General features: G+C 40.5%; 1 protein-coding gene across 1 annotated transcript; it reads right to left on the bottom strand.

Moving 5' to 3' along the window:
* Positions 1–23698: 23698 nt before the first annotated feature.
* Positions 23699–57603, bottom strand: LOC136857617 (hemolymph lipopolysaccharide-binding protein). The gene is made up of 6 exons (XM_067136406.2): positions 57466–57603; positions 52502–52636; positions 47061–47196; positions 36811–36885; positions 29790–30029; positions 23699–23977 (listed from the first exon to the last, which is right to left on the bottom strand). Exons 1-6 carry the CDS (start codon positions 57601–57603, stop codon positions 23808–23810), a joined length of 894 nt encoding a protein of 297 aa, XP_066992507.2. The 3' UTR covers positions 23699–23807.
* Between the last annotated feature and the right edge of the window lie 14486 nt (positions 57604–72089).

The following is a 72089-nucleotide window of genomic DNA, read 5'->3' as shown; positions in this document are numbered from 1 at the left end:
TGAATGGAGGTGGTGAGAAGATAACTATTTCAGAAGAAGAGATAAATTGATAGGACATACCTGGAGACACCCAGGACATTTTTTTGCTAGTTGCTTTACGTCGCACCGACACAGATAGATCTTATGGCGACGATGAGACAAGGAAGGGCTAGGAGTGGAAAGGAAGCGGCCGTGGCCTTAATTGAGCATTTGCCTGGTGTGAAAATGGGAAACCACGGAAAACCATTTTCAGGGCTGCCGACAGTGGGGTTCGAACCTGCTATCTCCCGAAGACTGGACACTGGCCGCACTTAAGCGACTGCAGCTATCGAGCTCGGTCCACACCCAGGACTTGCTCAGACAGTTTTTTAATGAAGTGTAGGTGGTAAGAATATGACTAGAAAACGGTATAATTTTCATATATGGATTAGAATAGATGTAGGATATAGTAGTCACGTAGAAATAAAAGGTCGACATAGGTTAGGATGGCATGGGTAGCACTGTCAATTTGGTGTATCAAGTGGTGACCAAAACAACAACAACAACAACAACAACAACAACAACAACTGAAGTAATGTACCCCACATTGATAATTCCCATTTGGTATCCGTTTAAAGTTACTCTGCGGGGCGAGCTGGCCGTGCAGTTAGGGGCGCACAGCTGTGAGGTTGCATCCGGGAGATAGTGAGTTCGAACCTCACTGTCGGTAGCCCTGAAGATGGTTTTCGGTGGCTTCAAATTTTCACACCAGGCAAATGCTGGGGATTACCTTAATAAGGCCAAGGCCTTCCTTCCCACTTCTAGGTTTTTCCTTTCCAATAATCGTCGCCATAAAACCTATCTCTGTCGGTGCGACGTAAAGTAAATTGTAACGTCACGCTAACACAGAAATGATTCCGCCAACGCTGGAATAGCAGACGACTAAGACTGGGAAAGTAACGGCCATGACCCAAAGTCGAGTAAGTTTTCGTATGTTATTCTTCTCTAAAGTACAGGTGTACTGCTATCTGTCCGGGTCCTTAGCTAAATGGCCAGAGTAGTGGCTCTTGGTTTAGAGTATTTTATGTCCCCCTTGCACAAGTAAGTCCATCAAGGTATTAAATCTCTGGACCTGTGTTTTACGGTGCTCGTTGTTGCTATTGGGATATAAGACTTCATGTTTGGCTGACGCAATCCATAACCATAATTCTCTATGTCCTTACCATCCCTTGTGCTGTGTTCGCTAGGTAGCGTGTTTCTAGTTAGGAAAATTTGTATCATCCCCCTCCCCACCCCCTCAGCTGGCTGTGGTTGCTTAATCTTCCCTTCGCATGATGTCACGCTCTCTTGGTCTGCCGTGTGGCGATGTGCCTGCCTACCCTGTTCCTCCTTTATGGAAGGGTGACTGCTGTTCGGTACGTGTGAATTCTCGAGGAAAATGCTTCCCTTTTGCACTTGTTAACTTATACCACACTTGGGGAAGCAAGGTTTTGTTTTACAAATTCCTTTACGTCGCACCGACACAGATAGCTCTTATGGCGGCGATGGGATAGGGAAGGCCTGTGTATGGGAAGAAAGCTGCCGTAATCTTAATTAAGGTGTGAAGTGGGATACCATGGGAAGTCATCTTCATGGATGCCGACAGTGGGTTTGAACCCACTATCTCCCAGAGGCAAGCTCACAACTAAGTGCGCGGCCAACTCACCCGGTAGGCAAGTTGTATTAATTGCTCTGTCTGTAGAGCTTATTACCATTAACACTGTTCTTATAGAACTTTCCTTTTCTAAATTTTTCAGTACTCTTTCTGCCTTATTTTTGCCTATCCTACAAAATGTTGATAACTATACAATTTGTAACTATTTCTGAGGTTTACCATTCTGATTTTCAATTAAATCGTCTCATTGTCTCACGCTTGAAAGGGAATACTTGCTCCCAGTCAGGATTTTACTGTATACTTGTTCGCAATTAGGATATTACCGTGTGTTTTGGAGAGTTACTGTTATTGACACAAGGAGAAATTTGCAGTTACTTATAAAATCGGAGACGTGATATGTCGATGGAACGTTCAAGTGCTCGCAGAAACTATTCATGCAAATTTTCACATTGCTAACAGCAGTTACGACACTCAAGAATGATCAGAAAGTGGTATTCCCTTTTTACTTTCGCCCTCTTGTCTACAAAGAGTGAAAATCTCGAAGTAGCCTACTCCAGGCAATCGAAGTCAAAGCAGAGCAGCTGCAGGTACAATTTACGCCACCACTAAGACTAGCATCCAACTTTGAAGTGGCTATAATTAACTCTGCGTTGAGGACATTCCTGAATCAAATACTTTTTTTTCCTTTCTTCTATGTCAGTCAATGCACCGATAAATCCAAAGCTGTGGTTTACAGTACAATGATCCAAATGAGGCAGTACTTATGCTTCTGCCTCTCACATTCGCTCCAGTTGAATATATACAAAAGTGTTTTTCAGTCTGTGCAATATTTTCACATTATTTAACCGAAATAGCAGAGCAATTTTGCAAAACGTACATCATCACAGGATAATCAAGATGGGGAAGACGACGACCAGTGCCACGACGGTATTCAAAACAAGAATAGGACTAGTACGGATCTACGTTACTCGGTGAATACCGTACCAAAACGCCACTGAGGGTGGCATAACCTTTTCCAAACAGTCTGGGGAAACACCACCCCTCGCTATATTTAGCTCTATTAGAATTCCAGAAGAATCTCAAGTGCTCGCAAAAATGTCATTGAAAACATTCAACCTTTAAGGGATTGAAACAGGAGTTATACTTAAAAAATGATTCATTCTTCCTAAAGCATTCAAAGTTGAAATCTCACATAAAGATTGCTCTAGTTTTAAAACATTCTGATTTCTTGGAGCGTTAAATAGAGGTAAAGTTCCAAAAACAAACAAACAAGTTTATTCATCCAAAGTCATAACTTAAAAAGTTGAATTTTCAAAAAGTAATTCTCGGAGGTATCACAGGGTACTGCAGTATCGACTCAGTCATCACAGGTGACTCAGAGATGTGGTTAGACATCCCGAATAATAATAATAATAATAATAATAATAATAATAATAATAATAATATATTATTATTATTATTATTATTATTATTATTATAAAGTTATTGGGTTTACGTCCCACTAACTCCACTTGGCTGGTTCTATTATGGCTCAGTCTACTGCTATTTGAACGTGCTGAAGTTCGTCAGCCTCGTGCCGATAGATTTACTGGCACCTAAAAAAGAACTACTGAGGAACTAAATTCCGGCGTCTCCTAAAATCCGAAAAAATAGTCAATGGGACTTAAAGAACAATAACATTTTATTATAGTTTTATATGTGTGGGAAACTCTGTCGTTAAATTGATATTTTGTACTTCCATTAATTCTAATTCAGTAGAAGAGTAGATAGGGCAACTACTCTAAACACAATATCACTAACTCACTCAATTCCCACGAAGCTAGTGAATGCAGTTTGGCACAAGCGTGTCTTCTAAGCTAAGTAATTTTGTGATTAAGAGGGTGAAATAGAATTAACTCCCGTAATTACAACTTTAACCCAGTTACATTTGGACAAGAGGCGTGGTATGTGGTAAGTAATAACGGAGAGAACACTTACCAATACACAGCAAACAGCAACAATAGTCCAATAAATTCCCAAAATCACGAAAATATAAAGTAGATACAGAATGCTCAAAACATGGAGAAAAATTCTGATCAATTGAAATAACTGAATATAACCAATAATATTGTTTAAATGAATTTTTAAAATAAAATGTAAAAGTAAAATCCTGGGACACTATCATAGCAGCTTAAGTGAACAGTAAAATGAAAATAAATTACTGGACCAATTAAAATGACATCGTCGTTCAAATTATATAAAAATTAAAATAAATATGGTATTAAGTAAGGTCAATATAACCTAAGAAAAAATAATAAAATTAAATCATTATGATAAAGTCTTTTCTCATGAGAAGATAACATCGATGGGAGACCATGAAACACTTCTTCAAGTCAGGTAGCATAAAAGTAGAATGAGGAAAATCACAATTAAAAAATATGAAATCGAATCACTAAACACATCAAATCATAAAGTAGCTAAAAATCCCGAAACTACAGGGATTATCTTCGATTAGCACAAGCCGGTCTGAGTGGCTCAGACGGTTAAGGTACCGGCTTTCTGAGCCCAAGTTGAGAGATTCGATCCTGGCTCAGTCCGGCGATATTTGAATGTGCTCAAATATGTCAGTTCCAAGTCAGTAGATTTACTGCAAGTAAAAGAACTCCTGCTTGACAAAATTCCAGCACCTCGGCGTCTCCGAAAATCGTAAAAGTAGTTCGTGATACGGAAAGCCAATAAAATCATTAACAGCCGATTACCACAATTACAACAATCACAACCTGAACAAGAGAGCGATTCACAGCCAACTATGATATCATACTCTGTTATAAGATGGCACTGTGATGACTCGCGGGATGAGTTGGAAGTTAGCTGCCATTGTGCATACATCGTGGACAGTTGTATAGAATAACAAATTTAATAACGGAAAAGAAAGATTTGATATCGATCTTGATGTGCCAATCATCATTTTGGCCACTTTTAATATAGACATCTAAGGTACCTGATTTTCTCGAACATCACTTTAGTTTGAATGCTGTGCCGAGCAACTATCCCAGCACATTATGCAACTCATTTATTGATCTTACTTTTACTCGTGATATTACTCCCGAACTCTTAAATTATATCCCTTATTTTTCATATCACAGACCCGCACTGCAGTGAGCTATTGCCCACATTCCAAATGTACCCGTTCTATTGAATAACATTTATTATCCGCATCTTTGTCTCTTATTTCTAATAAGGAAGTCTATGAAACCCTGAAAACCCTGTAGCCGTTACACTAGTGACAGCCTACCGCAAATTTCTTTCTAAACTTCCTCTACCTGACAGGTTAGCTCAGTGCGCAGCGCCACTGCCGGTTACTTGGTAGACCAGGGTCTCTCAAACGTCCAAAATCTCACGCGTGCAAACCGAAGCGCAGAGGTTCCGTGCACCATGCATCGGTCCGACTCGGTTCGGTTTGGGCCAGCGTTTTGACTCGGAGAGACTCGGCTAAGCTCCGCTAAGCTCGGCTCAACTCTGCTCGGATGGTGGAGCGCTGCAGAGCAAGTGAGGAACGGGGAGACAGACGGAGCGAGCGAGACAGGCGTAGGGAAAGAGAGAAAAACGCTGTAGCTTAAAATCCAGGAGTGGGGGTCTGCACTCTAATCACCCTACCGAAGTGATCTTTTGCACCTTGCACCGTGCAATGCACCAGTGCATGCATCCTGAGAGGCCGTGTGATGTCGAATCCTCTGTCGGCCTCCTCAAAATGGTTTTCCGTGATTTCCCACTTCATCTCCAGGAAAATTCCGGAATGTTATATTTCCCAATGTCAGAGCCACTTCCTCCTCATTCCTAGCCGGTACGTCTATAGACAGCACACTCACACAGCAGTACATGTAACTCAACCTCATGGGGGTGTACCGGGTAAAGCAGCTACAAAACACTATGCTGAAAGAAAGTTCCTCAATGTTTTGGAGGTTTTGATTTTTAGACCGGTCTTTCCTCAATAACTGATTTTCTCCCAGGTGTTCCCGTAACACCGGCTGGGGAAACAATGAGTTCAAATTTGATAATATTTCAAGGGTTAGTTGAAGAAATCTGTGCCCAAGTTTGGTCATCTATCAGTCTGAAGGTGATAGAAGTATTTATGGGAGTTTTCAGACTCTTGGAGCGTGATTTTTACGGTTAAATGTGAAAAGAATCCAGAAAAGTTATACAGGCTGGTTCAAGATGGCACTGAATACGTTGAGTAAGTTATGGAGGCCAAATTCCGTCCACGGACCTAATATCGTCCCCCTAGGGATTTTCATTTTTCACGGTTGGTACCTAATGTTTAGCCGCGCGCGCACACGCGTAGCCTCATCCCGTTGTCTTGCTGTGAGAGTTGGTGGTGTGCACTACGTTTAGTTTCCATGTACAAGGAGGATTTATTTTTCATGCCAAGCTGAGTTAGTACAGTGTTCAGGTTAAGAGCCTGTTACTCCTAGAGTGAGTACTGTTATGTATATGAAATACTGGACTGCATTTCAGTCAAGATAATGGATTACAAACGTGCAAGAAAAACACGTAATACCCCACGAGCAACGTTGAAAGACTATGTTAAAAAGAATACCAAGAAAACATTTTTCATAAATGGCCTTGAAGTAATTCATTATAGGGAAAGTGTTTGGTAAGGTTAGAAAGGAGATATTAAAATTAATTTTACTTTTCATAAATTTAGTGGGGGACGAAATTACGAACACAAATTTGGTAGTTTAGTTTTTGCAGTGTTTATGTCAAATATTGTCTACCTTATGTTATTACAGTTTCATTGTAACTTGCCTGCAGCTGGAGAATATAATATGCCTGAATTTCTACAAATGCAAATCTGCTAAGGGAACGAAATATGGGCCCCCTACCTTATGTATTGAGGGGCAGTGGAAATTTATGGTATGGGCACCACCTCGGTCACCAGATCCTACACCTCACGATATTTTCGTTTGGATTGCTATCAAGAGTATGGCGTATGAGACTCCTATATCATGAGAGGAGGACCTTATCGCACGAATCCACACAGTAACTAAAATACTGAGCACACGGCCGCACTTGCTTGACATGTGCGTTAATCTCTACACCGCCGATGTAGGCTCTGTTATCAAGTTGGAACTCGACGACCCGAAAGCCCTCTTTCTCTTTCCTTTCCTGTTTTCCTTTGTTATTTGTTTTACGTCGCAATGGCACACACAGGTCTTACGGTGACGAGAGGATAGGGAACGGCTAGGACTGGGAAAGCAGCAACCGTCACGTTAATTAAGGTATAGCACCAGCATTAGCCTGGTGTGAAAATAGGAAACCTCAGAAAATCGCATTCAGGGCTGCCGACAGTGATGTTCAAACCTACCATCTCCCGAATCCATCCTCACAGCTACGTGATCCAAACTACGTAGCCAACTTGCGCTTTCGAAATCCCTTTTATAATTTAATGCACGATGTGATGCTCTTGTTGGGTTGGTGTAGGATTCTTCACACCAAATGCGGAACACAAGCGCGTCACTATTCGCGAAGCGTTGTAAAATTTCCGGAAATGGGTGTCCCCTTAAAAGATGATAATTATGCAGTGCCGCACGACATTCTAAGCGTTGGTGGTGGTGGTGGTAGTAATGAAGTGTCGTACGGCTTTTTAGTGCCGGGATATCCCAGGACGGGTTCGACTCGCCAGGTGCAGGTCTTTCTATTTGACTCCCGTAGGCGACCTGCGCGTCGTGATGAGGATGAAATGATGATGAAGACAACACATACACCCAGCCCTCTTGCCATTGGAATTAATCAACTAAGGTTAAAATCCCTGACCCGGCCGGGAAACGAACCCGGAACCCTCTGAACCGAAGGTCAGTACGCTGACCGTTCAGCCAACGAGTCGGACGTGGTGGTGGTGATTGTTGTTTTAAGAGGAAGTACAACTGGCCAACCATCCTCTATATAACACTAATCAGAGGGAGAAATGGAAGGGATCCGACACTTCGAAAAATGAAGATATCGGCCAAAGGAAGACAAGGGCCACGAAGGGCGTGAAAATGAAAGACTCCCTAGCCCTCGCAAACGTAATAGCGTCGGGGCCGGAAAAGAACAAGAGTTGACCAAGAGAGGTCGAATAGGATAGATGAGAGTGAGGAGCGTGGCACAAGTAAATGGAAGTAATGCCAGGACTCAGCTAAGGGTCCCGTGGTCGCCAACCCACGCTCCAAAGTTCAGAGCCCCTGGGGCTCCTTTTAGTCGCCTTTTACGACAGGTAGGGGATACCGTGGGTGTTATTTTACCGCCCCCACCCACAGGGGGATTCTAAGCGTTGTCAATATTATTTCGAATCACCCTGTCCTTTGGGTATGTTGGCGATTATTAGCGGTACGTTTTTAAGAGAAGAAGATGTACAGGGAACTTCGAAATGAATTACGATCGCTCTGGACCGGAAACTGATTTAGTTGGCGCCGTAGTTCCGGCCATGCATCTGGAAGTCATATCCCGGCAGCCAATCTGTTCTCACGTGTTTAAAATTCCTCGTACTATTAATATCGAGCAGATCTCTAACTAATACTCTGGTGTGCATTCCATAACTCACTTTAATTCATTTGTTTATTGCAGGAGCAGATGCTCATTTACACCATGAACACGGTGGTACACCAAAAGCGACCATACATCATGTAAACAATATATCATGTTTATGTTCAGCTGAATATGAAATTCATAACTCATTTACAGTAGTACAAACCTGAGGTAGTTACGTTTTAGATAAATAATAAAAGTGAATTAGTTACTTATGTATGAATCAGTCATTAACGAAAACTGCATTAGTTGCGTTATTTGACTTACATAGGTAGATGTACCATTCAGTAAAGAATACCTATGTATCGCATTTCCAGTGCTGCAATGCGGAGTGCCAAGAACAGGACATTTATACAGGATGTGCTAGAATAATATTCTAGAGGAAGACAGCGAGGCCACTAAAACGTTGAAAAAATGTCCTAATAATAAAAATATAGAAACTGCAGGACAGCATCCACTGCCTATCTGAATAACAAGACAATGAATATAGTCATGATGATGGGTAACTTGAATTTCAGCACCTGGTAGAAAAATGGAAAAAGAGGCTGGATGAAAATTTGCTGCGACTCAGCATTCAAATGACAGAATATCTAGAATATGGTTTCCAAACCTATGCCACAACTACTATCGCTGGTCAGACCTTACAAAAAGTCACTCATTTGAAATACCATAGCTCCTCAAGGAAGGTAATTAGAATACGTGCAATGAAAGTACATATTAACTGATTAAAAACGTTTCACTTACGTCTCTCCAAACATACCTCTACTCTGATGTGGTCTCGCCTAGTATAATAAAATATTTGAAATTACCGACTTATTCGGTCTCACAATTCAATTTAACATGGGGCTCTTGGAGCGTGGACCTTTGCTATTCTTTGGTACTGAGGAAGATAAGATTGTTGTGGGGATAACCTATTGTTAGGTATGTTCAGTAGGTTTTAGTTTCGGAAGGAGATTGATTTGATTTGTAGGAGGTATAGACCACTCTTGTCGAGGTTCGCAGGCGGGTCCTTGGATTCGAGAAGTTGCAGTGCAGGGTGTTTGATGGAGGGGAATGTCTGTCTGGGCGGCTTGCAGTATTTACGGGATCGGGGGTAACTTGGCTTGTGGAGGGGGCTTCTTTTGACTCTGTCAGGGACTCAGCTACTTAATCTACCGAGTGGTCTTGACTGCTGGACGGGTGTGTGTGACTTGGTTAGTGATGGGGATAAACTTGACTAGTAATGCAAGTAAAATTGCTTTTAGAAGGTTGTGGTCTTGATGGGTTTGCGGTTTTTTGAAGGTTGTGGGTTCGATATTGTTTGTGGTATGGTAAGTGATAAGTGAGGAGGCTGGCTGGCAAAGGTGGGTAGTGTGCTGGTTGGGAGTGCTGCTGATTGAACTGAGCTATTATTGCCTTCTTCATTTAGGAATGGAGGCTGCATGGTTCCTATGACATTTTGCGCATTTTGCGCATTTTGCATAGTCCCGAGGCAGTGTGCAATCAGTGTGACAGTGCTTCCTACTATATCTGAAGATATACTAAGCAGCTGAGTTCTTCAGCTTTAGGCAGTTGAAACATTGAATGGTTGGGGTAGAATTTGGTCGTCGTGGGCGTGATTAAGGGCATGTTTGCAGTGCGGAGGTAACTGTTTCTGTAGTCTTAGAAGTTGTACGGGAGGCCTGTGAATTTATTGTCCCAGGTTCCGTTTGGATCGAGACGTTAGTTGTGGAGACCTTTACGCGGGTTGATTGTGCTTCGCTTGTGATTGTTTCCTGTGCTGTTTCGGTAAATTTTGATAAAGTTATTGGGGTGTCCCAGGTTTGGATATTTTTGGGCAGTCTTGTATCATTGTGAAGATGGTGAATTACTTTGAAAAGAAGGAATGCTTTGATAAGTGCTTGAGTGAATTATGAATTGGGAACAATGATAATCGTGTAGTTGATTACTTCTTCAATGAAGCTAAGGTGCATGCGATGTTCGTAGAGGGCATCGCTAATATAATGTCTGTGTTGAATCATTTCTACATGAGTTATGAGGAGTGGAGGAGAAACAATAATGCGGTCAGCTTTGTAGACAAGGTTCTGAGATGTTCTCAATGTACTGAGAACTTTAGGGCTTTATCGTATAGGCTTGTTTTTAAGAGGGAAGGTGCGTAGGGGAAGGTCATTTTTTAATTTTTTTAACTAATCGTTTTACCAGTGTGTTCTTGATTTCTGGGCATGACTAGGTTAGTGTGTGTTAAGTGGTGGTTAGGAGGGGTGCATTTGGGATACTGGGTGGTCAAACGAACTTGTGGACCGGGCAGTGTGTGACTACCTATTGCCTGAGTCGTTAAAGGGCTGGTTTTAGAGCGGAGAATCATGACCGCAGGACACCAAGCAGTTAAACAAATTTGCTTTGTTGCCACTATAGTGGCAATGTAGCCGACAAACGCCTAATGACAGTCCCGTACTATGAACCACTTCCAAAGTTCGCATGCGCAACACAGTAGGCAAGTAGCGACAACCAGCAAGCTACAGGCGCGCATTTCGACAACAGAAAGGAAACAAATAAAAAGCAATAGAGTCAACGCAGTAACTGACGTCGGTAATGTTACGTATAATACAGTACAGGTACTTAGTGTTTTCAAGTTTAGCACGCAGTTATAGTCGACGGGCAGTTTATTCAGAAGACAGCAAGCAACACAAGCAATTGTGAACCTTGAAAACGAACACTCACATTTTTTTTAGAGAAAGTGAACATGGTATTTTACACGCACATTTATCTACAAAATAGTATTTTATAAATTCTTTACAAATACGAAGCTAATTAAGGACACACAGTATCAGAGTGCTTGTTACCCTGATGCCGCTTCAGACACGATTGCTGAACAAAAGTTTTATTACATATGTTACACGTATGAATCCGACTAACTTGAGGTTTCCGTGAGTTTGGCGTTATCTCTTCCAGTTTTACAAACCTCCGCAAAGTAGTCCTTGCTTCGTACACACTTTCACACTCCGAGCAAGTAAACATACTGAACTTATAGAGTAGGCGTATTGCCTATCTCCTTATTCACAAACACCACACAAAATGAAAAAGAACAACAACGAAAAAAAGAAAAGAAAAAGAAGTTATGAAGACGAAATAAAATGACGTAATAACGATAGTCACCTTACGATAATACCAATTGTTAACTTGAACAGTTACATTTAGCGCCTTAAAATCTGTAGCTGTAAAAATGTACATAAACTCACAGCGGCGATTGCGGAACGCAGAAAAATATTTTATGAACTAAGTTCTCGAACTAGTAAGCATATAAATGAAGTACATACTGAACTCAGCACTTTTAAACTTAAAGTACAATTATTATCCATCTTATTATAGCTTCAAAAGAAAGAAAAATACGAGTTATATAACATGTAGGTTAAAGGAAATGCAATAATTTAAGAATATTTTGTTACACATCTAAACTTGTATTCTGTTGGAAATTAGATATTAACTCGTCTTAAGCGATGATGGTGCTACCCATAGAAGATTTTTCTTCACAGCATTCTTTCGTAAAATGTCCATATACCTTTTCTTTTCCTGTTCGTCTAGGCCTAATCTTAACGAATGTCTTTGTTCTCATACACAGCGATATTACTTTGTTGTGAATTTAAGGGAATTATATGGACCTAAAATCACGTCATCAGATGAATCGTAACACACGACCATCTGCACTATATTTCTTTCGTCGAAGTTGATACCTGCTACGTTCTGTAAGTGCTTAAATGTTTCTGCTTTCAGCCTTAATGAGATTGAGAACCTCTGTCAGAATTCCATGTTTACGCTGAAATATGCTTGGCCCAATGTTGAAAGGTTGAGTGGCAATGTAGAGGATATCTCTGTTTTCGCAAATAAATACTGTATATGCCAAAGGGGAGAGAGAGAGAGAGAGAGCTCTTAAGGTAAGGATATTTGCAATGTCCTTGAGGCCCCACTTCACTCTCTTCTTTTTGCTCAGAAGGAATCTACTTTGGCCTGGAGAGAAATACTGAGACCAGGCACGCTTCAGTTCACTACGTGCTTCTTGTTTCGAATTGCGCAGAGATTGTTTCGTACAAGGCACAGCATATTATGCAATTTGGGACTTGTTCAAAGGCATAAATTATTTCCTTAATGACATCATATTTTCAGTCTTCAGTCTCTGTATTATTGTTTTCAGTCGATTGAAATGAAATTAAATGGTGTATGTCTTTTAATGCAGGGGATGTCCGAGGACAAGTTCGGCTCGACAGGTGCGGGTATTTTTTATTTTCCTCCCGTAGGCGACCTGCGCGTCGTGATGACGATGAAACTATGATAAAGACGACACATACACTCATCCCTCATGCCAGCGAAATTAACCATTGCTGGTTAAAATTCCCTACCCTTCCTGGAATCGAATCCGGGACCCCTGTGACCAAAGGCTAGCACGTTAACCATTTACCAATGGAGCCGGACTCAGCCGATTGATTTCTTTATTGCTGTTGTCAGCTACCTCGAGAATCGTGTCTGTACTCGTTGACTGGTGAACTTCTCTAGAACCTCACATAAAAATGTTTGTGTACAAGCAGGAAATGAGAGAGAGAGAGAGAAGGAAAGATAGTAACAGCAATAGTCTATTCACAATAATTTATGATTTGTTTCCATTCAGAATATCAGTAAAGTAATTATGTTAATACCACTAAGATGCAAATGTAGGCAGATGGTCGTCATCATTTCTTGTACTTGCAACATCAATCTAATTTTCATGGCAGTTAGGAATATTTTGGGAGGGTACAGCATCTACCTTCAATGTCCTTTTTGTTAATGGCAAGCCCAGCAGTTCGTAGTTTAAATCCCGTTCAAAGTTACGAGGGTGGAAATGTACGGAACTAATTATAGAAGCGTTAGGGTTCATTTTATCAGCTCTTTGACACCACAACATCCGTTCAGCCCATGAATAATATTTTTGGAAAGCCATCACAGTTCCATGAAGGGTGTCTGTAACAAGCAGTCGTGCAGGGAAGTTCGATCGCCGTGTGTTTGTACTCTCTAAACTGAACACATATTTACTCTCCTCTTATTGTTCGCGTTGTTATGCCTAGTAAAGGAATTCTAATTATTACCTTATTACGGAATAGGGTTTCAACATGCCGTTACCAAAAGTGTGCATACGGTTACAATGCCCCAACTTTTAATTTTATGGAATGTTAATTCTATGTTTTTTAACGTGCTATCGATTTTGTTCAGTAGGCCTAACATATTTATGGTCGTGTTTTTTATATTTCGACTACATTCCATTTTATGTGAAAACGAGTATATAAGCGTGACTTCGACAGTCGAAATTACTATCTACTCTATAAAGTAATTAGAAATTTTAAATTAACTATTAATGTATCTTATGAATAAAAGTTACACTTTCAGGGTTTTATAAGACAGTCGAATGGAATCAAAACGGATATTGTAGTATTTCCTTTCAAACCATATTGTGTGGAGTTGTAGCTTGGAATTGTACTTTGATATCTAGATCTGCGAATTAAAGCTACATACAACTATCCAAACACGAATCACCATCAACTGTGTTATATGCTGTCACTCCATATGAACACTGTGGAATTTAATCCAGGCTTTTGGCACGCGTACTAGTGTCGGTCAACATTCTGATAGTAAAAATATTTTTAACGAACGGGAGTCGAACCGCCCAACCACGGTCTCAGACCATATAGACTCGATGTGTTAATGACCATGGCAACGAGAAAGGCTGCTCTATTCTTGTGCTTATCAATAGAGATAAACAAGAAACGTTCATTCATTTATTTGAAAGGTAGTACTTTTCTCTGAACTGTTTAAGTATGACGGTCATCGTTGCATTCTTTTTCTGTTTTTTGTTTGTTTTTGTAGCCCATACCAGTTTAAGTCTCTCAAATATATCTGTGGAAGGCAACAGAAGCCAAGATGTACGCAGTTCGGCATCATGCCGACAGATATAGCTGTGTACCTACGTCACCGTGGTGAATATGCGTCAACGACTTCGTTGATAAAAAAAGTATTTTTCTTTAAAAAGTTACAAACGTCGTGGTCGTGAGAGGTTCATTGTAATGTTATTGTAAGTACAGCAAATGTACCCGTACTTCACTACGGTATTCTACATTGTATACGGTTATCAAAGTAAATTACTGTACATGCAGTAAATAAGATGTTTTTAAATGCATGACTCTTAGCGTTATCCAGAAACAGCAGGGGGAGATTCCCATACGTTGTTTCCAATGTAAGGTGTGAGTTGCGGAGTTGTAATGATAACGGCTGGCTCACTTGCCTACCGCCATTCACAATCGAGTAGGAATGCATTCGTTATAATGGGAGGCTCCATTACCTACTGCGCCGTCGCAATGGATTTGGAGAGTTTCCGTTACAACGGCAGGCGCCTTTTCCTACTTCCAGACAGATTACATTTTAGGAGTTTTTATTATAATAGCAGACACCTTCCCTACTAGCAGTCAAAATTGAGTTGTGCTCTTATCATTAGAATGACAGGCCCCTTTTCTTAATGGCAGTCACACCGGGTCAGTAAGCTTCTATTACAATAGCAGGGCAACTACGCCTAACTCCAGTCACGTTTTAGATGGGTAAATTTGTTTATAATGGCAGGCAAACTTGCCTACTCTCAAACACAATCGGTTAGGGGAGTTTTGAAAATAATTGCACACTCCCTTGAGTTCTGCCAGTCAAATCGAGACGGGAATTATTGATTAAAATGGTAGTCCCTCCTTACTAATGCTAGTTACAAAGGAGTTGGAGAAGGATCCCATTCCTACTGCCAGTCAAAGTCGATGTGGAGAATAATGATTACAATAGCAGACGCCATCCTGCTGAGAGTCGCTACTAATGTAAAATATTAATTATTATGGCAAAAACACCCTTTCTACGTCGCTACAGATCAACTTCGATGAATATATATATACTGTAGATCGACATACGAAGTATATGCATGTTTACAATATTACAAACCTTCATTTACAGATTTACTGCTGCTAAATTATGCATGATATCGACAAACGGATAGTACTATAAGACGCCTCATTTAGTGGTATGAATGGCTGGTATTAACATATTTTCTCCTGTCTCATCTATTTATGGGTAGAATTGAGTTAGGAACGTTGAATAGGGTGAAATTTTCGTAAGGTTGTCTCACAGTGTATTACTTTTGGGTACGAATGTGACAACTACATATATAGAATTTGGTTCACATATGGATATTGCGTTGGCCAATATTCGTGTGTAGAATTAGATGATTCTATCTTTCATATAAGTGATTCGAATTACGATTTATACGTGTACAAACAGCAAAAGGTAGGTATAATCAAGAAATTGAAACAAATCTAACATATAAGGAATAGAGATACGACGAAACGTCAGAGGACCAAAGTTGTAGATCACTCCAAATTGAACTGAGATTGGGCCAACCGTTTTCTGATACGACTGAACGTTTAGCCGCAAAATACCTCGAAACGAAGGTCTGAACCTTCATTAAAATTGCCTCAATATTTCGACATTCTTCGGGGATAAAAGGTGAAAAATTTAAAGATCTTAGAAGTTTCCCGTTGGTTACAGGCTAAATCGTATAATTTCGCCTAATTTCAATTTTCTGACTCGTCTGGCAGATTGTGCAGCAATTTTGATTTTGAGCGAGAGGTGAAAATTCAGAAATTTCAGTAAACTTTATATAAAAAATATGAAAAGTTTGAAGGAATTTCAAGTTCGACAAGGTCAATACCAAGGTTAGAAACAGACGAAAGAATATTTGTGATGACTGTGGCATTTCAAAATGATATTTGCACCCAAGGTAGGACGTAGCCTATACAGGCTCTTCCTATTACTAAGAATATACTCCGGTGGATCGAGTGTGGACGTAATTATAGGGAACGCAATTCATTCCTCGACATACATGTAGGTAAAAATAGAGTAAGGAATCTCTATTTGCATATAAGGTATGGAAGAGCCACCCATCTTTTACATCTCGACAGATATGACCTGCACTAGAAAAGGCAGTGTAGTGTATGGCTAAATATAGACTGATTGTGGTCTGTATTATTAAACAAAATCCGAGAAATGATCGGAAGTTTCATCAGTCAGAAATAATGCAAGTAGCCGGTAAATTAATCAGCGCGTTGTTTGCCATTTTTAATATGGGCTGGATACACACGTATAGGTTTGACCATTGAAAATTTTATCGTAAGGGGTCTTGAAAGACGTTTGTGATTTTTACGGTAACAATTAAGGTTAGGGATAAATAATTTACATGTATCAGGGCAATGGAATATTTGGGGTTTGTTATAGAGTTTAAGTGAGTGGGGAGTTGGTTGCTTCTGTGTTTGAGGTACTGCTTGTTAGGTCAATATATACCATGTCTGTCGTGTAGACACAGGGCAAGCACAACAGAAACACCGTGTTCTTCTTATGTCATTAATTTATTATAATATTTTTCAAAAAACATATAGACAAGAACACTTAACAATATACTTTCCAATGAGTGTTTTTATCACAGGTTATATCATGTCCTCCCCAGCCTGGTTCACATCCAGCGGTACTACCAGCTGAGTAGGTCTCACAGTTCGATCTCCTCCAAGAGTGGGAAGCATTAAAGTCCGTAAAAGTCGATCTCTGCCCTCTATCAGCTCCGCCACTAGTCCTTTCCTCCACAAGTGGCGCGGCAACACTTGGTTTTGAATAAGGACGACGTCTCCAACCTGTAGCCGTAGAGACTTGCTCGGTAGATGTCGAACGTGATGGAATCTCTGAAGTAGCATCAAGTATTCACTACTACAGAATTTCCGGAAGTCATCAGATGTTTTTCGTTGCTCCCCTAATACTCTTGTCAAATCTGATTTCTGCTGAGGCTCTGATCCCGCAGGTAATGTTGTCATCCAGTCCCCAACAAGAAAATGTGCCCGTGTCAGCACCTTGTCTTTGAGTGATAGGTCTGGGGTTGAGTGCGGCTTCAATTTTGATGAGTACAGTCTGCAGTCCATCCTCATCCATGCTTGTTCGACCGAATATTCTTTTTGGAGACAGCGCTTCATAGATCCGACCATTCTTTCCCACCAACCTCCCCACCAAGCCGCTCTGGGAGCGATAAATTTCCAGGTGATACTGTGTTGAGCGAGGAAGCGGTGGGTCTTGGCAGCAAGTAGGGTTGTCATCAACTCTGATAATTCTTCTTTAGTGGCATGAAATGTCCTCGCATTGTCCCAGTAGATCAAATTTGGTATTCCACGTCGATCGATGAACCTCTTAACTGCTATCAGAAATGTGTATGTTGTCATGCCACTACAAAGCTCCAGATGAACCCCTCGTGTAACTGCGCAGGTGAAGAGTGTTACGTATGCATTTGTTATCACTTGTCTGCTCCTTATGTAAAGGTGTTCTGCGAAGTCTATTCTGGTAGTGTAAATGATTTGGAAGGTGTTATTCGTTCTGTTAGTGGTGGGGCTTCTGCTTGCCCACCTAGAAGGTTGTTCATGATTTTACGTGGAAGACAGGTGTATAAAACTTTCCTCCTTGCCTGATGGCCTCTAATTATCCAAAATTGGTTTCTATGTTCGACAACTAAATTCGAACTTCAAAGTGGCATAATCTGATGTGTGTCCCTCTAATAAAAAGGCGTGAAGTGATGAGACCAATCCAGAATAATGAGGTGTTTCTGGTGGTGAGTGATGTCGGTACATTGAAGCCGCAGAAAACCAAGAGCTGTTACAAAAGAGAAAAAATAGGATATAGGAAACCATTGTCTATCATCCCATTTGTTCACCATCACTACTTTAAGAGTCCTCTTACTTCTTTTTTTTTTGCTAGTTGTTTTACGTCGCACCGACACAGAGAGGTTTTATGGCGACGATGGGATAGGAAAGGCCTAGGAATTGGAAGGAAGATTCCGTGGCCTTAATTAAGGTACAGCCCCAGCATTTGCCTGGTGTGAAATGGAAAACCACAGAAAACCATCTTCAGGGCTGCCGACAGTGGGATTCGAACCCACTATCTCCTGGATGCAAGCTCACAGCCGCGTGCCCCTGACCGCACGACCAACTCGTCCGGTCTTCTTACTTCTGACGATGCTTAAGACATCGGTCTACCGAATGAAAATGACGATATTGATGAGTAACAAAAATTATGTACATGAAGTGTCGTTGACTGCCATGCATGTTTTTCTTGGATGTAAATCAAATACTTTACCTGAATGTGGATGACAATATTGAAGTACAGTATTTAACTTAGATCTAGTCATGCAAGGATACAATTAGTTAAATTTCATTTAATATTTTTATTAAGCTTACTAGTATTTTTACATTCGTATTTCTTTCGTTGTGTATTGAATTTTTTTTCAAACCTGTATTATGTAGGCAGTTACTTTTTCTTTCTTTCTTCTTTGCGTGTATATATTCAAATTTTTGTCTTAAAAATTAGTGTTATTTGTAGTTCTTGGTATTTTAAGTTAATTAATGTCATTGTATGGAATAATAACAATATGTGTGTGGTTAAGTGTAAGAAAGGGCCAAGAGCCCTAACTTCGCCACAGAAAATAAAGGCTTTATCCATAACAAAAGTTATGCAAATAAAGTGTTGTGGACTGCCATGCATATTTCTCTTGTAAATGAGTGCTTTATCTATTTATAGCACAAGTGGTGTGACTTAATTTAGGTCCTTATACCAGATCTATAACCGGAAAAAAATTATCAGAATTATCAATATGAGTTAAAACAAACCTTTCAAACAAATAGACCGTGATAACAAATAATAAAATTCACACTGCTGAATTGTTTTACAACTACCTTAGTAAAACATCAAATATCTCAAAACAATAATAATTTAAGTTACACCACTTGGGATTTAAGGGTTTCTTATAGAGTCAGCTTCTATGAGGAAAAGAAAATAGAAGTACGATTGAATATTTGAGGAAGAGCAATCCGGTTTGCTGTTAGTCTTAGGAGTGGCAGTTGGGTTAAGCGGCCCCATAGCTTGAACCTGGCCTTGTACGAGACCAGCATTGAGAGATTAAGTCTCCACACGTGCCGTTCTGGCTGGGATTAACCTGATAGGCTACTACGGTGTTTAAAATGACCCGGAAGTTTACACGTTATCTGGCTAGCCCCAGGCTCAGTCTGGAAACAAATCCCCTTGGGTGGTAAATCTTCACACCAGATTAATTTGTAAATACCTGTCCCAACCCGTGTTGGAATATTGCCATTCAGCAAAATCCTCAAGGGTTGTGACCATTATTCCATGTCAGATGAACGACGTTACACTTGACGACTAAATCAAAGACGGAGTAAAAGAGCCTAACGTGAAAGACTCCACTTTTTCTCCCATAGATAAAGAAAGAGTGACTATCTTCTATTAAAAAACATTTGAAAAATTTAAATTTATTTCTCTTTTTCCTTTCCTTCTTTCTCCCCCTCAAAGTAAGTAAATATATACTTGGTAATCGTAAGTAATCAATGGGTGTGGGAGGGGATAGCACGCACCGAGGGGTATGATTTTTTCGCATGAATTTGTTCAATTTCGCGAAAAGAAAAACAATTTTTACGATATTTCGCGAAATAGGTCTGACTCCATCGCTTTAATTTCGCGTTAATCATTTCATAAAATTATTCATAAAACGTTTAATTGGTGAGATATGTGAATTATTTATGTGAAAGAGACAAATAAATATTGATAATCATTCATTGTCACTTACGTAATCTTGATTAGAATAATATAGCCCTAATGAAGATTATGTAACAAATTACCCTTTCAGCCTACATGGCCATACCATTAAGGGATTTCCTAGATTAGATAGATATTTCAGTCGAAATGATAAATCCTTATTCTTCCTACTGTTTCCCTTCACGCCGGCCCCGTGGTGCAGGGGTAGCGTGCCTGCCTCTTACCCAGAGGCCGCAGGTTCAATTTCCGCCCAGGTCAGGAATTTTCCCTGGATCTGAGGCCTGGTTCGAGGTCCACTCAGCCTACGTCATTACAACTGAGAAGCTATCTGATGGGGAGTTAGCGGCCCTGGTCTAGAAAGCCAAAAATAACGTCGAGGGGTATTCGTCGTGCTGAACACACGTCACTCGTTATCTGCAGGCCTTCGGGCTGAGCAGCGGTCGCTTGGTAGGACAAGGTCCTTCGGGGCTGTAGTACCATGGGGTTTGGTTAGGGTTTCCCTTCACACAAGTGATATTGGAATACCATTTCAAGGTCGTTCTTTTCCATGAATCTCGTTGCATTTTCGAACGTATCGCAAAATAAGTAAATTTTGCTTTAAACTGGCCTTGTCACTTCAGTTCGCTGTAATTCACGAAAACAAAATCACTGATTTCTTAACCAGAATCATATGCTTCATTAAGATATCTCAAAATTGTTTAAAAATATTTTTGCCGCGTTTATGGTTAATGTGAAATTTCACACCTCTTCATATACCAAGAATATCCATAGGAACGTAAATATATTGCTCCGTAACTGTGTGTAACCCTCTAAGTTAATAATGCATTCCGGGCTAAGAGAAGCCCTCGCCTGCAATTACTGGAGTGGTACTTTAGTGATTTGATTTAGGATTATTCGAAGATGAAGTTACCAGAGGCTTATTAGTACCTGATATTTCACCAGCAGTTAATTTCGGAGAGAAAATTAAAGAAATAAAACAAATATGTCCAGTAGAACGACCGTACGATATGAAATAACTGGTCTTACTATTGTTTTTAATATACAGGTATTAATAATAATAAGTAGAAATTACCTGTAAAACGGAAATTTAATGTTATGAGGGTATTTTGTTGTAATGCGACCTTCATGACAGAATTTGTGTCATTAAAATGCACTTATTTATAATGAATTGTGTTCATTCAAATATCAGTCAATGCTTCGCTATACCAGGCAAGCAATAGGTGTTTATCCCGTGTTCGATATTCAAATGTTCTAGACATTAACTTTCATGTATCAAGAAGCAGCAGTGAAGATTAGCAGTGATGAACATGTTTTCCTGGTGTGTGGATAAACGGTGCACCGAATATGGTGTTCTTCAGCCACATTACCGTGAACTGCCCTCATCGCATTAAATTTCGAATCCCGAGTCTAAGAGTAAGTGACAGGCTCGCTACAAATGTCTATGATTTTGTCTGTTTGGTTGTTTCTCATAAAGTTTGTATAACGGAATAGTTTAATAATTTATTATATAGTTGATGAGATAGAGGTAACAAAAATTGAAATCTGAAAATATAAAAGAAAGTAGTCGTAAAAGTACATCAAATGAAGTGTTTATTTCATTTAAAAATATCATTGTATTAATTATAATTCCATCAAAACACATATTTGGTTAAAAAGATTATAATAGTTTGTTTAATGGATAGGCCCTGGAATCTTAACAAGTTCACATTTCCATTTGTTTTTATCGTGTTACTTTGCCAAACTATTCTTTGTACAATTCTTCTCTATTTCGTACAGGCATCTAGGTAATTAACCAGGAAGTCCTTAATCCATGAAATGACAAAATCGGAATCAGTGCCCGTGTTTCTATCATACTCCTCATCACTTCTTGAATGTAGCAAGGATGTGCAGACATCGTCAGGGATGGTAGGTCGATGTATACACAGTTACCTGCTTGCTGCAGGGGCGAGGTTACTAGGGACAGTGCATTTTCTTCCACGTTCAGTAATGACCAAGTTGTCCCGTAACTAGCATGGTACCAATTCTTTCACATGTCAACAGGGGTCAAATAAGGTTCGTATATGAGAGGCACAAATGACTCCAGAAAAAACCGCGTGTGCAATACCATACAAATTGGAGACTATTTGAAGACGAATAGAATGCGGTTTTATTTAGCTTTACACAGCTTTAAATATTGATTATTATTTATTACATAAATAAAAGTTGGAATATTGCCTAAGAAATAGCCTACCTCGAGTTAAATATTTTCAATCAGATAAAAATAAATTTTAAATACTACTTTCGTCCACCTCGCCAACGGCCGTAGCCGTGTTGAAACACCGGATCCCGTGAGATCTCCGAAGTTAAGCAACATTGGGCGTGGTCAGGAGTTGGATGGGTTGCCACGCGCTGTTGGTGGGGGGTAAGGGAATGGAGGAGCGGAAAGGAACTGGCCACCCTACCGCACGTAAACTCCGGCTCAGGAATACCTCTGCGGAGGTTCGGACCTGCCTTCTGGCAGAATAACCTTTACTTCGTCCTCCTCTGTGGTGCAGCGGTTAGCTGCCATCCCCAGAGGCCCCAGTTCGATTCCCGGGTCTGCCACTAAATTTGTAAAGTGGTACGAGGACTGGAACGGGGTTCACTCAGATTCGGGAGGTCAAATGAGTACCCATCCTCGAAGTGGAACACATTATAGGCGAGTTGCATACGACTGTTTATGTTCGACGATAATTATAGCTCTAATTTTTAAATATTCCCAAATTTCTGTCGAGATGTCGCTTGACAGTTGTGTTTACTGATCAGAGCGCATGCGCGCGGTTGTTGATTTTCCGTGAGTGGATCAGAGACCTTGACAATGTCATATGTTTTCAAAGCTTTGATAGACGGTTATCATAACCTAGCCTTATTTCAAATACATATTGTTTACTGTACAGTTGGTGAAGTGAATCTGCGGGAATGTGCCGTGTGGTTGTGGAATATTGGAAGTAGAAGGTGCTTTGATATTAATGTGTGTGTCCGACATGTTTGATTTTGCCATCCTTACCTAATTGGTCAAACAGTTATATCATAATGAAAATATGAACTCTGATTGGTGAAGAATCCGTATCATAATGAAACTTGAACTAAAATCAGCCTCATTAAGATTCAGTTTTCTGGCATATAATCTTATATTTAAGCATCGTCGAGCATAAAATATATAAAAGGACAGAGATTTGTAATTTATCGGGTATCTTTTTAAACGAATGGTACGAGAGCAAATCGGGAATTCTTTGCTCCTAGTGTATGTTTTGCGGCCACAATAATAGACGTACAGGCAGTGTTCTGAATACGTTTGACTGTTTATCCACATGGTCAGGCAATTATCGCACCACCACTTTGGAGATGCCACTGTTGTAGAATTTGGACGGTTGAGCGCAGAACTACCACCAGACAGCGGTTTTCACGTCGTCGTCAGAGACGAACATCTGGGCTGTTAGGAACATTTTCAGTTGACCGAACACGTGGTGATGTGAGCGAGGGGCGAGGTTTCCCTGAGAGCTACTTGTCATTAAGGTCTTCTTGGCCATTAGTGAACTCACACCACCACCACTGCCGCATGCTTCTCGAAGCGAGACACTTGTCCCCAAAAGTCGGATGCATTTCCCTATGGATTTCGATGGGGGTTCGTCGCTTATTCCACTTTGCAGCTCACACAAATAACAGCGGCGCTTTACGCGGAACAGTCGAGAGTTAATGCTGGGCCGGCCCAAGAATACCACGTTACATGGAATGTATATCTTCGGTACTCAGTCACACTAATATTTCGGCTGAGAGAAACAGTGGCAAAGACTTCGTACATGTGCCTTTCCTGATAAACAAACGATCAAAATCTAAACCTCAAATAACCTAGTCATCAACGTCAATACACCTGTTTACCCTTCGAACTGACGCATTGGGAAGAACAAGCCGAACTTTTGCTTTGATTACATCGATTTACCATAGCCGGCAATGCCTGTACGTCACTCTAGAGAGAACTCTCCCACTCGCAGATGAAAATCCTCTTTACTGAACTGGAGTTACAACGGATACTGTACAAGTCAGCTCTGGAATCTGCGACCACGCAGTTCTCGAATACTTCTCCTTCAGGCTGACCGTTTGCCCACTGTGTAAGGGATGAGATGTATACAGGATCACCTGAAAAAGACGTAATATCCTCATCAGTATGTGTGCAAATCACTCACATGGGAAGTGGCATTGCAAAGTGTGTTCAATTTCAGAAGGAGCCAGGAGTAGAAATCTCCTTCGTCTTGTTTGATGCTTGTTTCAAAAGGTCTAACATTTAGGTCATCGGCTCAATCACCTTAGCCAAAACGTTGACACTATACTGTACTGATATATAGATTCAGAGCCCACCATTTCGATACTCACCGTTCTGAATCGTTCTAAGGGCCAATGACCTATATGTTAGGTCACGAATCGTTTTTACAAGTCTGATTGGTCAATCTCTATACTCTGATAAGCAAAAGCCAAGTCACCTCCATACAGGCCACGAAGGCCCTTGGAGGAATGGAAGGTAAAGGCTTCCACCATTGTTAACCTCGGCACTTGATGGGGTAGAGTGGTTGGCTCTACGCCCGGCCGTCTTTGCCCCTAGGAATTAACCTGGTATTCGTTTCTGGTGTATGCTGAGTGAACCTCAGGGCCATATGCACCTCCGGAAGTGGAAATCTCGTTTCTTAAATTTTACGACTTCCTGACGGGGATTCGAACCCACGTCCTTCCGGGCGAACCGAGCACAGCCTTTACCGCCTTGGCCAGGCAGCCCCTATACTCTGATAAGGGTGTGTGTAAATCTCCTAGAAATAGTGTGAGGGTAATGAGATAAAGAGTCATTTCTAGAAAGGTACAACGCCAGTGGTACTTTAACTCCAAACCCTTGCCAAGCAGCAATGGAACGTTGGAAGCATTGTATGTGAAACATATAATTTATAAACGCTCTCCTCGGCTTCAACTACAACAGACTCTAAATTGCAGCATTCAGTGTGTGCCATGCAGGTGTCCGAGATACTAAGTATAAATGGGAAGAAGTTCTTAGTGATAAACTAATATATTTTCAAATTGAATTATGCAGCATAAAATGAAATGAAGACTATGAAATGTGTAAATAAGTGAAGATACAAGATACGAACGTTATGTAATAAAAACGAGACAGTTAATATCAAATGAATAGAACTAAACCACGAACCATACCCGGTCGTCAAGAGATAAACAGTTAATAATAATTTGAAAAGAAAATTAATGCAGAACATCGACAGTTCTACCAAAATGCCTCTGCAAGTTTTGAAACTGAATTAAAACAAACTTAAGGCGGAACGAATATGACATCAATTGACGTTTCCTGAGCAAGGCGAAAACTCCACAAAAAAGAAACATTTAGTACTGCCACCACTTCTTCAGGATAAGATGTTGCTGAGGCGAATAAAGTCATTACTGCTAGGAATATTGAGACTAATAAGCTTGAAGAGTAAACTTCAGTGGAAGTTCATATTTCAGTGCAGTATATTTCACAATATTCTACGACGTTTATGCAGTAGTAATTGCGGAATAGGATTTTACGTTGTCCCTTAGTGTTCAAAATGTAGACTGTTCTACTTTTTTCGCAGGATTTACAAAATGTACAAAAGTTTATCAACCTCATCTCAAAACAATCCCCAACTACTCTCAGATCTGAGGGTCGAGTCTAGGAGCTCAACGTAGACAGTAATTTACGACTCTAACTGCCTGAGTCATGCTATAACTCTACTCAAAGGACAGAATGTAAATGTATTTGATAAAATGGTACGATGTTGTACGGTCTTGAGGGCAACTGGTAAACTACTCTAGAGGAAAACAAATGGCTACTCTACGGAATCAATACTTCGGCTCAGGATGACTGCCAGTGTATCACTTATGAATGAACATGAAAATCAGGGGTGACAAAATACGATATTATAAGTCCCTCCTAACAAAATAAGTATTAACAAAAGAGAACGTAAACAGCAACAGATGCAAGGGTCTTCCTCTCCTATATCTATCCAGCGTAAAGACATGAGTTTATGAGTCATCTCCATTATCAAACCAAATCAAACTCCATGGTGCAGCTTCCCAGAAGGTCCATGGACTACAAAGCGACCGCTGCTTAGTCCGAAGGCCTGTGGATTATGAGGTGTCGTGTGGTCAGCACGACGAATCCTCTCGTTAGTTATTCTTGGATTTCTAGACAAGGGCCGCCATCTCACCACCAGATAGCTTCACAATTAATTGTAATCACTTAGGCTGAGTGGACATCGAACCAGCCCTCAGATTCAGGTATAAATTCCTAACCTAGCCGGAAATCGAACCCGGAGGCTCTGGATAAGAGGTAGGCACGCAAGTCCTACACCACGGAGTCAGCCGTCTCCATTATTATCCTGCATTATAATGCTACAGAGCATATTCATGAACACCGATTGCGTTTTTATATTCAGCACGGCGGAACTATGGCTCCAATATTTTGACAACATTCATGGAAGGAATTCTCCTCATGATGCCAAGATATGTACACTCGAACCGGCAATCGAACACAGCACGTACTGTAGTCACAGACCACTGTTTCATGTGATGAACGATCTATATTCTCAGCATGTTTTCCTGCTGTATAAAGCGTTCGAGGTCAAAGTGTGTCCCTTGTTAGCCGTATTGTTCCGCCTGAAATCATTACACTTATCCGTGTACTAGGTTCGAAACCCACCTTATGAAATTAATATTTAATGAAGATACTCCGTTGACTTTCTGGGAAATTTCAATACTCATAATTCAATTGAGTTTGTTGATCTCGGTGAATAATTTCACTTTCTTGAACTACTCATCTTTAAAATATTAGGTGCATGCTATGTATTGCAATTTGAAATGCTGTCCCAAGAGTATTTTGTAAACTGGAAAGTATAGAACTGGTGACGTGTGAGAAGTAAAACACTTTTTAACGATATTTCCCTACATATCTACATTCGTTGATCTAGAAAAGGCATTCGATAATTTTAATTGGACCAAGCTATTTGAGTCTGGAGGTGATCGGGATTAGATGCAGAGAAAGGGGAATTATCTAAAAACTGTGCAAAAACTAGTCTGCGGTGAAAAGAATCCAGGACATTGAGAAACAAGCAACAGTCCAGAAAGAAGAGAGGCAAGGCTGCAGTTTGTTCCATCTCCTTTCCAATGTTTACACAGAACAAGCGATAAAGGAAATCAAAGAGGAATTTGGAAAGGGAATCACAATCCAAGGAAAGGAAATCAAAACTCTGAGATTAGTTACTTTATCTGTGCAAAAAATCCGGAGAAATTGCTTAATGATAAAGGCAGTCATGGGGAAGAATTACAAGATGAAAATATATAAGAGCAAAACAAAAGAAATTCAGTGCAGTCGAAGAAAGGCAGGTGATGCAGAGAATATTACATTAGGAAACTAAGTTAAAACGAAGTAGACGATAAATTTTTACTTGGGTAGTAAAACAACTAACGATGGCAGAAGTAAGGAGAACAAACAATGCAAACAAGCAAGGAATGCCTTTCTTAAGAAAAGAAATTTGCTCACCACGAACATTGATATAGGAATTAGAAAGATGTTTCTCTGAAGACTTTTGTCTGGAGCGTGGTATTGTATGGAAACGGTAACTAACTCAGAAAGAGAATTTAATCTTTTGAAATGTGGTGTTACAGAGGAATGCTGAAGGTAAGGTGGGTAGGTCGAATCACGAATGAAGGGATTCTGAATTGAGTTGGTGACAGAAGATTGATTTGGCTAAAATAACTACAAGAAGTGATAAACTGATAGGACACATGTTAAGACATCCAGGACTTGAACAGTTTTTTTAGGGAAGTGTAGGTGGTAAGAATGGTAGGAGTAAACCTAGGTACGAATATGACAAACAGATTAGAGCAGATCTGGATGTAGTAGTTATGTAGAAATGAAAAGGTTAGCACAGGACAGGGTGGCGAGGAGAGCTGTATCAAACCAATCTATTGCCTGATGACTCAACTACATCATCCTTAATACTGAATGTACAGTATGAACCGGAATATTGTGTCGTGTTTAGGTTATACTAAATTAGAGAAGTTTCAACTTATAATCTACTCAAATACCCTCCGGAGATGATAGAGAATTCACAAATCGAAGGTTCTATAATTTTTAAGTAATATTGGTTGTGATAGTACATATATCACACCCTCGCACTATATGTAGGAGTGAAATATTATTGTCAGTATTCGATTTTTTTAAATATTTTTCATCTGTATTTCAGTTGTATATTTTGTCATTAATATTTGTAAGCTGGGAGGTCTCAGTTTGTGGTATGAGTAATTTGGTTTGTACAACGGCTGGGAAAATATTGCTATATTGAACTTTGAAAATTTGGATGAGTCATGTGTATATCCCAGTGTTTGATGAGATGGACTTGTTGTTGTAGTCGGAAAGTTCTATGACTCATGTGAAACACCCCAGAGTTTGTTATTGTCTTGGGACCAAGAAGAAGTTCAGGGCGCGGTCTTGACTAGAGGATCTACTCATGATTGTCTGGCAGGATCAATCTCGACGTATCTTTCTGAGAGAAAGGGGAAGGTTGATGTCTATTCAACATGCGATCAAACGGCGGGAAGGGCACTGTACGTGAATGAAGTAGTGCTGACGCACGATACGGGAGTGAAACTAGATATACGGTACTGGAGTGACACTGTTGCACTATACTGGACAGGAGTTCCAACGTATGTGGAACATAGTCTTATTATTGTGGAACGTGGGTGACCTACAACTGTGGAGTGCCTACGCACTAAGTATTGTAGCACTTGTGGCGGCCTGGTATTACATATTCTGAAAGTTGGGAGGTGCTACATCTCAGACTTCCCATAATTTATGTTCAAGAAAGACGAGCGTGTGTTGCTCAAATGTATATATCTTTAAAACAAGTGTTAAAGTCAGTGAACACAGTATTATGAGGTACAGTATCTGTGTGATATAATAATTGCCGATTATGAGAATCGGCAAGTCGTGTTGATACAGAGACAGTGAAGGGTTCTTATCTACATATATGTATATTGTTCAACGGACTAAATACAAATTGTGGCTTAGTTCCCGCATTCGTTTCCTTACTGTTTTCATTGTTGTTGTTGTTATTATTGTAAATATGGAGTTTTCCAGTAATATTTGTGTGTGTATTATATGTATATTTTGGGGTGCTGATGAGGCGCTCAAGCACAGATTTTATTGAGAATATAGTTAGTTATTTTGGAATCAGTGGAGTTATTGATGAGCCTAGGTGCAGTTCCTACCTATTTAGTCGTTTTCAGAAGGTTAGGTAAGGCCTGAAGCAGATGTACCAGTACGCAGCTTTAATGTACACGCCCTGGGAGATAAAGAATTATCATGCTCTATCTAAATTCGAGGGATCCATTCTGGTGAACTCTGGCGCCCATACTACGGACATTTCGATTAATTATTTTTATTAATTTAATTGATTTCAAGTATTTTATTTATATATATATATCGTTATGATATTTTATTATTATTTATTGGTATTTATACAATTAGTCACATAGTCATATGGTATAGAGTGGAGTGGTCTCGCGTGTTAACGCGCTACGGCTATGGAGCCAAGCTCTTCATTTGGGGAACGAGTAGATTCGAGCCACGCCGTCCTGAGAATGTTTATATATGATTTCCCATTTTCACATCCAGCTAGTTCCTATTCATAGGCCAGAGCCGATTCCTTACGCCTTCTTACCCGATTACATTCACTATCATTCTTATTGATTAGATCCTCAAATGAGGTTGGTGTCAGGAAGGGCATCCGGCCGTTAAAGATCAAGAAACTGGACGAAGGGTGGACACGGAATGTCTACCATGTGCACATTACGTCATGTAAACCAATAGTTAGCATTTACCTCATTTTTCTTCAACATTGCGAGACACTTGTACAGTACTGTATAATAATCTTACCAAGGATGGAAACAAACTGCCCTTCAACTTCTTTATCGGTGACTCCAATATGAACAGTACGTTTGTACCCGCTGTTTGAAAGCATATTCTTGAAAAATTTTACTTCGTTGTCTGAGTTAAACACAATCAGATGTGCTCCTTCACCGGTGCATGTTTCATTAGCATCGTCCCAAGTCTTTATCACCGGATAAAATTTGTAGTGGTTGATGCCGTCTGTTTCGTTGTAACCAGCAGGCGGGCCTAGAACAGAACACCTAGTTAATGTCGTACATGGTATTATTTTCTTTCATAAATAAAGTTCTTTATGGTCATATAAGTTTTGATCAACTGAAATACGGACAGATCTGGCAACATTGCAAATAAAATGAAATGGCGTATGGGTTTTAGTGCTGGGATGTGTGGGAGGACTTCGGCTCGCCAGCTGCAGGTCTTTTGATTTGAGGCCCGTAGGCGGCCTGAGCGTCGGGATGAGGATGAAATGATGATGAAGACGACACATACATCCAGTCACCGTGCCAGGGGAATTAACCAATTATGGTTAAAATTCCCGACCCTGTCGGGAATCGATCCCGGAACTCCTGTGGCCAAAGGCCAGTACCCTAACCATTTAGCCATGGAGCCGAACAACATTGAAAATAACTGACAGAACTGCATAGTTTGGTGTCTGTATTAATGGATCAGAACGTGTTCAGCCTGAGACACGCGTCCGGGGAAAATGTTGAAGCAACACTCGTGTTTAATGGAAATACAATGGAATACATTGTGGGATGATTCAGTTCTTGTGCAAAGAAAATGGTTTGACCGGGAAAACTGTCGCTAAGTGCTCTTGTGCTCCACGGTACATCCGTCAGTTCGCCAGCAACGCAGCAATGGACAAATGGCGTGGATTTTACTGGGGTCTTATAGATCACCCGCCTTACTGTCAAACTCTCTCTACTTGCAACTGTCACTTCTTTGGTCTGCTGAAAAAATCCCCTTAGTGTAAGAGACTTACTACCGATCAAGCCGTTCCTGATGTTTCGGAAGAGTCCTTCGTTGTCAAGCTACTGTTCAACGTTGGAACAGGCGCCTAAAACGTGGGAGTGTCTCAAACTATCACTGGTATGTCGGTTTGATACAGTGTATGTTGTCTAATACATATAGAGGAAGTTTCCTGACTGTGTTTCAGATGAATATTTTTAAAATTTTGTTTTTTATTGAGGAACTCACGACTTTCCAGACATTCTGGATTGCCGCAAGGACAAAGTTTAACCACATCATAAAATTGAACAATTAATAGCACAATATACAGTCTACAGCATTAAACCTCTGGAAATATAAAACAGTAAATACCAATGCATTAGGACTTAGAGCGAATATAAAGAAAACTGCTGTGGGTACAAATATGATATTAAAATTGATAAGGTATGGTAAGGGTTATTCTGCCCTAAGGCAGGTCCCAACCTCCGCAGAGGTATTCCTGAGCCGGAGTTTACGTGCAGTAGGGTGGCCAGTTCCTTTCCGCTCTTCCATTCCCTTACCCCCTACCAACAGCGCGTGGCAACCCATCCAACCCCTGACCACGCCCAATGTTGTTTAACTTCGGAGATCTCACGGGATCCGGTGTTTCAACACGGCTACGGCCGTTTAAAATTGATAAGGATCCTCGCAAAGTGGCGATTACCAAAATATTGAGTCTGGACTTCTGTAATACGAATTTATTCCAGAAATTTATAAAAAACCTACTTATAGTGGCACCTTCCCTTCCAATTAACTCAATACTTCCAGCTTTTCTAAATGATATTTTCCCCTGAAAATTTCTATTGTACAGTTACTCCCATAAATATTCGCTCACTCTGATTCTTGATACACTTTTATTGGATAATTATTCTTACACTATAAAGATAATGTATAATACAACGAAGCATGCAGGAAAATATAATACAACGTTATAGACACATTGTGATGTAAGTCAAACTCTTCTGGCAGTCATTAGTACGCCACCTGTCGTACATTTAAATATAAGCAATAATTCCAGTGCCGCCTCAAAAATATTCGGCCACTGTACAAAAAAGCAACATAAACTCGCATAATTCACAACCCTGTTACACATTCAGTACTTTGTAGGTCCACATTCATGTTTTATGACCTCTTCCAGTCGATTCGGCATACTGGCGATAACTTTCTTGATATAATCAGGGCTTAATGCCGCCCATTCTTGTAGCAGTCTCCTCTTCAAGTCTGTGAGGGAACATGTCGGCCGGAATTGCAGAGCTCCCTTCATTTGACTGCACACATTCTCGATGGGGTTCAGATCGGGTGATTGTGGTGGAGTCTCCAACACCTCCGGGCAGTTGTAGTGCAGCCACTCCCTGACAAGTTACGACTTGTGCTTGGGGTCGTTATCTTGGTAGAATTTGAAAGTATGCTGTATACCAAAGTCGTTCCGCAGATTATCGCAAATTGTTTTTGAGGATAGCCAAATAGCCCTCTTTTGTCAAAATACGTTCAGTGAAACTCAGTGCGCCAATCCTGTTCGATGCAACACATCCCCACACCATTGCACTTCCTTCACCATGTTTTACCGTTGCTCGTAAATTGCTTGTTTTCAGTACCTCGTGACGTTTCCGCCACACAAATTGCTTTCCATCGGACCCAAACACGTTGAACTTTGACTCATCAACAAATAACACATCCTCCCACCAAGCACTGGGTTTGGTTACGTAGGTTTTGCGAACTCTAACCACTTCTTTTCATATACCGCGCTAATGAATGGTTTCCTCCTAGCTCTTCTCCCAAGTAACTCATTCCTTCTCAGTACTCTTCGCACGATTGCAGTACTCACTTTCTTTCTACACTCCTCTAAGACAGCTGCTACCACTTTCTGAGCACTAATTTTTGGATTTCGTTTCCCATTCCGAAGCACAAACCGGTCCTGTCGTTCTGTCAGCCTTCTTGGTCTGCCTGTGTGAGGAACCGAATCAATTCTGTCTTCATTTTTGAATCGTCTGATTATATCTCCAACTATTATTCTGCTATGTTAAGCATCTGCGATATCTTTCTATGCGATTTACCTTGAGCATGATTGAATATCATGAGCTGGCGTTCTTCAAACGTGGTATTGTGTTGTCTTTTGCACCCTATTTGATACCTGTCCGCAACACTACAGCGAATGACTTCGGCACGGTGTGTCTTGCGGCACCGCATTTCTCAACTGAAAGTTCTGCAACGCTATCTGCCCTGTCTCTGTCAATGAATACAACGGCAATCCTGTCCTTTCCGGGTGACCGAATATTTTTGAGGCGTGTCATTTCATCCATGTGAACAATATCCTTTCTTTTACAGCATAATGTAAATCAATGCTCCCTGATTCCTCTTCGGCATAAGCAACCACATGTAGTTCCATTACTTAGACACACTTGGTTTCACTTCCTGCTCATGGTTGCGTTATTGTCATCACTTTTTCGCGGATTTTAACAGTGACCGAATATTCATGGGAGTGACTGTAGGTGTTCAGACGTTCCTCTTTTCAACTTTAACGTTAACGTTAACCTCCTGGGGCCGACCTGTGTGATGCTCCATTCTTACTCTGGGATCGATTATATAACCTTTCTTGCTGTCATGTTTAAAGGCTATCATGTCAATTCTTCTGGTTCTCCCGTTTGTTCACACGCCGTAAAAGGTATAACCTTTTCCACGAAGCTCTTTGACAATGAATGATCTTATTTTGTGATGGTGGGCGTTTCTTAATAAATCGCCATAAGATCAGCTTCACAATATTATTTTCGGTTTACAGACAGATTAATAGGCAAATGCTTCGGAGTCTCGACATCTCTAATTATCAGAAGACCTGAAAATTATTATTATTTATGAGGTTTATGAGATTTGTTATTATTATTTTATTTATTTATCATACCCATGAAAATACCTCGGAATTATAAACGTCCTTGAGGCCCGATTTCCGCCCGGGCCACGAAATATTACATTAAGAACTGCAGTCCTATGGATCCAGAACCGGATATTCTTGTCGTCTCCAACACTTGTACGCAACACACAACAAGGCACGACACTCACCACCCCTACCACCCCCACCACCAACATCCACCACCACCACGTTAACACGAAGCATTTCTTCTCTAATGGTTGGTGTCAAGAAGGGCATCCGTCCGTAAAACTCTGCCAAGCCTCCTACAATTACCGACCCCGCTGTAAAAACGGGATAACATGAGGTGCAATAGGAACATTCCCAGTGGCATCGCCGCTTGCTTCTCATCATGGCAGTCTGGGTTTGATTCCCGGCTATTGCATGTGAGATTTACGAACGGAAATGCCACGTCCTATGGGTTCTATTCCACATAAGAATGGTGGCCCAGTGGCTTATGATCACAAAAGCAAAGGTCTTGTGTACCTTTCAGCGAGTGACACTCTACCAGACTGATCGTAGGAAATGGTGCATAATGGTGTTGGATGTGTCCACCATTGGCGGTAATACGTGCTCAGTACCTTCAGAGAAAATTCTCTTGAACCCACGTCAATACCTCGTGGTTTTGAATGATGTCCTGAGCAGACACATTCCCGGAGCTTTCCACTTCTCTGCGATACACCATAGATTACATGCACTCCGATGAACTTCATTTCGTCCCTTCCACTGAGAGGTTGTGTACCCTAGTCCTAGAACATTCAGCCTTAGCGATCATTCGCTAACATAGATGTCATTCAAATGCCTCGTCTCTGAAATAAATATGAATCATGAAGTCTTCGGGTTGATGATGGACTCATTTACAGAAGGCCATGTGCGTTACATATCTCCCCGATAAGTGCTGAGCACGCTGCAGACGGTACGAATGTTCCCGGCCTTCTGATAATTTTCGAAGGACAGTCTGTCCTTACTGTCCTACGTACAATTATCATACCCTTCTGTAAGGATTTTAAGATTGGCAGGAAGGCTGGTATGTATATGTAGCTCACCTCCAATCGCGGAGTGCCTCAAGAGCGCTGCGCAATCTCGGGACGAGGCTACCAATATAGTTTTACGAAAATGTTGTAAACTTCGGGCTGGGAGGACCTGGGAGTGAGGAGACGAGCTGCTCGACTAAGCGGTATGTTCCGAGGTGTTAGTAGAGGGATGGCATGGAATAACGTTAGTAGACGAATATGCCTAAGTTGATATTTTTGAAGTAAGGAAATTCATAATGATAAAATTGGAATACAAAAGAACAGACTGGGAAAAATTTTCTTTCATAGGAGGATGAATTAGGGATTGGAATAATTTACCAAAGTGAAGGTACTGGATAAATTTCCAATGTCACTGTCATAATTTAAGAAATGGTTGGCAAACTGCCACCTGGACGACAGCCCTAAATGCAAATTTGTGTAAACTGATTGGTATTAATGTAGGAAAGATCATAAAATGAAGATAATGTTGGAATTCAAGAGGACAAATGGGGGAAAATACTCGCTTATAGGAAGAGGAGTTAGGGACTGGAATAAATTTATCGAGAGAAATGTTTGATGGATTTCATTTTTTTGAAATAATTTATTTAAGAGAAGACTAAGTAAACAACTGATAGGGAATCTGCCACCTGAGCGACAGCCCTAAATTTATATCAATGAATTGATTGATCGTACACCGATATGGAGCCCTCCTTTGTGGAAATCGTTTAGTGTACATCTTCGTAGCTGTAGGAGCATTCTGCCCTACTTCGCCGTAAATTAAAATCATGTCCAAATATTCCCTCGATGTGAAATGTGTCATGCCTATGCGGTTTGTGTATGTCCGGATTGTAAACATTCCGTCACAGGTTGCTCCTCCCCTCCCAACGAGGTTGCCGACCTTGTGTACCGTTCGCTTCATCGTAACTGCGTTGACACGTTCTTTGCTACCATTCAAGTCGTAACCTTACAATGTTTTACCGCTCAACGTATCGAGATACAGGACAAATAACCAATAAGCGTTTGTTCTCACTCTTATTCCTAGGTATTTATATACTTCACCGTCTTGTATTTCAAGCTGTTTCATTGTGCTTTTATAGCGTAATGGTGCGATCTACAGACCTGAGCTTGCTATGTTATGATCATCTCAACAAGATCTATTACTTGTGTTAATTTGGTGCATTCCTCCAAACTGTAAATTGTTGGCACTCCTCATATAAATGAAAGCAAATTCATTTCTTCAAGAACCAAAACATCACATAGACTATAAGAGATATACTATTTTTACGAAACATGTTTAGTCTGCTATCTAAACAAAAGTCCTTAATTACGTTAATAATTATTGAGATACACCTCTATGTCACCAAATAAACCAAAGAAATACATTAAATTACATTAAGTTTCCCTTAACAAATGAATACGATATTTCCTTAACAATCTTCTTCCCTGCTATCACTAAATACAGCGTCTTCCTCATCTGCTAGATTTTTTAAATTGACATGTAGGGAGACGACATCTAAAACTAGGTTTCACTTACATCAGAAATGTCCACAGTGGGTTCTTTGCATAGATATTTCAGATAACGATAGTAAAATTAAAAGACACGTGCAGACGAAACATCAATGAGTAAACCTGTCATGAGTAACAATTGAAAGTAAAAGTCAAATACCAAGAAAAGCATGCCAGAGTTTCTAATAAAGCGCTTAGACCATCCTTAGATATTTTAAATAGCATCATCTGCTATCACAAGTCATTATTATTATTATTATTATTATTATTATTATTATTATTATTATTATTATTATTATTATTATTATTATTACTATTATGATGATTATTATTATTATTATTATTATTATTATTATTATTATTATTATTATTATTATTATTATTATTATTATTATTATTATTAGTATTATTATTATTATTATTATTATTAACAGAAGTTCTCCTGATTCGGCGTTTTGTTCAGTCTAATTAGTAGTTAGGTGGGAGGGAGGAAGAAGGAAAGAGCGAAGGGCTTTGCGACGTAAAATATTTGTAGACGACTACCCTAGAGGTTACAGAGAGGAAGGACAAGGAAATATAAACAAGAAAGAAGAAATGTTACCTTTCACTCCTTCTGGTTTGCTCATGTCACTACCTTTTGGACAAGGAACACCTTCTGGCTCTTTAATGGTCTCTTCTGTAACACAGAATATGATCTGTCACAATGAAAACAAAATTTAATTATACAGAGTGTCCATTAAACGGTAGAGCACGTCAAGGTCAAGAGAATGCTGGGTGTAAAGCAATACTAACTTCATTCCTTTTTTTTAGACTGTTACGTGGAGTGCAGATTGAAAACAAATAATGAACTTGACAACACCACCCAGTACCTAAACGCGGCCGTGTTTTGAACAGTCCGGGGAAAGATAACGCTCTTTTACACTGTGTGAGTCATCTGCGGGCTTCCTCTGCTATACAAAACGGATAAGTGAGAGAACTGGAGTCACTGTTTGGCCGAACATGTGCCATGCGCTAATCACGAGGGTTGCCGTCTCCGCACTTTTACAATAATTTTGACTGGCAATATACATTCAAAACTACACCTCATAGAATTTTTAAAATGTTCGTTGCGTGTCCTTTCCAGAATTGTTCAATGCCCCTTCAACGTGCTCTAGCACATAACGCACAACCTACGTACAAATAAGAAGTTATTCCACCCATTTCAACGGCACACGATGGAACACAATAATTCATCCGGGATAATGTCATCCAGTAAGAGGACGATGTTAGGAAATATTGTATGATCAGATGAGGTCTGGCAAGAAAAATGAATGCAACATGCCTGACACGTCGTAATCATCACACAAGGATTTGTTGAAAATTCAACATTGGAAGAACTGATTACAAATTTTTTAGAATATCTCTCAGTAATTCAAAACTCCTAGAAGACGTAAACATACTGAGGATGAAAGAAATAGAACAGAGCCATGGTGAGGTCACTGACGTGGAATGCGTACTGAGCGATAGGTAATCTAGAAATAAATTATCCAGCACAAAGCATAGGACGTCCGGTTAGCCTGTTAGACATTTCTAAATACACATTTTTTCCGCTAAACTACGCACCTGTTCTTCGTTCATTCTAGCAATATCTGCTCGACACTTGAGAAGATGAACCGATACCCACAACCTTCGAGATGTTAGGTAATAGGGTAATTCCGGGAGAGTTGCCGCACTTTTTATGTCTTTTGTTATATCTCGGTATATTTACTTTAAAAATTGCTGCAAATTCATCGAGCATAATTTGAAAACATGTACATTTGATCAGGGATGAACAAAATATTGGCAATTGAAAGTAAATGGGAGAAAGGAGTGAATAAAGGAATTGTTGCATCTGCGGCGTCTCTCCCTGGATCCCGGTATAGATGCCGACTTTGCTCGGGAGAGATGCCGCGAGTAAAATAATTAATGACAAAATCAAATTTAAGCCAATTTCTTCAACTTTAATATAACCGAACACTAGAGCGTACTACAAGACAATTACATCCACATAATATAATCATTCAATGGAAAAAATCTATCTGATAATTTACAACATTAAATTCATACTTTAATTTCGATTTACTATAAATGTGCATGTGCAATGGATTCTTTACTGTGTTATATAAAACCCCACGGCACTTAGCACCCTTGAAATGGCTCTGGCCTGCACAGCGACCGCTGCTCAGCCCGAAGGCCAACTATCAGGGAGAGACGCCGCAACCTCCTGTTTTCATACCTCAAGGCTATCATGGCCCAAAATGAGCTTACTCTCAACTACAGTTCTGTTTCTGACGTCTACTGTACTAAAAACGTCTGATTTAAGCATTTGAAGCCAATTTAATATACAATAAATTAACACACGCAAAAACTTTGTCAGGAGGAAACATGTACTCGCCTCATGATATCGGCTATAATTGGTGTAATATACGAGCAAATTTCGTCACACTCGCAGACAGTAGTTCTTCCTTAGAAACTGAAAAACCACACACATTGCCATCTAGCTGTCACGATGGGAACCTTTAGCTACAGTGTATGCGGCATCTCTACCGGGGAGGCATCTGTCCCGGATTTACCTTACAGCTAAAAAGAGAAATGAGAATAAAGTTTTGTGTCTCATGTTTGTTATTTTGCAGTTTCCTCACAGCTTTCGGTCTTAGATTGTAATAAAGTGGCCGAGTCATTCGTTATTCGAAACATTTCGTCATTGCGCCTGTTAAAATCGCTATGTGAAGATGTTGTTGGAGAAATGCTGCCCCGCAGTACATATCTCATAACGAACTAGAACTCTTTGAGGATCATCGCGCAATATGAGAACTTAGGTAACAGATCCTTACCAGCCGAATCAGAAGTATTTCAGCATCGGGAGGTCAACTGAAGGGTGTTTGATTCTCACCTCAGCAATCCTCGAAGTGATTTTCCGTGATTTCCTACTTCTCCTCCAGGCAAATACCTCGATGGTACCTAAATCAAGGCCACGGTTTTTCCTCTCCCTCTTCCTTGCCTATCTCTTCCAATTTTCCCATCCCCCACAAGGCTTCGGTTCAGCACAGCAGTTGAAGCCGCCTGGGAGAGTTACTGGTCTTCCTTCCCAGGTTTATCCTCGACAGAATGTCTCACATACTAGGACACTGGATTTGCGGCGGAAGAGCTGTCATCCCCTACCGAGTCTGGGGGACAAACCAAACCTCGAGGGTAAACTGACTAAATAAAAGAAAATTAAAAATGATTTAACTCGCTGTGGTCGTTGCAGCAAGGCAAATCTCTCAGTGCATTTTACACGCACGTACACATGGTAAGTTTTCGGTGTCGCAAGGATGAGAAAGGGCTAGCTAGAGTAGTACTTATACATTCCAGTCATAGTTCTAGTACAGGCAATAGCTAGAAATCCGTGGATATCCGCGAAGTTAGTGTCTTGGAGGATTCAAACTTTATGGAAGTGCTGATAATGTCTAAATGATGACATTTATTGATTTTCAATCAGGTATACTCTTATTTTTTGCTTGTGATTAGGCAACCCTTGACAGTGCTATGGGATAATGGTGATATGTAGAGCCTTGAGACCATAAAGCCGTAAATCTGACCTAAACCAAACTGGCTCCTGCCCGCAATTAATGGAAGGAAGGAACAAATGTCAATACGTCGGTAGTGTTCGCAAGAGAAAATCCCTACATGTAGGGATTCTAGGGCCAAGTTTCAGGCCTATTGTATTGTGTTAACAGATGAATCATTCAATACCTTGGGTGTAAAATACTGTAGTTAAATATTTACAATATCCGCGGATAACAATTTGCGGATTAGGATAACTATTCGCGGATGAGGGTGCGGATGAAGGACGTCCGGATGCAGATACTATTTTGTATATCCGCGCAGTGCTCTAGCAAATAGCCATACGTAAGATGATGTTAACGCGAATGAGTTGTTACTCTATGGAGAGGCAAGACGAAATAAATGAGAAGCACGATGCTTATACGAAGATTAAATCACTTGGACGAAAACTACCGGAGCGTTTAAAGATGACTGTGTTATGCGGTGTCCTTCGGAAGGGATTTCTTTCGGATGCGCCAGTGACGTCTGATGATAAAGAAAATGCTGCGCATTAGCCAATTGAGAACATGTACACCAGATAATGAGTGTTAACACGTGACCTGAACGCCAGGCGTCTGACTGCACATATTGTATCACGATAATTTGTGCACGTTGAATATGATAAGTGATCAAAGTTACTTCTTTGTCTACATTTTAAATTATTAATGCTGATGATTTTATGTCCCACGAACTACTTTTACGGTATTCGAAGACGCCTTTGCCGTTTTTCTCGCAAGGTGCTGGGGTCATCTATACAAATTGTGTCTCACATGTGGACCTGAACCTGCTTTACGGCTGTTATCTTACTGATGCCAACCCTATGTGGAGAGATGTATTCATTGTGGCATGTTTCTATGACAGCTGCTAGTGTAATGTGTTGTGTGTCGATAAAGAGAAAAATATTGGTATAAATACAAACACCCAGTCCTCGAGTCGGTGGGATTAACCACACCCGATTAAAATACCCAAATGTGCCAGGAATCGAGCCCGGGACCCTCTGACCATGTAGCCAGGGAATCGGACGTGACTATAATTACAATGGTATGAATTAATGCAGGTCATGAAGGACTGAATTAAATGCATAATAATATTGTAGTAGCATCAGCACCTTCGAAGACATGACTAATAACGCCCCGCTAACGTCCACGGTCATGCAGAAATCGATTTTACCTGTTCTTATATTATAGCATTTAATTGTCAACGAAGTTTCTAATCAACACCGAGAGTTCCGTTTACGGTTCTGAAAATGAAAATCTGCAGCCTTTTTCCAGTCTTTCGACCGGGTCAGGAATGGAATGAATGAAGCTCCAATCTAGCTGCGAGGATAGAAATTATGCTGGCTGCCGAAGCCTGTCGCACTCCTCTGGAGCAATGATTAATGAGTGACAGATGAAATGAAATAATATTGGAGAGAGTTGCTGGAATTAAAGATGACACGGAAAACAGGAGTGCCCGGAGAAAAACCTGTCCCGCCTCGGCTTTGTCCAGCACAAATATCACATGCAGTGACCGGGATTTGAACCATGGAACCCAGCGGTGAGAGGCCGGCGCGCTGCCGCCTGAACCACGGAGGCTCACCTTTTACGGTTCTATGCGTTGAAATTATGTTTTGCATTAAATTATTATTCATTAATTTATCGTTCATCCTAGTACACTGAAATTCGTCTGGTTCACCCCATTCAGTTCGCTTTGTCCCCGTTTCTACCATCAAGGTAATCTGTCCCAGACTAGTCCGCCGCTCCCAGGCGAGCTCAGTTCGAACTATGAAAAATGACCTAAAAATTACACCCTGGATTTGATGGGGAAACATGTATCTAATATGGACAAGACGAGGTCAACTAATAGCTATAAATGATCCAAGGCGAGGCATGACGGCAGTTTAGAGGAACAGATGTTTATTAAAATAAACAAGAAAATACCAAAATATGTAACAAAATCATCAAATGTGATAAATAAAATGCATGATCCAGATCTTTCTCAATGCTGATAGAGTTCGTCTTGAGGATCAAATAGGATATTACATTTTAACAAGTGAATTCGGACACACATACGTAACATTTAGGAAGAAAATTCGTAAGCCTTTGCACTTTAGCACTGTGGCCCGCGTGCTCGCACGCTTCTGGCTGGTTTGTTAATTCTTTCCACTTTAGATTGCAGTGGGTGTCCCTAACCTTAAAAAAGACGAATTTTAATGCGTTCTGGGAGTGAAAATAACTAATATGACTGTACACAATAAAACTGCGCTGAGTGGTAAAACATCCTACCAATACATACACCTCGATTATGAGTATACTCATGGACACAAAAAAATGCGGATCGGAACCACACACCAATAAAAATCACATAAATGTCACAATAGACACACATCAAAGAACAAAAACATATCATATTTTCCAGGCATCGCCAAGAAAAAGGATGCCGCATTTATGCAACTCTCACTCACACACACTGTCTCGATGGGAAATATTAATGAGATAAATTTTGCACTTCGAACAATCACTTTCTATTCAACGTAGGTTCCTGAAATAAAATTACATGACAAAAAAACACTCATCTGGTGGACCTTACAATGTCAAGTCTAAATCAACGTGGGTCCCTGAAATAAATTACATGACAGAAAATTCAAGAAAATAACAGTGTAGGATTTCAACACATAAATCATCGTTGGTCTCTGGAAAAGATTACATGACATAAATAATGCTCAGCGTGGTCATATCATAAAAGACAAGTCAAAACTAAGCGTCGCTATATAAAAGTATCATCTACAGCGTCAACCGTAGTGACATGACAAACACCAATAAAATCAACACAAATGAGGCCGCTAAAATAATACTCTCCTCCGTATAAACACACATCATCCTCGTCTAACACACGGCGGAATGACTCAAAAGCGGAGATTCAGTCTGCCAACATTGCAGCAAATACCAAAACATCCGGGTTCCAACCCTTAACACACACACACACACTGTTCACAAGTCTACCACAGGCAGGTTACTCAATCATGAAGATGCAGGCCTTTTAGAATGAGGAACGCGTCCCCTTACTCACCATCATATCAACAATATCACCTGTCCTGAAGTTGCCACAACTGACACAAATATAAATGACGTCGTCTTGCCTTTGTTCTCAAGAAAATAACAATACCGCGCTGGTCATGTACCAGAGCACTCGCGCTCGTAAAGTTAAACTTGAAGTAAAATGGCCGACTGTGTAATGAGACAATAACTAGAAACTGAGAAATTACCACATACACATATATCATGTCTGAAAATATGAAAGTTACTGAAATATCTTCCCCTTTTAACTAGAGAAAATCGCATTAACAATAATAATAATAATAATAATAATAATAATAATAATAATAATAATTATAATAATAATAGCAAGATTTAAAGAAAACTGCTTCTACTATTCGGAACTTGGAATACGAAACTGCGATCGAGTAAATCGTGAATCAGTTGCAAATTCACACCCATATCGATATTCGAATAATCGTGAAGAATACGCTAACAAAGGTCGTGGATCCAATCTCCACCATCCAGCACATTCTCATCCACACTTCATGCAATAAATCAGATAAAACGTGATGGCTTGTTCTCGTACACTTTGAAATCCTATTATCTAATTAATCTAGTCCTTCCTGACTTTAATATAAATCCGTTTTACATTTGCATTTACATTTTAGCCCCGAGACGTTCACTGCCTCTCAACCATCAAAGGAAAACAAATAAATAATAAACAAGGCAAAAGGCAAGGAACTGACTTGTAAAAAGAATGTCGTTAACCCCTCAGCTATAAAATCTCAATAAAAAAGAAAGCAAGCTATGACCTTATGCAATCGGTCCACATGAACTTTACACTTATTTACATGTATATAAACAAGCTACCTTACATTTACTGAAATATGACATAATCCTTCCAAAAACTGCTAAACCTACTGAAATTAAATAATAACTAACCTCTCCCCTTGGCTACATTAAAACACGTGCCCAAATACGTTTCAACACTGCAAATCTAATACTCGTCATTTGTTGATTCGGACGCCTGTTTCCGGTCATCCCGCTCCCAATCCTTCTAGCCAGCCTTATTGACTGGAACTCGTTCGGTCCGTGGTTCACCATCCTGGCGTAGAAATTGGGTCCCAGTCGTCTTCCTTCTTCTACTAGTTCGGATCTTGACTACAACATTCCTTTCATTCACGGTATTACAACAGGGTCAATACAACCTACCAGTAATTTCCCGTGACTATGAAAACCAGTTCTCATTCCCCCCGTGACAACTATCCGGTTATCTAACACCATTGTTTGTTTGAGTCGTCAGTCCATAGACTGGTTTGATACAGCTATCCTGTGCTAATCTTTTAATTTCTACATAACTGCTGCATCCTACACCTGCTCTAATCTGCTTGTCATATTCGTACCTCGGTCTACCCCTACCGTTCTTACAACCTACACTTCCCTCAAAAACCAACTGAACAAGTCTTAAGCTGTGTTCTACCATTCTATCTCTTCTTCTCGTCAAATTTAGCCACAACGATCTCCTCTCATCAATTCGATTCAGTATATCTTCATTTATGATTCGATCTATCCACCTCACCTTCAGCATTATTCAGTATCACCACATTTTAAAAGCTTCTTTTTTCTTTCTGAGCTATTTATCGTCCATGTTTCACTTCCATACAATACCACGCTCCAAACGAAAGTATTCCTATATCAGTGTTCGAAGTGACCAAATTTCTTTTCTTAAGAAAGCTCTTCCTTGCTTGTGCTCTATGCATTTTATGTCCTCCTTACTTATGCCATCATTAGTTATTTTACCACCCAAGTAACAATATCCATTTACATCCTTTAAGACTTCATTTCCTAATCTAATATTACCTGCATCACCTGACTTCGTACGACTGCACACCATTACATTTGTTTTGTACTTATTTATTTGCATTTTGTACTCCTTACCCAAGACTCCGTCCATATCATTCAGCAATTTCTCCGGATCTTCTACAGCCTCAGATAATATAACAAATTTCATGGTTTTGATTTCTTCTTTTCGGATTGTGATTCCCTTTCCAAATTACTCTTTGATTTCCTTTACTGCCTGTTCTACATAAACATTGAAAAGAAGGGGGGTCAAAGTGCAGCCTTACGTCACTTCTTCCTGGATTACTGCTCCTTTTTCATAGCCCTCGATTCTTATCACTGAAGACTGATTTTTTATATAGATTGCGGATAATTCTTCGTTCACGGTACCTAATTGCGATCACCTTGAGAATCTCAAATAGCTTGGTCCAATCAAAATTATCGAATGCCTTTTCTAGATCTAAGAACACCATATACGTGGGCTTGTTCTTCTTAATTTGATCCTCTAAGATCAGACGTAAAGTCAGGATTGATTCACTTATTCATACATTTCTTCTGAAGCAAAATTGATCTTCTCTCAACTCAGTTTCAACTTGTCTTTCCATTTTTCTGTAAGTGATATGTGTTAAAATTTTGCAGGCATGAGATACTAAACTAATGGTGCGGTAGTTTACACACTTGTCAGCGCTGGTTTTCTTGGGAATAGGTATAACAACATTCTGCCGAAAATTAGATGGCACTTCTCCTGTCACATACATCTTACACACTAAATGGAATAACCTCGCTATGGTGGTTTCTCCTAAGGCAGTCTTAATTCATAGGGAATGTTATCAATTCCAGGTGACTTGTTTCTAACCGTAACTACGTCAATTTCCCAATCACTCCGCACTTCAACTGCATTATGTCACAGCACAGCATCTGGAAAACCGTATACAATGCTGGACTAGAAACTATGGCGTTCGAGTCGTCGGAAAGACTATTTTAAGTAAGCAGGCAACTATGCGCGTAAATGTACATATCGAAACTGTTCTTTACTTATGAAATTTGAAGACAATGAAATGCAAATTTATCAAAGTTCAATTCCACCCAGAAATGTTAATGCGTAAAAGTAAAATTATTATATCGGCGTTGTTCTTACAGGCCCCCATGCCTTCAAATATTCTTGGCTCGCTCCTAAATCATGAGTGATTAAGTGATGTTTGAGCGTATTGAGCTAAATGTTAGAAAGTCCCCACACGATCGAGACACATAATACCTGACTCCGCACTCGCCGTAAGTGCACACTTCTTCTCACAACTTTACTACTTTGAAGACTCCGGCCGAATAAGGGCAACTATCCCACGCGCTGGTCACTTTTACAAATTCACCTCCACAGACGCTGTCCTACACTCGTTCAGAGCTATATCTTGCTTTAACCAGTGTATAGCCAATATTGGATTGATGCTACCATTTCATTGGTTCAAATCATCACGTCACCGGTGCTCTCTTCGAACTGATATCGTATGATATTCTAGCCTTGTGCCGGGCTTCAGAAATGTGGTCCGTCGGTTCACGCTATTGTCTTCCATCATTTCCTTGTTCTAATGCAAGCACGTCAAGGTCGGGTGCGTCAAGTAGCAACCCCTCTTTCTTAATATAGCTTACGAACAAATAGACCCTCGGCTCCAAGCTTCCGGTTAAAATTTTCAAACCCATGTCTTGGTCACTGCAAATTACCAGTACTCACTAAAAAGGAATATTCAATGTACTCTCAATAAATGAATGATCAAGTAAATGAGCAGTTCGATAAGGGCTCGCCTTGTCATAACGAATATGCATATGTTCTCTTAATTCGTTTATGAATTCATAATAAAATGCATATCAGTTATACATATTTTTGTTCAGAGACGTGCTAGTTTCAAATTAAAAGTTAAAAATAGAAATTTTCCCTTAAGAGTTACAAAAAGATCATATTCGTCGCCTTCTTCATTATTGGCAACAAGCGTTTGAATGCCTGATTCCGTTTGATGTGCTAACATGTGTTTATATGTCGGTGAACCACTGTTTTCACAACTACATAATAAAGTTATTCAGTTTTATTCAACATTACTTCTCCTGAGCTGGAGGAATAAAGAATTGCACATTGACAAGTTCAAGGAGTGTATTTCTGATGTCTTCCTAACTAACTCTCTCAACAAACACTTTTTCTGAAGGAAAACATTAATCAACAACTTTTACTGTGTTTGTCCCTAGGTGTTGGCTGTATCGAAATTCCGGGAGTAAGATGAGTTTTCTTGATGAGTTTACAGGACTTAATATTTGACCACCGTGGTATTGACAATGATTCTCACTGTAATCGAGACTTTTCCAGTTTGTATAAGAAAACACTCTAAAGCATACACATAATTATTACCTGGTAGTGGAGAATGTATAGTAGCAGTGTCTGCAAGTTGTACCAGCTCTGAACCATTGTGGGAGCTAAGGCCTTGCACGATGTCGACATCAATTTTAAGCGGAATTCCCCGCGGAGAGCTTGTTATTGTATTGATCTGTAGAAAAAAAAAACAACATATTCGTAAAATACATATTTCCACTTCGCATTCTAAATATTTAAAATAAATTATATGTGGCAAAACAAACGGTACTTAATTGATAAGATGTATGTTTTAATGACGTCATTATAACGTGTATCTAACTGCATATGTTCAAAAGCTGCATCCTCAAGTCTCTCACGTTGTTCATAGCTGTCCTGTAGATTTTTGAGCATGTTAATGAACACAGGCTGCACAAAGGACAGAAATATGACTGTATCTAAGCTCGTAATTCGGGGCATGCTGAAATAATCTGTAGTATGTCAGATAACACACCTAAGAATGTTCCCGAATTACGAGAGAAGATATATTAGTTGGCATTTATTTTGTGGTAAAATGTGTTCATCAATATCACCTTAAACAGATGGAATGTGGAATTAAAAACTTGCGTGCGTAGCATTACCACGTGGTATTACTCATGGTGAACCGTTAATAGAAGCCTAAATACTGATTAGATATTTATATACGCAAGTAAAGATATTTAATATTAACAAAATAATCATTAATAAGAAAGGTGCATTTGAGGGCTGGCGGATAACATGCTGTGCCCAATCATGATGACTTGTGGAAAATTATTGGCCTTCATGTTTCACAAGTTTAAGAACACCTGCCTTATATAATACTAAACTCTGCGTAATTATTGCATCCAGCATCTACTCAGACCTGTTCGTCATATTCTCGTCTTGGACTCTCCATACAATGTTTACTCGAATAAGCAAATCCCGGACCGAGCTCGATAGCTGCAGTCGCTTAAGTGCGGCCAGTATCCAGTATTCGGGAGATAGTAGGTTCGAACCCCACTGTCGGCAGCCCTGAAAATGGTTTTCCATGGTTTCTCATTTTCATACCAGGCAAATGCTGGGGCTGTACCTTAATTAAGGCCACGGTCGCTGCCTTCCAATTCCTAGCCCGTTCCCGTCCCATCGTCGCCATAAGACCTATCTGTGTCGGTGCGACGTAAAGCAACTAGCAAAAAAAAAAAGAAAGCAAATCCCGGTGCCTGAGAACATGCTTTATCAATCTATCCCTCGTCATGTTCAAATAAGAATGGAAAATGGTTTTGCCTGACGCTCCCGAAACTGAAATTACAAAGCACGAGACACCCGCAAGTACGCTTTAGATAGCGTTCGGAGAACATTTAGCCGGCTACGTTTCACGCAAAGGAAAGAAAACACTGAGAGATATAGTGTCTGTCCATAAATTCATTTTTATTGTTATGATTTTCAGAGGGAGCCATCATTCTTGAAACTTTCTCGGTCTTCCCGTCATTATATTTAAATTGAATAAACATAAAAATTCCTAATGCGTTTTCCACGAAAATGGCCAGTAATAAAGTAGAGGCTGCAGAATTTCCCCAGACTTGTTCCTATCAGAGCCTTTCACTGAGATATTTGAACTTAAGTTCCTTAATCCCGTACCTCGGTAACACTAGCGAGACTTTAATTTTAGCTATGTATCATTTGAAGGCGCCAGTACTTGCGTTTCTTATCTATTGTGCAGTTATATGATTACTTTCAGTGTTTTTCTAAGGGTTGATTGCATGCGCCGCTTATAAATAGTTACTTTCACTCATTACAAATCGCCGTAACAATTCATTTTGCCCTTCAGATTATCATGAGTGAAAATTATTTACAGTGTTTATCAGTTCTCTAAATAGTCATAAAATTAATTTCCACGTGTGCGAAATCTCAGGCAAAACCTAGTCCATCATATACACCGAACGATGTTAGATCGTAGTGCTCTTACGTGTTTCTAATCGTATTGTACGACACACGTCGACGTAATATACATAAAAAAGAGAAAGAAAAAATATAACAGAACCTAAAAGTCGATGCTGCCAGGGAAAAGGAGTGTGTCAGAAAATGACTTGTACTCTTCTCCCCTAGATAGATATTAACTTGTTTACTTGTACTGTTAGGACGAAATTAAGTACTTTACACATAGTTTAGTTTTGACTTATACCACTTAAAACAAAGATCTAAATCCCTTCCACGGCTAAAACCGTGGAATTATCTTACTTACATTTTCTGACTTACACTCGTTTTCCCTGGCAGCCTAAAAATATAACAGAAACAGCGTTTAAACACCACAGTTTGTTTTCAAACTTCAGTATTCTCCATAATCTCGCCATGTAGCGCACTTTGTTGCTTATTTATTAGGAAGAGTGTTTTAGAAAATACACTAGTGAAAATAAAAACCCAACACATTAAGGAATGGAGCATTCACCTTGGTATTGGAGATATGGAATTATTAACCTCCCATCCGTTGGGAGTTCCTGCTCTGCTTTAAATGTTCATAATAATCTGCAGTATTCCAGGAACATAATGGATTCAAGCGTCATTATGAATTAATGTACTTAATAAAATAATAATAATTTCGTGTGGCTATTTCTAGCCGAGTCCAGCCCTTGTAAGGCAGACCCTCCGATGAGAGTGGGTGGCATCTGCTATTTGTAGGTAACTGCGTGTTATTATGGTGGCGGATAGTGTTATGTGTGGTGTGTGAGTTGCAGGGATGTTGGGGACAGCACAAACACCCAGCCCCCGGGCCATTGGAATTAACCAATTAAAGTTAAAGTCCCCAACCCGGCCGGGAATCGAACCCGGGACCCTCTAAACCAAAGGTCAGAACGCTGACCATTCAGCCAACGAGTCGGTCTAAACTCGTGTCCTCATCCCGAGGTAGTGCAGCTCTTTTCAGGCACATCCCCAATGGAGGTGAGCTGCATGTATCATTTCAACCACATACCAGCCCTCCTGCCATTCTTAAATTTCTGGCAGTACCAGGAATCGAACCCGGGCCCCCGAGGACGACAGCTAATAACACTAACCGTTACGCTAGGGAGGCGGACATCAATAAAATGACTTTATTGTATTAAATTACTGCATCCTACCCAGTGTTCAGTACTTTACTATTGATTGAAAATATTCTAATGTTGCATGATATTAACAACTTGTTGATATACAACCTTTTATATTTTGCTCATACAATAATAAATCTATCTTTTACCATTTATTGATGGATACAGTACTTTTCCATCCATCTCTTGGCACAGGTCAGAGCAAAGTGTAGCTTCCACCGAAGTCCCAGTCTCGTCCATGGCTGTGATAGTGTGGAAGCTGCTGGGGTATGGGTGGTGCTCAGTAATGATATTCGGAGCACGACCAGCGCGTCTGATATTTATAAATGGTATTGTGGATAGGGTCATTTGTGCTACAATAGCATTTTCTGGCCCAGTGAGGAAAGAAATGGCAGACCATCCCACTTCCCATCTTGTCTAGTACGCCTCATTTTGGCACTGCCATTGTTTTTTGCGGTTTCCCTATAACCACTTAGCCTTCGGTGATGATATTTGAGGATACAACCGGCCTTCGGGCTGATGAACAAACAGACAGGAAATAATAAAACTAGTTTTGTTTTTAAATTAATTCCAGGAGAAATAGATCACGGCCGATAGCATGACGTACCTTTTAACTCATTTGCAACAATATTAATTTTAAAAGTTGTGAAATTAGTCCTAATGTGTTTATTTTTGCTTAAAACTTATGTTTAAATCATAAATATTATTGTTCTGAAATAACTTTATGTGTGTGTCTTCGAAATTTGAATTTGTTCAGCTAAACGTTTGCGTTATGTAATCCTTTCTTCCTTTGTACCCTTCATTTATGCTCAGTCATTTACTCGTCATTTATTGTCCTTTCCCCTTTCCATGCAACTCGAAATAATTGTAAAAGAAGTGTAATGAATAAACCTTTGAAACTTGCTGTATCTAATGTTCTGTAGTAGAGACAAACCTGATCTTTCCTCCTCCATACTTTCTCTCCCGCCCGGCAAATATAAATATACGAACTCATCGTGCTCGAACAGTACCTGTCAGAACAAGCACGGTATTTCTACATAATACAGAAATGGAGTGCTAGTGAAGAGCTTACCCTTGCCGGTGTAAGGATTTAAGTATAGTTCCGACATTTGCTTGGTGCGAAAATGGTGAAACATTCAAGGATAGTGACGTTGTTATTTGATTTCACATCTACCGACACAAGGTTACAGTTACGTGGCTGGCTCTATAGCACTATAGAGCCAACTTGTTGTCTTCTTCACCTAGATGTTTCTTCGATCTAAAACTATGGGTAATATTTGGTGTTAGTGCAGGACTGGGTAACTGTGCTCTAGAATGCGGGAGGGAGCTAACACACAAATTGTTAAAAATTAAGTTATTGCCATATTTGGATATTACTATTAGACTATATATTTATTAGCCCAAATTATATGAATAATTATTATCCACTTTTACTCTCCCACTGCCCAAAATAGAGATTTTGGAGTATCTCTGAATCACATTCTTGCAGTGCGAGAAGGAGCTAAGCTAAACGGTAACATTACGTCAACTAGTGGTAGCCAAGAGCACACGTGGTTACAGTCACATGTTTTGTTGCAAGCAGCAACTTCAAATCTAGCTAAAAAAAGCACACGGGCACATCTGGGCAGAAGATGAAATTTCGCGACGTATGTGTCAGCTGTACCACACCAAGCAAGCACATGTATAAGTCCCGTGGACGAGTAAGGAGGGTCTAATTTACAGAGAACTACTCTACGTTTTCGGGAAGAAGTTGAGGTTTTGAGCAAAAGTACTGGACGACCTTGGAAACATAGAGCATCAAGATATTTGAACCCCATCAGAGCTTCAATCCTGTTTTCAGAAAGATTGCTGGTGCAAAACACAAGGACTTGATGTACCTGCATCCTTACATCCCTGAAAAACCATCATTCCGTGTACCGTGCTCTTCAACCAGACACTCAAGTTGCTAACAGAGAGGAGGAGCAGGCTGAAAGCAAGTACAGTACAGGTTTCGATGAAGACAGCTGCTTAGATTCGGTGTGACTTGAACCCCAGACACTATTAGTAAACCTTAAATGGAACAAGAAATTCATCTTGAAGTAAATATGATCCTAAAACAAATAATTGATTAAAACTGGACTTTTGTAGAAGTAACTCAGTTTTTGAATTTCATTTCTCAGGTTTGGAGATATGAGCTGATAATTTTCAGATAAATAATAGATATCAGAGGACGATTTTAATTCTCCTATATTTGTTGGACTGTAGATCATTTTATGAACCAAAAAAGTGACTCTTAATGTGCTCACTATCACGCCATAAAGACAATCTCAAAACTCAAATATCTCAGTTCCATATCTGTGTGGGTTAGCTACCTCTCGCATTCTAGCACTCAATCAAATAACTGTATTATTATCTAGTACTTGCCGTCGATATCCAGTGACCCGTTTTGTTACGTTCAGTGTGCACAGACAGAGTGAACATTGGTGTGATACAGCTGACACCATCCCATACTGGAGCAGCACTGTGAAAAACCGGAGATCCAAGCAGCAGCAGAAGTGACTACGAAAAAGAACATTTGAAGTAATTAGAACCAAATATAAGGGTTGTTCAAATGAAACATAGACAGAGCTGAAAACATTACAAATAATTGATGGGACAGTCAAAGAGGTGAGAGCACTGCATGGTTTGCTGCTTTTAGTAACAGTTTAGAACGAGGTCAGTCTGAGATAAGCGTCCGATAAGTAAAATAAAATTTTAAATCAATATTCATGTTTAATGGTAACGTCCAAATGAATGACATGATTCAATTCTCTTGCATAGAAGGTACCTTAAACAGGAAAACTGTCACAAAGTGTACTTGTGAGCTACCATTAAGAATATCTTTACGCTGTCTATGTAGCAGTGGGCAGTCGACAACACTGTTTTCGCTGGGGTCTTATGGATCATCCACCTTGCAGCCATGATCTCTCTCCTTGCGGCAGGTCACATCTTTGGTCTTCTGAAGAAAGCACTGAATATTAAGCGTTTTTTTCACAGATAAAGCGGTTCCTGACAATTTGGATGAATGGTTGAGCCGGCAGCCATCATCTTTCATTGTGGAGATTATAGAGAAACTTATTCAGCGTTGGCGCAGAGTCTGTAGACTCTTTCAATCTGTCATCAGTATGCTGCCGTTTTGATACAATGTATGCTGTCTGTAATTTTCCAGACACCTGTCCAAGTTTCAAATGAACAACCCTTGTAGCTACTGCAACCAAAGTCTAAGGGTGTCTGTCGTATGCACCTGCACTAATTGTGCGTTCGAGTCTGATAACTCTGTTATTGAGGTTATTATGTATTAAACTGATTGTGTGGAAAGATATATATGTTGTACCAGTAAATGCCCGTATTTTATAGCTTGAAAAGCATGAGATGAACGAAAGGCGTGGAGCGGGTACAGAGAGTGAGAGGGTTTTACTTCGAATGAATTTCATATCTATTTTAAACTGTTGATTTATTAAATAAAGTCAAAATTATGTCACCTCATTACAGTTGAGATCAGTTAGGCACGATGTGCTTCCGTCCTACTGCTGGCGATGTCCCACGTCGAACCGCTGTTCCTCCCGTCGTCACCATGGAACACCTCTCGGTACCATGGAACCGTGTACCAATCCTTCAAGTGCTGTTCTGTACGGTCTTGAAGTTCTAGATGTTATGGAAGGTCTCGGATTTCAAGTTGCAGGGTTCGCTCACGTGGAATAATGGAGCAAGCACATGTATAAGTCCCCTAGACTTATAGGATCGACGAGTAAGGAGATGTAATTAATAATTGATTTTCACTGTTCCTATGAAGGGATTAAAGAAATGCTGATATTTCGTGCTGAATGTCAATGGAATCACACACGAGGCACTTCTTATAATGAATTGCACTAGTCTCTAACTTGAGACAAAAAATTAAAGAACTCAAATAAGATTTTTGCAGCCGAATGTTAATGGAATCAAATCTGCACACTTCCTAATATCACTTTCACTTGTGGAACTAAGCATACAAGAAACAAAGGTATCTGGTGCTCTAAATGTTTGGAGAAATGAGGACGCAAACCCTTGTCGGGCCCTCTAGGATTTCAAGATCACTTTGATTCTATCTACAGTTATTTGGAGAGTTTATTCATTGAAATGAACACTGCTGGATGCCACTGGATGTTAGAAGTAAAATGACTAACGTGTGAACTTAGTCCCGTTCACATACTCATTTGAATTTATATACAATACTTTTAGAATGCAAACTATTGACCGAAATTAGTCCCTTTCACTCGCACGGTTGTTTTAAAGACGTAGAATAATATTGTTAAATCAATTTATGAATAGTGAAAATCGGTTACGTGCACACAATATCATGAGTTCACAAATAATGTTAGACTATTTTTACACGAAGTTAAGAAAGTTATTAGTATTTCAAAGTTTGATTCAAGAAAACTAAGTATCGATTGACAGTTTATGAACGTAAGAATTGTAGGTTTTGACACATAATATTTTAGTCACTGGAAAATATTCAAAGTATCGCACTCGCTAACTACACGGCTATGTCCGTAAATAGAGAAATATATTAAGACTTTTGCAAAGTATCGAAGACTTCCACTTTATAAGATCGACGTATCGTAGCACTGACAACCACCACCAGTGAACTGTACAGGTTCGACTGTAGGAAAAGACTGATTTTTTGTGCAATTTTCGCGTTTCTTAAATACCAAAGTCTCGGAGACTGCAGCTGTTTCATTCTTCTCAACAACTTTCTCAATCAGTGGTGGATTTTAATGGAACTTGGTAGTATTGGAGGTATTAAAATGGGGTGTACGGTGACGTTACTCTCATATTCGTACCATAATTAATGTACGAGTTATTATGGGTAGAATGTTTGGAAGGTTCTACAAATGACGTAATAGCTTGGCGAGTTGGAGCTGGCTCCTACGTCACTCGCCACTTGTTCGCTGTAGCCGGCTGCTTGATTGGTGCGCGGCGCATATTTTGAAGTTTGAAATACTTCAAAACCAATTATTCTAGACCAGCGTTTCTGGTTCAATATATACAGGGTGGTCGGAAACAATGTGAACCGGGTATATGAGCGTTAGAGGGTTGGTCATACTGATAAATAATTGGAAGAAAATATTTAGATATCTCGCGCCGTTGTCATTTTATCAGCTGGTGAATTTAGCAGATGCAGAGTAGGTCTCGGCCCTTAAGTGGCCACGGCTGGTCCGTGGTCCAACAGCTCTGCACTCTGACCGGCCAACCGAGCAGAGGAGGGGTGGCCACGGCTCCACCACGTATCTGCATTCGGGAGATGGGACAGGGCTGGACCTGACGGCTGGCCCCAACCGTCGGCTGTCCTGAGAATGGTTTTCCGTGGTTTTTCATTCACCTGCACTAAGGCGAATGTGAGGAGAGTTCCTAGAATAGTCCAGGGTCGTCAGCCCTCTCACATTCTCCGAGCATCTCCTTCACTGTTACAAATCTCCTGGCCTGAGAGTCGGCATTACCGTCTAAGAGGCCCGCCTCCCCCTTCAGGGGAGGAATGAAAACGTTTTTTGTAGTAGTAGTAGTAGTAGTAGTAGTAGTAGTAGTAGTAGTAGTAGTAGTAGTAGTAGTAGTAGTAGTAGTAGCCAATAAGATCGCTTCGCAGGCGACTTCATATGGGCTTTGCGAGGCGGAGTTGCTAAATATGCACGCGGCTTATGACTGGCCTCAGATCGCCAGAAGAAATAAACTCCTCCAGGGGAGGGACTTGAACAAAGACTTCCCTGCTGATAGGCTCGGATCATAGCAAGCACGCTACGGTGGCCATTGGCTGGAACTCACTGTGTGTTAGTGTTTGATGTATATTTCTCGGCATGACTCTCAAGCCCGACCAACACTCTACCGCTCATTTACACGGTTCACGTTGTTTACAATTGACTTTACGTCGCACCGACACAGATAGGTCTTATGGTCACGATGGGACAGGAAACGGCTAGGAGTGTGAAGGAAGCGGCCGTGTCCTTAATTAAAATGCAGCCCCAGCATTTGCCTGGTGTGAAAATGGAAAACCACGGGAAACCATCTTCAGAGCTGCCGACAGTAAGGTTCGAACCTACTATCTCCCGAATTCAAGCTCACAGGTGCGCGCCCTAACCGCACGGCCCACTCCCTTTTTAAAGAAGAATAGGTTTTACCATTCGTCGAATAAAGGTATCGGCAAATGGTAGCGAATAACAACGACAGGCTTGAAAATGAAATACTCCGTTCATTTCTTAAACATAATATCATAAGGGTTGAGAATCTAAAGATGTCATGTATCCATTGTATGCTCCGGGGTTAAGAGCCCTTAAGGAATCACCACTTATAGTCACCCATTACGACAGACAGAGGATACAGTGAATGCATTCCAAGCCCCTAACCACAAGACTCGCATTATTTGTTTGTTCATCAAGTCTCGTACATTCAATTCTTCTTCTTTTTCTTCTCACTGGGTCTCGTTCTAAATTTGTTGGGAGCAGCACTTGATGTAGATTCAGTCATGTTCTATGAACAGGTGCCCTTCCTAACTCCAACACTATTGCTAGTTTCTCTGATGGTTAGTAGCGTGGTGTGTTGTGTGTAGATTAAGATAATTGTATTAAGACGAACACAAGCACCCAGTTCCCGAGCTAAAAGAATTAACCATACATTATCGAATTGAACACAGGACCTTCTGAACTGAAGGTCAGCATTACGTCCAGGGATATGGGCAACAGTTTTAGCACCTTCTGTGAAAGATACCAATTTACAGTACATACTGTACAACGTCCTTCTTCGAAGCGTGTGTTCCATAAAAGCTATATTTAACGAGGTGTGAGGTATATTTCGCTTATTTGATACTAACATGGGCAACGGCACCGGATGTCCGAGAAAAGCACACGATTTACCAATGTGTACAAGCAGTACGAAGAGTCAACATACGTCCACCCCCTTATCTCGCGGAAAATTTCAGTTGCCACCCCATGTTCACTAAGGCGTTTTTGCTTCTGGTATCGTGTACCTACGTTTTTCCATTTTTGTTTGTGTCAATATTTGTGATTCGCCTCGAGATATAGTTCTTAACATGGTGACTTTTTGGATGTTCGCAGCCTTTTACTTCATTAGCAGCTACGGCGACTCATTACCTACGGATTATGGTGGGTACGAGGTGAGGGAGCTGTTAAACATGATCTCAAATGAAGTATCAACCTATTAATATCTACCATTGTCCACCGCCGGGGAGAGAATCCAGCATTATAATAACGATTCAACCTCCTATGTTGTTATTTATTCTATAAATATATGAATATCCTAAATGAATAAAAATAATTAAAATAAAATAAAATAACAAAAATAAATATCTAAACTGTACTTACTAAATATAGCTCCATTATTGGTCCATACAATTTATAATTATCTGGATGACTTGGCCAAGTATTTATAGCTGCACATTTTGCGAGCAGTGAATCCCCATACGTTCCTCCTAACGAGGCTACTCGGTCTCTCGAGGTCATGACGCTTGCTGATAATACTACCATTATCGTAACTGGTATCCTACGTCATCTACTTCTACATGTGTAAGATCATGAGTCAGTTCTCTAAAATGTATCTTATGGTTGTGACGTTGCTCTTTTTTTTTTTTGCCAGTGGCTTTTACGTTACACCGACAAAGATAGGTCTTATGGCGACGGTGGGGTGTGAAATGCCTAGAAGTTGGAAGGAAGCGGCCGTGGCCTTAAGTTGCTTGCTGTTCGCATGATAATTGACTAAATTTTGGGATTATTTATTTTATTTTTTTCTTCTTTTCTTTCTTTCTTTCTATCTTAATCCCTTTTCCCTCAGAGTTGTTTTTTTTTCCTTCGGACTCATCGAGGGATCCCACCTACCGCCTCAAGGGCAGTGTGTTGGAGTGCGAGACTTTGGGTCGGGGGGGATATTTTATTCAACAATTGGCTTACGTCGCACTGACACAGATAGGTTTTATGGAAAGGCTCAGGAGTGGGAATGAAGGGGCCGTGGCCTTAAGTTAGGTACCATCCCCGCATTTGCCTGAAAGAGAAGTGGGACCCCGAGAGTGGACCCCGTTCCAGCCCTCGTAACACTTTTAAAATTTCGTGGAAGAGCAGCGAATCGAACCTGGGCCTCCGGAGGTGGAAGCTAATCACACCAAACACTACACCACAGATTTATTTATTTTATTTATTAGCTATTTCCTCGGCTGCGCCTGCGTTGAAGTCAAACTTCCTCAGATTTATACACTTTTTTTTCATTAATCTGCCTCTGTCTTAGCCTTGACTTTGACAATAAGAAAGTGACTGAGGTATGAGTGATGCTAGTAATGCCTTTCCTTATGCAGTCATTCCCTGCCATGAACGGTGCGAAAATATTGGTCATATGGTCGGTTGGTGCACGCATTTCAGTGGGCTTGGCAGACTGACTTCTTGGTGAGGAAAGCAACGGGTAACTACCTCACTCCTCATTTCCTTAGTAAGTCTTTTCAGTTATGCTTAGGCCATCTACAACAGCTGATGGTGGAGCTCTGGATGATCAACCCAACCTTAGGGCTGAGGATGGAACATATAGTAACAATAGTGAACAGTTCAATAATAACTTACCCATCATTAACTTCTGCTGTCTGCTTTCATTTTTTGATGGGTGCAGTACTTTTACATCTATCTCTTGGCACAGGCCAGAGCAAAGTGTAGCTTCCACCGAAGTCCCAGTCTCATCCATGGCTGTGACAGTATGGAAGCTGCTGGGGTATGTGTGGTGCTACGTAATGCCATTTGGAGCACAACTAGTGTCTGAGTGTTAGGAAAGGTGTTGCTCATAGGGTCAATTGTGCTATAACAGCGCTGCCTGGCAAACTGCCTCACTCCTCGTCTTGCCTAGTACGCCTCATTTTGGTACTTTTGGTAGTTTTTGTGGTTTTCCTATAGCTGCATAGCCCTTGTTGGTGCTATCTGAGGACCCAACCAGCCTCTGGGCTGGTGACCTAATAGACAAACAGACATTAACTTCTCTGTCAAATTTCATCTCTCCATCGGCCTCTACATCAGTTAGCGTATCCTAAGCCGTAGCCAGGAAACATTTGTTCCAGAACCTGTGCTTGTAGTAAATTTAAGAGTCTCAGACGTGAAAATGAAAATCAGCAGCCTTTTTCCACTCATTCGACAGGGTCTGGGATGGAATGAATGAAGCCCCCATCTAGTGGCGAGGATGGGAATTGTGCCAGCTGCCGAAGCCTGTCGCACTCCTCTGGGGCAATGATTAATGGCTGACAGATGAAAATAATGAGAGTGTTGCTGGAATGAATGATGACGGGGAAAACCGGAGTAACCCGGAGAAACTTCTGCCCCGCCTCCGCTTGTTCCAGCACGAATCTCACATACAGTGACCGGGATTTGATCCACGAAACCCAGCGTTGAGGTGCCGGCGCACTACCGCCTGAGCTACGGAGGCTTTCCCAGACGTATAGTCACCAAAAATAACACTAGTGCATTGTATTGTATGTTTTTAGCATTTTATATTAATTTGACTTAGTTTTAAATATTATTAAAATATAATTAATTTCCCATGTAGATACAAACGCAGTGGATAACCATAATATGCATTATATATTACGTTCAGCTGCCACCCCCGGAGGCCCTGGTTCGATTCCCGGCTCTGCCACGAAATTTGAAAAGTGGTACGAGGGCTGGAACGGGGTACACTCAGCCTCGGGAGGTGAACTGAGTAGAGGTGGGTTCGATTCCCACCTCAGCCACCCTCGAAGTGGTTTTCCGTGGTTTCCCACTTCTCCTCCAGGCGAATGCCGGGATGGTACCTAACTTAAGGCCACGGATGCTTCCTTCCTTCTTCCTTGCCTATCCCTTCCAATCTTCCCATCCCTCCACAAGGGCGAGGTACTGGTTATTCCCCCCAGTTGTATTCCCCGACCAAGAGTGTGAAGCTCCAGGACACTGCCCTAGAGGCGGTAGAGGTGGGATCCCTCGCTGAGTCCGAGGGGAAAAGCCGAACCTGGAGGGTAAACAGATGATGATGATGATGATGATGATGATGATGATGATGATGATGATGATGATGATTATTTATTACGTTCAGTTATTGCTAAGAAAACCATAAATGCGAGGGACTTATTCAATATCGCATACTAATTTATTACATGTTATTTCCTTCCCCCTTCTACCTCAAACTTTCCCTCATATAGTGAAAAAGTATAACTTACCGAATTTTGGACTTGCACCACTTATGGATAAAAGTTACTTTTATCCTTTCCCACCCAGCTGCACTGCGCTCCACATGCGAGCTCCTTAGACCGCAAGCACGAAATACTCCATTAGCAAATGAAAGTGCCATTTTCTGCCAATCCTTTTGCAAGAATATTAAAATGTCATTATAAATCTTGAAAATACGTGAATTTTTATGAGGCAAGCAATTTACCGGCTATTTCTGTTTCGATCGGGTAAGGCAAGCATTTTTTCCAGGTAAACTACTTGATTAGGGAGTAAATGCTTATGAACCTATTTAGAAAAAAAAAATTGAATTCTTAGTACACTTGTCGAGCTTCATCTTAATAGCATTAGGAATTCAGGCACCACCCGCCGCACAATATCTCCGACTTGCTCTACATTTTAACTACCTGTTTCTCAGATAAGATAGAATAATTATTATATCTATATATATAAAATAGCCTGCCCTGACTGACTGACTGACTGAGTGACTGACTGAGTGACTGTGTGACTGACTGACTGACTGACTGACTCATGATCGCCGAGCCAAAACGACTGGACATAAAGAAATACAATTTTGAGGATATATATATATTACAGTGTAGGTTCTCATTAAGGAAGGATTCTTGGATATTCCGTTGCTGCGTGGGTGAAAAGGTGGATGAAAATTTTAAATGAGTATATCTATATCTCAAAACTTTAGGAGCTTACAGATGTGAAAACTGGTATTTTTAATCTCCGTTAAAAATGAATACTCTTTTCGGAAATATGACTTAAGGAGGTAAAAATAAGTTAAAATGGGTTAAATTCATTCTTTTTTGCTTTACATCGCACCGACACAGATAGGTCTTATGGCGACGATGGAATAGAAAAGGCCCAGGAATGGGAAGGAAGCGGCCGTGGCCTTAATTGAGAAAATGTGAAAATGGGAAACCATGGAAATCCATCTTTAGGGCTGCCCACAGTGGGGTTCGAACCTACTATCTCCCGATTATTGGATACTGGCCGCACTTAAGTGACTCCAGCTATCGAGCTAGGTTTGAATTATTTTCTTTATGAGGGTACTTTTATCTTAAAAAACGAAAAATGTTACAGTCGTGAAAACTGGTACATACAATCTCCTTTAAAAATAAAGAAACACGTATTTTCTTTTGTTTTGGAAAATGTACTTCAGGGGGAGTGGAAAGAAATGAAAAATGGGGTGAAATTTTAAAATGTCAAAAATGAAGGTGTTACAGACGTAAAAACTGGTATTTGGAATCATTAAACATAAAGAAACGTTTTTTCTTGTTTCTGGAAAACCACTTAAGGAAGAGGAGGGGTGGAAAGGACTAAAAGTGGGTTGAATTATTTTTATGAGGGATACTTATATCTCTAAAACTGAAGAAGTAACAGATATGAAAATTGGTATTTGGAATCTCCTTTAAATATAAAGAAACACTTCCTTTCCTTTTTACTTGGGAGAGGATTGTTTCTCACATCTCGCATGTTCCAGAATTACCTCTGCTAGCACCCTGGTTACCTTAGCCCCAAAAGGCAATACCACAAACCTGTTTCACAAAGAGGTACTGGGGGAAATCAAACTCAATTTTTCGGTAAGTTTTTACAGTATACTTTAGGAATTTTCAGATAATGTCCTAGAGCAGTACCGAGGGACGATTACTTTTACCAAATTACGAAGCCGCGGGTAACAGAGAGTACCGTATAACAATGCGGATGAAATAAGCTTTGTAGTGATAAAAGTGTTATTGGAATCTGCTGTGTGATTTCCAAGATAACTCTCCATAACAAAGAAAGTCACGAGCATTCTCTCTTTATAATACTCGTGAATGTATATGTATGCTGAGTACTCAGGCCGCAGGCTGGTTTTATCCTCAACAGCTCCACTAACAGCTGTCATAGATTGCTTAGGCGTCACTGTAAAGGCGTACTAGGGAAATGAGGAGTGAGGTATTTTCTCGTTGCTTTCCTCACCAAGTGAAACGTTTCTATTACGTATCAGTCTACCAAGCCCACTGAAATGCACGCATCAACTGATCCTATAAAGCCACACTTTGACACCATTCATAATAGGGACTTGTTATACAAGGTGGAGAAATAACTTATTTCGTAAATTAAAGGAGTATTGTGGACATACGAAACCACAGGTCTGCGATGATTAGTTTCGGCTGCCTACCTCCCAGATCCTCAAGTGTTAACGAACCACATTGATTTTACTGAGGTGCTGTCAACGTGACCTTCCTTCTGTCTTTCTTGTATCCTTCCGTCTGTCCGCGCCACTCTCCTGCAAGTGATGTTCGAGAAGTGCCGAGAAATTTTCAAAGAATACCCGAATCATTTTATGCGTCGATGTAAATTGTGCCACCAAGTTGGAGGGAGACATTTCGAACATCTGCTCTGAGGTACTGTACGTCTGTCTATTTCCATTGTGAACAGCTAAAATACAAACCAAAAGCAAACATTGAGACCCATTTACGGTCGAACACCTGGAAGACTGACCGCCGATTTTGGCGCCGAAAGTAATCACCGCCGACCTTTGGTTCCTACGTTCACAATGCATGAAATTAATATTATCAGGAAATTATTATTGTTATTATTATTATTATTAGGAAATATCCCGGTGGCAATGGTCACTTACATTAGTGTAACAATAAAGTTAAAACATAATTACCCAACAGCAACAACAACAACAAGACTATAACGAGCAATTCCATGGAAAGGACATATTACAAAAAAATACTACTAGTTTAACATATTAAATTTTGCATCATCATATACAAATTCACACACAACTTAAGTATTTCCAGTGCTTAACATTACGGCTTACAATACAATAAAGTTGACGTTTCTACTAGCTTAGTAGCTTAGTCATAATTAACTAAAATTTAAACAGAATTACCGCAAAAAAATCACTACAACAACAAGACGGCAATAAACAATTTCATGGAAAGGAAATATTACCACGCCAAAGTACAACTAACTTAGTTTATAATTCTAAATCTTGCATCATTTATATACAAATTTGCACACAAATTAAGTATTTCCAGTGCACAACACTACGGCTTACAATACTATACCGAGCTCGATAGCTGCAGTCGCTTAAGTGCGGCCAGTATCCAGTATTCGGGAGATAGTAGGTTCGAACCCCACTGTCGGCAGCCCTGAAAATGGTTTTCCGTGGTTTCCCATTTTCACACCAGGCAAATGCTGGGGCTGTACCTTAATTAAGGCCACGGCCTCTTTCTTCCCATTCCTAGCCCTTTCCTGTCCCATCGTCACCATAAGATCTATCTGTGTCGGTGCGACGTAAAGCAACTAGCAAAATAATAATAATAATAATAATAATAATAATAATACTATACTTTGAGCTTGTATTTGTACCGTCTAATACCCCTTTAAATTACGAAGCAAAGCTTTTCTGCACCCTGTACAAGGAATGGCATTACTAGCATCGCTCATATTTCAGTCACTTTCATAATGTCGAAGTCAAGGATGAGACTAAGACTGTTCTAGAAAAGTAACAAGTCCATACCAAAAACCCTAAGTCCTATAATAATTTATTTACTCATAGATACCTCAAGCTTCTCGAGGTCCTCCTCCCAATAATTTCCGAATTCAAACCTCTCTAGTGTACTTTTCAGTTAACTAGTACACTCCCTGAATATTATCTCTGTTATGTTGATATGCAAACTGTAGAAGCTGGTCATCCTCTCTTCCTTTCAATCTCATTTTGGTCGCAACACTATCTTGTCTTTATTTAAATTTGCTTTACGTCGCACCGACACAGATAGGTCTTAAGGCAACGATCGTATAGGAAAGGGCTGAGAATGGGAAGGAAGTGACTGTGGCCTTAAGGTACAGCCGCGGCATTTGCGTTGTGTGCAAATGAGAAACCACAGAAAACCATTTTCAGATCTGCCGACTCTAAGGAACGAACCCACTATCTCCCGAATGCAAACTGATAACTACTTGGCGGAAACTTCGCAGGCACTTGCGCGATCACAACGCTATGGTTGTTGTACCAGACTTTCCTGGACCTCCGGTATACTGTAGTTCCGGTTACTCATAGCTGACTACTTCCCTTTTCTCTTCCGTATCCATCTTTATACCTAGAAAAGCACAGACGAGTTTCTGCGTACAGCTGTCTCATTTACAGCATCAAGATCAGACGTGCTTCTGTGTTCTATCATACAGCTTCATACAGCTCATTGAAGTAACGTTTATTCGTCATACACATCTTATCTTCTTTTATTTTATTCTTATTACTTTCCACCTTTTCAGACTCATTTTGGTCACAATGCTATAGTTGTTCTACCAGGTTTTCTTGTCTGTTTGCCTACAGCTCTTGTATACTGTACTTCCTTTTCCTCATATCTGACTCTGTTTTCCCTAATAGGATTCGTTAGGCATGGAGCTCATTGCTATTGGCGGCGTAATGGTACTTCGCCGTCTTGTACCCACGAAGGAAGATGGGTCCCGTTTTCTCTATTCCCTAGCCTAATGCACAGCACTGACTCGCTGACCGAATTGCCTTGAGGAGAGAGCTATTCTCTCGGCTAAAAACGACACCGTAGCGAGCATCAGTGATTCCTCATTGGACAAGATGGCCCAGATAAAACCATATTGGCAAGTGAAACGCTGGATGCTGTTGTAGCTCCGAGCAAAATGGGGGAACCGTGGAACGGTCATGTCATGCGCAGCGACGAGCAATTAAGTCACCAAGCCCGCCTGTGCCTCATCCCAGATGAACACCGGCCCCCTTGGGCAAGCTAAGAAGCGGTGGCTTGATCATAGACCAATGTGTCTCCTCACGATATCCTTGATCGATATAAGTGGAGATTGGTATTCAAAAAAGGGGACCCGCATGCAAAGTCCGATAAGCAGTTAGAAGAAAAAGATTGACATTTCTTGTCAGTGGCGTATGCTGGGATCAAGACGTAGGCTACCACTAGACTTTGGTTATCCCTTCTCGATAGTCGGTTTAGTGAACGTCAAGCCTTAAGCGTTTTGAACTACAGCCAGTAGCCAACTGAGAAGCCTGCTGTTTTGTCAAGGTTGCATCCCACGCTACTGCCCTGACCTCTGCTACTGTCTATAATCAACATCTCATCTGTGTAGATGGTATCCTAAGGTTTAGCAAGTTAAAGTCCGGCTTTGTGGGTAAATTGATAGAATTCTTGCCTTTGGTCCTATGGCCCCGGTTCAATCCCCAGAATCAACCCCATCGTATTCTTAACTTTCCTCGCTTGGGGACTGGGTGTTTATGACGTCTCCGCCATTCGTTTAATCCTCATTAGGTCACCACCGGGCCTATACAGATGCCATGCACTATTGTTATTACTATTATTATTAATATTATTACATTTAAGTTTCAATTTTACAACATTACCAGCCGTCGTACCCATCGTCCACTGGTTTATTAGCTTCCTCGAGAAAACTGTGGTGGTGTCGACCCATGATCACGGGTTTTATTCCAACCAACAAAAGAGAACACTAAACCTGAAGGATTGCATTTCATTTTAGCAGATCTACCTACAAAAAGAAAACTGTATTACTCCTAAAACAGCAAACCTGCAGTCTTCCTACGACGATGTAGAAGGAAACGGGAGTGAAATACCAGCACTCTGTCATCTACATAATTAAGTGAGATGTATGAGGTGAGGAGGTATATACGATGAGTTGTTCGTTAGCAGTGGCGATCTGACGCAGCGAAGCCTAGCCCACCTATCCCCTCGGTTCCCGCACCTACCTGACATTCAGCAGCATGCCACGCGAGGTGCGGTGAGGGGAAAGCGACGCAGCGCTTGGACTGCTATATAATTCTCAAATGCCTTGTTGTCAGAAATACGTGAGACAATTTTCTCATTGCTTCCAAGTTTTGTAAAGGGAACAATGTGTCAGAAGCTTACATTATAATGTGCTTTAGATTTACATCGTTCTCATTTGAGGTTTTGGGATTCACCGATAGCGTCGGTAGCCATCAGTATGCACCACTGTTTCTTGTGCATATTCTGTTACATATTTATTGAGTGACTTTTATCCACATATATATTCCGGTCATATTTATTGTCATATACTGATATTTCTAAGACCATAATTATTTGCCTGTGTATTTAATTATTTACATCGTCAAAGTATTTCGCTCATATTTCTTTTCATATTTTGAAAATTCTAAGTATGTAATTGCTTGCATAATTTGTGAACCCTGTGATATATTTGAATAAGGTGAAAGAAATTAACTAAGAGGAGATCGCTTTCACAGTCCACAGTCCACAGTCCACTTGCTCGGAATGCATCCGGTTGTGCTCAGAGCCTTTATTGCTTGATAACACGAAATTTGTGAAAGGTCTCGTACCAAATGCTAAGTCTATGTAAACAAATTCGCATGTAACGAGTCAGGAATGTACATGAAGGATGACGCAATGTTTAAGTGCCTTTCTGAGTCTAGGTTCCTTATACCTGCATGGCTAGTTGGAACATTTTTTCATTTGCAGTTACACACACACACACACACACACACAAATAATACACTGTAATTAAGACAGACTTGTCACACAAGGAATACACCAGATGGTTTCTTTCTAGATCGAATGATTTTGAAAACTAAAATGACAAGGTAGGTTGTACTAGGTACATCCGGTTGAACTACTTTTGTGAAACGTCTGTCGTATATTGCAGTCAGAAATAACAAGTAGATATTTTACCAAATTTTCTAACTCATTTACATTTACATTTGATTTGCACAGTATTTAGTAATTGTCAGAATTTTATTGACCAACGGTTATTGATGTGAGACGTAAGAGATGTATAATATACAATACTGTTTGCGTTTGCAAGAAACCAGCAGTGCAGACAAGTTTGCAACACTCCCGATGAAGTCTCATTGGTTCTGTATTTGTACGTTGGCCTTGTTTGGTCCATTATTGAGTCTAGATTCTTCCACCGTGCGTTTCCTATAGGTTTATACTTAGTAGTAATATATCTGGTCCACCTCTGTGGTGTAGTGGTTAGTGTGATTAGCTGCCAACCCCGGGGGCCCGGGTTCGACTCCCGGCTCTGACACGAAATTTATAAAGTGGTACGAGGGCTGGAACGCGGTCCACTCAGCCTCGGAAGGTCAACTGAGTAGAGATCGATTCGATTCCCACCTCAGCCATCCTTGAAGTGGTTTTCCGTGGTTTCCCACTTCTCCTCCAGGCAAATGCCGGGATTGTGCCTAACTTAAGGCAACGGCCGCTTCCTTGTCTCTTCCTTGTCTATCCCTTCCAGTCTTCCCATCCCCCCGCAAGGCCCCTCTTCATCATAGCAAGTGAGGCCACCTGAGCGAGGTAATGGTCATCCTCCCCAGCTGTATCCCCAACCCAGAGTCTGAAGCTCTATGACACTGCCTTGAGTCCGAGGGAAAAACCAACGCTGAAGGGTAAACAGATTAAGAAAGAAAGAAATTATATATCTGGACATATTTTAAATTATACTATAAAAGTCGTCGATTCGGTCACAAAACCTTGAATAATATTTTATAATAATAATAATAATAATAATAATAATAATAATAATAATAATAATAATAATAATAATAATAATTTCATATTTTGTTTTCAGCATAAGAACGCTGTCGTATATACTTATTAAAGCGATAACCTGTAAGTTTTGCGGCTTTAAAAACTTGCAGGAAGTTCTTAGTTTTTACCCCCCTTTCCCCCAAATCATGATGGCGACACAATCCGCCGGAATAGGAGCAGTAAATATCAAAATAAATGTTTGCACATATAAATATTCCCGTGCTTATCTGTCATGTGTTTGTGTAAAAGGAAGTCGGTTTGGAGCGATCTATATACAAAGGCATAAAAATGAAGATAGACATGAATTAATGAGGCACCACCAGGCATCTTTGAAACTTAAAACTTGGGATCAGAGAAGCTGATAACTTCAGTATCCCTAATCGAAAGTTCTCAAAATTCCCTGAGGGGACCACGTTGAGGGTTTCATATTTTAGGCTCAGCTAGGACGCAGTCGGACATATTTATCCAAAACGATAACCTATAGATTTTATGGGCTTAAAATTTCCTGAAAGTACTAATTTTAACCCGCCCCGCAAAATCAAAATGGCGGCACAACCTGCCAGACGAGCTAGAAAATTAAAATTTGGAAAAATTCTAACTTTTAACTTGTAACCGATGGATAAATTACGAGATGCTGAAATTTTTCATTTCTCAACCCCGAAAAGTATCGAAATATGGAGAAATTTTTAATGAAGGTGCAAACCTTCATTTTGATGTATTTCGTGGCTAAACGTTAAGTCCTATCAAAAAACGGGTGGCACAATCTCCGTTCAATTTGGAGTAATATACAACTTTGTTCCTAAGACTTTTTGTCGTATCTCTATCCCGTATACGTTAGATTTGGCTGTATTTCTTGATTGTATGTAAATTTTGTACTTCCTACATGTATAATTCGCAGTTTGACACACTAATAGTCAAGATAGAATTATCAAATTTATCACGAACACTGGCCCACCCAGTGGCCATATGTGAGCTAAATTCAATGTTGCTAGCTGTCACATATGTATCGGAAAAGTAATGAAGTGTTCGAAAACACTAACCAAATGTTGCCCTATTCCAGGTTACTCAATCTAACTCATGGCGTAGATACGAGAAAATATCATAGGATCAGCCACTTAGACCGCTAAAAGTGGCGTCTTATGGTGCAATCTGTTAGTGGATATGACGTACTGTTTAGCAGCAGTTAATTATTCTGTAAATTAAGGGCTGCAATATTGTAAACTTCACATGCTTTCGTATGTCGATCTATGTATCATATATTCATTAAAGGCGACTTGTGACGATCAGGAAAGGGAATATCTGCCATTATAATTAATACTTCACAAATCGATAGTGGACTGTCGGTAGGAGGGCGTCTGCTATTGTAACCAATACTCCCTACATCGACTTTGACTCCTTCTCCTAGTCCCGTGTAACTGGCATTAGTAAGGAGGGCGTACCATTGTCATGAATAATTCCCTTCTCGATGTAACTGGCAAAAGGCAAGGGAGCATGCGATTTTGTTCAAACCCCCTTACCCGACTGTGTCTGGCAGCAGGCAAGAGTGCCCACCATTAAAGCAAATTTACTCATCTAAAAATGTGACTAGCACTAGGTAAAGTGGCCTGCTATTTTAATCGATACTCACCAACTCGAGTGTGGCTGGCAGTAAGCTCACTTGTGCCTGTCATTATAATGACAACAGCATAACTCAATTTTGACTGGCAGCACGGAATGTGCCTGCCTTATAATAAAAACTCCGCAACTGCGATGTGTCTGGAAGTAGGAAAGGGGGCCGCCATTGTAACGAAAAGTCCCCAAATCATTTGGACCGCGCAGTAGGCAAGGGGGCCTGCTGTTATAATTTAGACTCAGTTGTGAATGACAGTAGGCAAGTAAGCCTGACGTTATGATCATAACTCCGCAACTCGCACGTTACACTGGAAAACAACGTATTGGGACCTCCTATGCTGTTTCTCGGATAACACTAAGACAGATGCAATTTAAAACATCTTATTCACTGCGTGTACAGTAATTTACTTTGATATCCGTATACAATATACAATACCGTAGCGAAGCACGGGTACATTTGCTAGTATACATTATTCCCGAATATTTAATACTTTTTGAGTTATAACCTCATTTAGCATTACAAGAAAAACGTCACCGAGCTCGATAGCTGCAGCCGCTTAAGTGTGGCCAGTATCGAGTATTCAGCAGATAGCAGGTTCGAGACCCACTATCGACAGTCCCGAAGATGGTTTTCCGTGGTTTACAATTTTCTCAATTAAGGCCACGGCCACTTCCTTCCCACTCCTAGCTCTTTCCTCTCCCATCGTCGTCATAAGACCTATCTGATTCGGTGCAACGTAAAGCAACTTGTAAAAAAAAAATGCTAAGCGTCACCTCGGATCCGAGTTTGAATTACGCTTCATGCCAAAAGGAGCACAATCCTACATACGGAGTAAAGTATGTAGGCAAAGAAGAATGTAAGCAGAAGAGTCCACAAATATACAGTACTTCTGAGACAAGAATATCAGGAGTATTTGGATGTCCAACTACAGGTTTTACGTGGAGATAATAATGGTAATGGTAATGAGTGTAGACCTAAGTACTGCAGCTGAAAGAAGTAGGATTAGTACCAGCAAGTAGAATAATGTTATAGGCTAGATGGGAAGAAGTGTCATGAAAAATGTAAAATGAAACATTTCCTAGAGGTCGTGAATATTACGTTTCGGGATAAGAAAATAACCAAAATCGATCAAAGTTATCGGTTTAGAACTTTTACAGAAAAGAGCTATAACCGGTAATTTGATAACTATTATTTTAAGAAGAAGTACAACTTAACAAGCAAACTCTCTAAACGCTAATGAGAAGAGATCCAACGTTTCAAAGTATGAAGGTATCGTCAGAAGGGAAAGGGTGTGAAAATGGAACACTCCCTACGCCTCTCAAACCGAGTTACTGGCCTCTGAACAGAACAAATTTTAACCAAGGGAGGTCGGATAGGAAAGAAGAAAGTGACAGTTGTGGCACAAGTAAGAAGAAGCAGTTAGGGATCTACGGAAGCCAACGTACGCTCCCAAACCCTTGATTGTCCCCTTTCTCACCTCCTACGAGATGCAGGGGATATCGTGGATGTATTCTACCGATCCCTCCCGCAGGGAGACTGGATGGTTTTATAGACATTATACAGTGCGTTCCACACCCAGTGGGGCCGGGAGACAACACACATGTTCTCAGTGGTATATTCATTACCTCCTGCGTATTCTATTACCGATATTATTACATTTATTGCTTGTTTTTGCACCCAATAGCCTTCCTCTTGCACCCAGTAGCCTTTATCTTGAGAGAACCTTTTTACAGGCAGTGTTGAAAGTGGTGAGCTTCAGCATTCATACATTCCAATAGGAATCCCGTTTTTTATTAATTTATTCACGAGACATCTAACCGTTTCTCTACCTGGAACTGGAACCCCGGGAAATCTCTCCCGAAATCGCCTACACACCACTCTATATGACTCGGTTGTTACATAGGTGTCATACATATAAACCTCTTCCAGTTGTAATCGAGCTAGCGAATCGAGAGGTTGTATTGTATAGTGAGTGCTGAGTGAGAAGAATGAATATTGCTGTAGAGCAGTATCGCCGGCCCCGTGGTGTAGGGGTAGCGTGACTGCCTCTTACTCGGAGGCCCCGGGTTCGATTCCCGGCCAGGTCAGGGATTTTTACCTGGACCTGAGGGCTGGTTCGAGGTCCACTCAGCCTACGTGATTAGAATTGAGGAGCTGTCTGACGGTGAGATAGCGGCCCCGGTCTAGAAAGCCAAGAATAACGGCCGAGAGGATCCGTCGTGCTGACCACACGACACCTCGTAATCTGCAGGCCTTCGGGCTGAGCAGCGGTCGCTTGGTAGGCCAAGGCCCTTCAAGGGCTGTAGAGCCATGGGGTTTGGTTTGGTTTGTAGAGCAGTATCGTGCGACCATAGGGCTATGGCATGGGCGAGTGAAATGTGTGTGTACGGCAAGTGGTAAGGTGCACCTAGGATGGTAACTAGGATGGTGGCAGCAGTAGTGCGAATTCTCTTGATAATAGGGGGCGTAGACGTGAACCCTGGACCAACGGGATCAATGAGTTGGGAGGACATGGAAAAGATTAGGTAAATAGTCAGAGAGGCTTGGCAGATTGAACAAACGAGGAAACTAATTCGTGAGCTGAGAAATGATAT

The sequence above is a fragment of the Anabrus simplex genome, chromosome 1, assembly GCF_040414725.1.
Source record: "Anabrus simplex isolate iqAnaSimp1 chromosome 1, ASM4041472v1, whole genome shotgun sequence".
Classification (NCBI taxonomy): domain Eukaryota; kingdom Metazoa; phylum Arthropoda; class Insecta; order Orthoptera; family Tettigoniidae; genus Anabrus; species Anabrus simplex.
Note: the sequence above shows the minus strand (reverse complement) of the source record. Positions and strands in the feature narration are given on the sequence as shown.

Excerpts from the sequence above, each read along its gene's own strand:
- LOC136857617 (XM_067136406.2), bottom strand. The coding sequence starts at position 57,603 with ATGACCTCGAGAGACCGAGTAGCCTCGTTAGGAGGAACGTATGGGGAT. Across the intron at positions 36,886-47,060 it reads TATACATTCTCCACTACCAG|AAGAGACCATTAAAGAGCCA; the intron begins GTAATAATTATG and ends TCTGTGTTACAG. Across the intron at positions 23,978-29,789 it reads GCAGTTTGTTTCCATCCTTG|GTGATCCTGTATACATCTCA; the intron begins GTAAGATTATTA and ends CGTCTTTTTCAG.